General features: G+C 40.2%; 1 protein-coding gene across 2 annotated transcripts; it reads right to left on the minus strand.

The window, feature by feature from the left end:
* Nucleotides 1–29,122: 29,122 nt before the first annotated feature.
* Nucleotides 29,123–42,793, minus strand: LOC105923871 (chromobox protein homolog 1). 2 transcript variants are annotated; one of them, XM_036148618.1, is made up of 6 exons: nucleotides 42,693–42,793; nucleotides 42,467–42,542; nucleotides 40,103–40,364; nucleotides 38,894–39,065; nucleotides 38,403–38,497; nucleotides 29,123–30,845 (listed from the first exon to the last, which is right to left on the minus strand). In XM_036148618.1, exons 3-6 carry the CDS (start codon nucleotides 40,342–40,344, stop codon nucleotides 30,695–30,697), a joined length of 660 nt encoding a protein of 219 aa, XP_036004511.1. In that variant the 5' UTR covers nucleotides 40,345–40,364; nucleotides 42,467–42,542; nucleotides 42,693–42,793; the 3' UTR covers nucleotides 29,123–30,694. The 2 variants fall into 2 exon arrangements, with proteins under 2 accessions (XP_036004511.1, XP_036004510.1); XM_036148617.1 differs by having other exon boundaries at nucleotides 42,684–42,793.
* Nucleotides 42,794–72,089: the final 29,296 nt, after the last annotated feature.

The raw sequence follows: 72,089 nt of genomic DNA on the forward strand, positions 1-72,089 counted from the left end.
TACTGATTGAAGGAGTCACATTGAATCTGGAAATATTCCCCACAAATAAAAATGTCAATCAAAATCATCAATAACATAGAATATTTTTCAATAAATAATTTTTGCTTGTGATTACTAAAGGTGTACAAGTCTCTAACACAAATCTTTACAGGAGATAGACACCAGCCTGCCTGCAGCCCTGCACCAATTAATAGGCAATATAAAAAGTGTCTTGATGGATGCCTGCAAGGGGTTCTTATGTTATCAATCATCTATCTGTTATGTTTAGCAGTTGTGTTCATATTTGAATTGTTCATAATATTTTTTCTGTTTTGGATACAGTGTAACTTGATTAACACTAAGGGAATTAATCTTGTTTACCTACATACTGAATACTGATAACTGATAATTAAACCTTTTATTTCTTATAACTGTTTAATAATAATAGAAAATGAGTTCTGGACAACCCTGTGACTATGACAGAAGCCCCTGGCCTTGGTGGTTTGGCAGCTGAGCATATTCTACAGTTATGGTCAATGTCAAACACTTCAAAAGAAATGTACATTATTTTCAGCTGTTCTAAAGAAATGTTTTAGCTGCTGCATACTTCTGGTGTGTGATCTTTTTTGTTATTTGGTTTTTAGCTCCTGGCACCACCAGGAACGCACGTATTGACAATGATAACATTAATAAGAAGATTATGACGAAGAATAAGACTAAAATGAAGGAGATGATGATAAGGAGGAATAACAGGATGTAGTGCCATTGAGCCATGATGAGAAAATAAAATCAGATTGGATTGGGAGCAACATGGGTTGGGACCCTCACATGCACAAAGGACGTCCCCTCTCAGCAGGGGTTCCCTGGTGCTATAAAATTTTCCTCCCACAGGACAAAGCTCAGTCTGCTTCTTCTTGCTGGAGCCCTCGAAGAGAGGGGGGGCGCCCTGCAGGAGGCAGGAGCCACACATGGGGCCTGGAAGAGGCCAAGAGCTGAGTGAGACATGAGCCTCTCTGAAACTCAGTTCCTCCCGGGCACCGATTTCCGGGGACTGTCCCCGTTTTGGACCACGTGTCCCCGGCTAAAGCTGTCCCCGGAAATGTCCCCGATTTTACCGAAGGGGAAAATTGTTGCGGTTTATTATTGTATTACGGTAGAGCTGTTGCGCGCAGAAACAGGTGTTACGGTAGCTGGTTGCGTTGCTGATAAAGGAACAGAGCGCACCACTAGGAGTGCGGTAATTATCCTTTTGGATGTCAGCTGCCATTAAAAACCGAAGAAGAAGAAGAGCGCAAAACTTTTAAAACAGAAGAAGAAGAAGTGGAAATCACAACCTGCGGCTACTGGTGGGGACGAGGGAGCTGCTGTGTTATGGTAAGTCTGTTAATCGATTAATTTTATTTGGATTGGGCTGATCGTGTGATAAATGTTTGGTTTGTGTCCAGGTTAAAAAATAATAAAAACTAAGACAGGACCACGAGTTGCTGCTCACCTGAGTAGAAGACACTCAGATAAAATGTAACAGAATGATTGAAAACTCCTTGTAAGGCGCTAATCTGGTACGCTGGTTCTCCATGGATCAACAAGGGTTCGTCTAAAGATGTTTTAGAACTAATTGGAAACCTTTAGTTTATATTTTAGATAGTTATAAGTAGAGTTATTACAAGTTGTTAAGCTGATTTATGGTTGTGATTTATGAGCATAGACTTCCAGGCTTAGGTGTGCTTTTCTGCTGCTCAGTTTGGATATATGAAAGTTCCTCATGAAAAATTAGGAGTCAGTAACAGGAAAACTGAATGAGAAAAGATTTGCATGATCTGAGAATGATGGCGGAAGAGATAACCACCTGTTTAATGTTCATTTATTGTGTTGTTTTTGCTTGTAGCTCCTAGTATTGTGGTAATTAGCAATTTTTTGTATTTAATCAAATGAAATAATAATAATAATAATAATAATAATAATAGGAAGTTTTAATGTTGTACATTTTAATGTTTTTGGAAGTGATTTTAAATATATAATGTCTGTTTTAGAATAGTGTAAAATTGATACAAGAGGAGAGAGGAAGAAGATAGAAAGACAGTAGATTAAATGAGTGGAAGAAAATAGGAACACGGATGGAAAGAACGGTTGACAAGAAGGGAGAAAAATTTACTTAGAAGAGTATTAATAAAGTTTTCTTGTGTTTTAAAATTGTCTGTTCTGCACATATATCTTCTTCTCCTCTTATTTTATCCAGACCTCTGGATACCGTGGCTGATGGCTCTTCAGACACAGAAGGCCTCAAAGAAACCAGAGATGATCTCCTGTTAGATGACTCACTGACTGGAGTTAACTCACCTTATAGGAGCAAACAGTATACTGACTCATCAACTACTACCATACACATACACATAATGTAGTTATACATACTTTATATAAGTTTATACATGCTCATGCTGCACTACACACACAATCACTTGCATTCCTGTCAAGGGGATTTCCAAATCTGTGCTGTTTTGAACATGTTTAACACCTTTTCACCTCAACACCGAAACCCATTTTCTTATACCAAACAGGCTCCATGGACAGCTCCACTTCTTCCTGAACCTCAGCAGCTCCTTTGTTTTTTGCCTTTCATTACTGGACAGACTGATTAATCCAGGTGTGTCTGACCTCAGAAACCAGCCAGACACACCTGGATTAATCAGAAAGTAAAGGAGCTGCTGAGGTTCAGGAAGTAGTGGAGCTGTGCTTATAGCTCATTAGCAGGAGAAATTATTCTGCTTCTTTGAGATGCACATGCTCCTGATGCAGCCAGGTGACAGTAAGAAACATATATCATCCTTTACCTGCGGGCTTGATCGCTACTTCTTTTTGATAATGCAGAAAAACCTATTTCTCATAGGTATGTAGACGTGAACAGCATAAGTATTTGTTGCACTTTTTTTTAAAAGGTGGGTGAACTCTGTCTCCACAGACAGCCACATGCTTTGGACCCCACAAAATTGGAAAACCCTGCTAACCACCCTTGACCCCTCCACTCCCACCCCCACCACTTTGCCCCAACCCGAAGACACAGTTCTAGTTTTCTATTAATAACACAGTTGATGTATTCATTTTATTCATCTTATGATATGATAAAAGTGTGGAAAGGCACATTCCTGGCTTTTACACTTGATTTTTGTTGTTTAAATATTAATAAATATATAAAAATAAATGAAACCATTACTGTCCCCGTTTCCTAATTTCATCTTGACGAGATGTATTGGTTTTTTTTATTCACGAGTAAGAAATGTCCCCAGATTTGATTTCAGAAATCTGGTCACCTTATCCTAAAGTAAATGATTTTACTGGGCAAATCACCTTTAAAATGGTATTTTCTCAAATAATGTTTTGTGCAACTCTGGATTTGCATTGTGAATGGGTTGAAACACATGTTCTGAATTAGTGAAGTTAATTTAACCTCAATTCACATTCTTTAAGATGAACTTTGGTTCTTTAACTCAAACAAAATGTTATTTCATCAAATAATGTTTTGTTTACTCAGGAATTGCATTGTGAATGCATTGAAAACATGCCAAATGTTGTTCTAAATTAGTTAAGCTTATTTAACTCCATTCCATGCTTTTTGAATCAGATCTGCAGTGAACAGGACTCACTGAATTATTCTGATTATGGTCAACCACTTTTGTTTTGTCTTTTGTGTACCTTTGCATTTAAATAGTTCCTTAGCTTAGCTTCTTTTTATATTCATTTTGCTTAGTAGTTTAGTTAAGTTTCACTTGCCTAGTAAAGAGGATTTGTTAATCGAAATATTGTGTTAATTCAGATAAACAGCATTATATAGTGATGTTCTCTGAATGTTCATTTTCTTTCTGTTAATAAATTCTTGAACTTGAAGAGAAGTTGTCACTCCTTTATTCTATAGCTGTGTCTCAATTCGGCGGCTGCGTCCTTCGAAGGACCCAGCCTACACAGCCTTAGGAGGACCCAGCCATCGGAGGATGCTCCGGAGGATCCTCAACCGTTGGTAAATGGGACGGTCTAGCCTTTGGAGCACTTCCTGGTTGCGACACAACGTAATCACGTCTACCCCACGCCCGGGGAAAAAACAGCACCAGAGCCGATAAACGACGCAAAAAAATGGATATTGAAATTTTTTTTTATTTACTTGTTATTGGAGGAGGAGAGTCGGTTTAGACTGCTTCGGCGGCAGTAAAACCGGCGACGAATTTTTCTAAGGCTGGGAGAGCGCAGTGGAGATTTACCTGCTATTATTTTCACCCACAGGGACCTGCTAATGATCATAATATACAAGTTATTAAACAAACGTTTGTCAGCAGATTGACGAATATGTTTAAATATAAAATGTTATATTTATTTGTAAGACTTGATATAGACTTATGTTTGTAACTTTAGTAATTTGAATTGAATAGTTAAATGTGCACAAACCCTGTAAATAACTGACTTAAATCACTACTTTCACTATCACTAATGTTGTGTTGAGAAGCCAAATAAAACTAATATTGAGAAATAAATCATTATTTGTCTAAATTGTTATCCCCTTACTGCCTGCTTTTATTTGTAATTATATAACGAAAAAAAATAATACAGGAAAAATAAATCTAAATATAAAAACGTAAAAAAATAGTGGATCTAGATGAAGTAAAATAAGTAAAGGCCAGAATTGTTTGGTCACAAAAGCAACACCAGGCGTTAAGGGGTTAACATTCACTAGAATTATATCAGCTAAAATGAAATTGCTATCATCTAATCCTGTTCTTAATCTTCATGTCTCTATCCAGACAAGGCCCATGTACTGCTGCATCAACTTAAATGCACAACATCTGCCTGGGAGCCGGTGACATCATGGCCCCAGACGATGAAGTGCAGGACAACATGCCAGAGGATAAGGAGAATGTTGGAGGGAGTCAGTGGTGCTCCATGGCGGGACCAGCTGCCTGCCGAGGTGTCTGCCCTGGAGGAGGGTCTACCCGACCACAATTACATTTAGATGGCAAGTATAATCACTTTTTAGCTTTTCTCATGTAAGGGTTATGAAAACAGTTGTAGTAAAGTCATTTTCTGCGTCTTCTTAAACATTTTTAGGAACATGGCAGCGGTCAATTGGGTCAGCCCTGCAAATCCTGATGGACGATGTGGTGAACAGTGGAGAGAGCTATCCCCCACCCCCCAGATGATGTCCCACTCGCAGTCAGAAGACTCCAAGGTCATCTGTGTGGCATCCCATCCAGCAGCACCACCAGGGACTCCTGCTCAGTCAAAATTATATATATATATATATATATATATATATATATATATATATATATATATATATACACACACATACTTTAGTAATATTTATTTAATATATTCTGTAAATAGTTAAAATGTTTTTGATAGTTTATTGTAAATACTTGTTTCTCTGAAAATAAATTGATGTTGTCACTGAGAAGTTGTTCTAAGTTTACTTAAATTGTAAAGAAGTGATGAAACAGATAATGTGAAAGGTTAAAAGACTTTAAGAACACACAGACAACAATAACTTTTATAAACAATTTAATAATTTAATTTACCAATAACAGCAACACAGGGTCCGTTCTTCGTACGTCGCTAACTCAGTTAGCAGGATTTCATTGTTGACGATTTGGCATGATCTTGGATCGTTTGGTTCTTCGAAAGACATCCTGCACTTGTTGTCATAGCAACATGTGCGCCATCTTAAACCTGCTCGAGAGCAGGCTTATTTCATGTAAACAAGATTAGATCGCAGTTTTATAAGCGGAGGAGATGGAGAAGTCTGCCTTAGCCATGTCCACTTTTACGACAGCAACCTGTTGCGGAAGGTGCAAGAATAATTTCAGAGTTTTTCGAATTAATCGCGTATTGCGCAATAGACAGGATCCTTTAGCGCAGCGCGACAGTAGAGAGATTTTTCTTGGTGGCTGTTATAAACAGACAAACACATCATTTAACAGTGGCTTTTAAAGAGGAAAAAGTGGTGTTGGAGCCATAAATCTAAAATATTTAAGTTATTGGTATGATGGTTTGCTTTTTATTTTTATCCTATTCAGTAAGAAGATTTGTTCAGGCCATTTTATTGTGAAGTTTAGTTTACTTTGAAAGGCTTGCTTCCTGTCGAGCCGTATATTGTATTAGAAAAAACTATGGATGGATTATAGACACGGTGCAATACAGTTTTACCGTGTAAACTGTGGATGACTTGGAAAAGGAAAATTTTCATTTTTTATGGATAAAGATTTTTTTCACGTGTCCTTTACTTCCCGTCTCTAAGGAATGACACTGAAATTTGGATCTCTTGACACAACAAGTGCCTTTTTAAAAGCAGTGCTGTTTTTAAAGTGTTTATAAATAAAGTTGGCTTGGATGATATGAACATAGATTGTTCAATTCAATTCAATTTTATTTATATAGCGCCAAATCATGAAACATGTCATCTCAAGGCACTTTACAAAATCAAGTTCAATCATATTATACAGATTGGGTCAGATTATACAGATTGGTCAAAAATGTCCTATATAAGGAAACCAGTTGATTGCATCAAAGTCCTGACAAGCAGCATTCACTCCTGGGGAACCGTAGAGCCACAGGAAGAGTCGTCTGCATTGTACATGGCTTTGCTGCAATCCCTCATACTGAGCAAGCATGAAGCGACAGTGGGAAGAAAAACCACCCATTAGCGGGAAGGAAAAACCTCCGGCAGAACCGGGCTCAGTATGAACGGTCATCTGCCTCAACCGACTGGGGGTTACAGAAGACAGAACAGAGACACAACAAGAGAAACAAAAAAGCACAGAAGCACACATTGATCTAGTAATCTGTTCTACATTAGATGATAATAGCGGGTGAGCCGTCTTCTCTGGATGATGTCACAGTTAACAGAATGCCAGACTAGGTGTACCTACTATGAAGAAAAAGAGAGAGAGCAAAAAGTTAAAAGCTGAAATGACGACAGTCATTTCAATGTAATACAATGCAAAACTGGAGAACAGTAGACTGAAGAACAGTAGAAATCAGTAGAGTGAGAAAATTGGACCCTGATGTCCTCCAGCAGCCTAGGCCTATCACAGCACAACTATAGAGATAGCTCAGGGTATGAGCCACTCTAACTATAAGCTTTGTCAAAAAGGAAAGTTTTAACATTAGTCTTAAAAGTAGACAGGGTGTCTGCCTCACGGACCAAAACTGGGAGTTGGTTCCACAGGAGAGGAGCCTGATAGCTAAAGGATCTGCCTCCCATTCTACTTTTAGAGACTCTAGGAACCACCAGCAGACCTGCAGTCTGAGAGCGAAGTGCTCTGTTAGGAACATACGGGGTAATCAGAGCTCTGATATATGATGGAGCTTGATTATTAAGGGCTTTATACGTTAGAAGGAGAATTTTAAATTCTATTCTTGATTTAACAGGAAGCCAATGAAGGGAAGCTAAAATTGGAGAAATATGATCCCTCTTGTTGATTTTCATTAGAACTCTTGCCGCAGCATTTTGAATCAGCTGAAGACTTCGAACTGCATTTTGTGGACTTCCTGATAGTAAAGAATTACAATAGTCCAGCCTTGAAGTAACAAATGCATGGACTAGTTTTTCAGCATCACTCTAGAATGTTTCTAGTTGTTGTCACCTCTTGCATTCTGGAGAAATAACTTCCTGAAAATGATTCAAACGAATATAATGTATAGGCATTACGAGGAATTTCTACATGATATTTTTTCCACAAACCAACAATTAAATCATGAAATATTAATTCTAGTTATAATATAAGTGAGCTTTTAACATAATATGAAGAGTGATTGTTGTTACCTCTTAGCATTTTGAAAAAATACATTCCTGAAAATTAGTCAAAAGCACATCCCAGATTGCCATTATGATGAACTTCTACTTGGAATTTCTCCAAACATCTACAGTAAAATTCGGAAACATTTTATTTGTAGTATAAGAGAAAGTAATAATTTTATAATAAATATTAATTTTCTGAGGTTATGCATCTCCTTTTCTCTTCTATATCTACTGTATATCCCCTCTAAAGCCACCCTACTGCTCTCTTATCATGAACCATGTATGCGCGAAGCTAAACCTAACGTCGACACCTAACGTCGGAACACTTGTGGCCGCAATCTGGAAATCGGGCACGACTCTCTACTAGATCCATGAGTAATCATCTTTGTTGCCATTAAAAGGTACATACCCACATTATCTGCTTAAAAAAAAAAAGACCAAAAACCGTTTGATCACGATAAAATAAGGTTATATACACCAAGCCTCCATCCAGATTATGTTTTGATGGTCCTTTTTGTGGATAAAAATAGCCCCCGCACTGGGCGGGATTAGCAGATGTGCCACCATCTAGCCACGGTATCACAGAACTATCATAATGCAGCTTTACTTAAATCATAATTAAATAATGCCGGACTGAGCCTGAACCACTGCAATGCCTTGCAGTAAAGCGGCAGCTCGGCATAATTTAAGACCAACAGTTATTAATTGAATAAACCAATCTAACAGCAACTTTAAGAGCCTGATATCAGAACATTTACTCACGTCAGTCAAACCTGTGGTCACATCTGAACAATTGGCAGGTTTAGTGTCTGCTTCAGTGAAAGCAAACAATCATACTGTATTCTCAGCGACATTACAGTCTTTTCCCTCTTGGAATCATATTTTTTGTGTTTTTTTCACTAGATCTTGGAACATTCTTCATTGTTTCGCTGGCAGATGCTAATATAAATTAGCTGCTTACTTGTTTTAACTCCTGCTGCATGCGCAGTACATACTTCTGTCAAAATCGTAAATAATCGAAAAAGGCTACATTTAACAACAAATTGAGTAAAAACAAAGCATAAAACACGAAAAAAACAACTAATACACAAGCAGAAAATGATAATCTTTCATAAAAACTTTGTATGCAACCAGAGTGAGCTACTGACATGAATAAAAAAAATGTATATTAGCTATATATTTAGATCCAAGTTAAATATTGAGCTAGCATCAAGCTAGCTAGCTAAATATTGAGTTAGCAAACTCAATATTTTGGTAGCATCAAGCTAGCTTACCAAACTAAATATTTAGTTTGCTAATTAAATATTTAGTTTGAAAATTAAATATTCAGTTTGCTAAATAAATATTTAGTTTTCAAATTTCAAATTTAGTTTCCAAATTAAATATTCAGTTACCAAACCAAATATTTAGGTCCAAACTAAATATTTAGGTCCGAGCTAAATATTTAATTTGCACATTAGTTCAGGAATTAATGTTTCATTTGTTTGCAAATGAAACAAAGCGTAAGGAAGTGGAAGGGAACAACAAGCGTAAGGAAGCGCCAGGGGAACAACAGGCGTACGGAAACCCAGGGGGAACAACAGGCGTATAGAAACACCAGGGGGACAACAGGCGCACGGAAGCGCCAGGGGGAAAACAGGCGCACGGAAATGCCAGGGGAACAACAGGCGTACGGAAACACTAGGGCTCAACAGGCGTATGGAAACGCTAGGGCACAACTGCCGTACGGAAATGCCAGGGGAAAACTCCGGAGCGTAAGGGACACGCCGGGGCGTATGGAAAACGGCAATATCTAAAACACTGGAGAACAGAGGAATTCTAGACGCCAGGGAACCGAGAATAGCTAAAATGCCAGAAACCAAAGGGCGTCCAACACGCTGGAGAACACAGAACTACAAAACACCAGGGAAACAGAATTGCTAACATGCCAGGAAACAGAGGGCGTCTAACATGCCAGGGAAACAGAGGTAATCTAAAACGCCAGGGAAATAGAGGGCGAGCATTACTTAGGAGAACTAAAAAACACACTATGATAACATCTAAACTAAAGAACACTAAGGTGACTCAAAAACTAAAGAACACTAGGATAACTCAGGAGAACTAGAACCACAGAGAAACTAGGGGAAGCCAAAAACAGAGACTAAGGAGAGCTAGAACCACACAAAACTAAGGGACACTAGAACCGCACAGAAACTAAGGAGCGTGAAACAGCTTAAAACTAGGAAGCACAGGAACCTTGCGAGCGCCGGGACCTAAATGAGCGCCGGGACCTAAATGAGCGCTGGACCTAATGAGCGCCAGGACCAAATAAGAGCTGGGAGAGCTCAGGAACCCATAGAGTGCAGGAACCCGTAGAATGCAGGAACCCCTTAGAATGAAGGGACTAGAGAACAAGACAGAAACTAAAGAACTAAGGCAGGAACTAGAGAACTAAGGCAGGAACTAGGGTGCACTGGGCAGCGACCTCTTGACATGCTGGGAAGCATCGGAGGCGGGCTTCGCGGAGGCCAACCCCGGGGGAACAAAGCCAGAAGCGGGCATCGTGGGTTGCAACCCCAGCAGACGAACCAGAGGCGGGCCTCGCAGATTGCGGCCCCGACAAATTAACCAGAGGTGGTGCGTTGCGGATTGTGACCCCAGCAGGGCTGAACCAGAGGTGGATGGCACCCACGGAGACCTCAGGCTGAGGCAGGGCAGAATCCTGCCAGCTCATGCACCTCTGTGTGTGCTTGGGTTCATCCTTTGGCCGGTCCATACTGTCATGATTTGTCTTTGGATGAACCCGGACAGAGCACGCACACACAGCTAAAATTGAGAGTTTATTGAAAGGTAGATGGATAATGGCAGGTTAAACCAGAGAGGCAGGACTGGACTGGAGCAGAGGTGTAGATGTGTGCAGGAGCTGGCAAGCAGGACCAGCGTCATGGCAGAGTGAGTACTAGGAGGCCAGAGTAACAGTAGAACCAGCAGCTCCGCAGGGTGAATACTTGCAGGCCAGAGTCACAGCAGGATCAGTAGCACGGCAGGGTGAATACTTGCAGGCCAGAACCACAGCAGGATTAGCAGCATGGCTGGGTGAATACTAGTGATGTTACGTTATGTGCCGAGGGTTCGAGGCGTGTGTCGAGTAATGGAGGGGGCGTTTCCGTGAAGCGCGTATCGAGGCTTGCTTCATTTAGGGGAGGAGCCGAAAACGATGACGTCCGGCTTCGACAGCTTTTAGAAACCCCACAGGCTCCATTCAAAATGTGGGTTGTTGTAGGCGAGTTGCGGTCAGTTGAGAGAGTGGATAGAGTTTTGATAGTTTGGATAGCAGAGTTTGGATAGTGGTTATTTAGTTTGAGACAGTTAGTTTGGTGTTTGGAGAGTTTAGGAGAGAGATAGATAGATAGGAGATCAGTGCTCTCAACTATCACGCATTGACCGTCACTGCTTCACACGGTCACACGCAAACATGGCATTTTTCACGCATAAAAATCCCAACGCCCATCTGGGCAGCGGACGATAAAAACTCCGCCTTCTGCTGAGATGTTTCAGCTTCTTTCACAGCTTGTGGCCATCAGTAATTCCTGCTGCAGTTCATGTTAACAGAGCAGCAGGAAGAGCGATCAGAGTTATGAATAATTTTAGGCTTAACCAGCGGTTGAAAGTGTGCCGGTAAGGTCCTGTACTACGTACGCAGGAGGGGAGGGGGGCGGGGGAAGAGAGCTGCTGCCAGATGTTGCCTTCATTCAGTACCAGTGATGGCTGCACTCTGGATCATAAAACAGTTCTGCTCACCAGATGCAGTTTAAAACGCTACGTCTGGTTATAAGTTGTTTTTATTAATTCTGCATTTTTTAACTACATGCACCGTATTTCTGTGCCTCAGCGCTTCGATCCGCTTCTGCCGTGCGCTTTTTTCAGGTGCGCAAAATTACATTACTTGTAATTTGGGTGCGCGCTTTCATTTTAAAGAACTTGTAACATCAGGAGGCTGATCTCAGACCGGTCAGCTCCTATGATCACTGTATATGAGCTCTTTACAGTTTTTATTTATGCATTTCCACCCTGTTTATCCCTCGCACGCAGCGCACCATCGGGTAAAATCCTCCCACCTCACCGCCCAGAGCGCACTGAGGAGAGCAATAGAGATTTGTCTGGTCGACTGAGATGAGAAACCTGTTGCTGTGAAAGGTGATATAGGTTATAAACTGTTACTGTCTAGAATTGCATTGAGCTGAAAAGAGAGGAGACATCAGCAGCTGGATCGTGCGTAAAGACGCAGCGGGAACCTCTGTGTGCTTCAGTGTTGCTGCTGAGGGGAAACTGTGGGACCGTATAGTACTGGGCTAATCATTGGTCACAGTACCCCAAACTGTACATACTTGCACTTATTTATTTATGCACCCCGGCATCATCTGTGCCATGTGAGCGTGTCTTTTCAAAGGTTGGAGAAGTAGTATCAAAAAGAGAAATCATTTGAAACCAAAAACTGTGGAGAAATTGTTGTTTCTTAATAAAAATGCATGAAATCATCCAAGTTACACAAGCATTAGCCTATTCACTACCCCCTGCCTAGTTCCACAAGCACTTTCATTGTCCTCTGCCTGATTAAGCCCATGCCATTTTTCTAGAGTCACAGAAAAACATTATTACACAACATGCCATATCATGTCACTACTATTTTGGGAATAATTACACACAGAGAATACATTCAAACAATATTTTATTGTACACATGTGTTTACAAAATTTATGTAGACAAATGATTTCGTCCTACACCTTCTGTGAAGTCATTCCCAAGAGCCATAATAGACAAAAATGATATGCATCACACGTGTTAAGATACAGCTGGCTGTGATTATACAACTTGCCAGTAGGTGGTGCTGTGTGCACATGAACCGTCAAGAAATGAACCTTTTCTCGAACCAGTTGGCTGAGTGGTTCAATGCCTCATGAGGCTTCATCTCGCCATCACTAGTGAATACTTACAGGCCAGACCTACAGCAGGATAGCAGCTCCACCTGAAGTTCAGAGGTGAGAACAGGTAACATCCAGCAGCAGGCAGAGACTAAACAGGGGTAAACCAAGGCAGGAAACATACAGCTAGCAGGAGCAAACCAGGTAGACAGGCGAGGAGTGAGTGGAGTCTGATGACAGACCGGCAGGAAAGTGAAGACAGAGGGAGGCTTAAGTAGGGAGGCAGGCAGGTGAAGTGAGTTCTGACTAATTAGTGACCGACAGGTGTGACTGACTGCAGCGGGAGTGAAGGGAAAGCTGAGTGAGAGGGGGAGGAGGAACTGAAAAATAGTAAACAAAAGCCAGATCAAAAACTAAACCCTGACAATTGGAAATAGAAAAAAGGTTGAATTAAAAAACTATTTGTGTGCTAGGATGATGTTGTTAGTATTTTTCCAAAGATCTCCGGTAAAATTCTGAAATATTTTTTCTGGTTATATTATAAGTGACCCTTAAAGATAATACGAAGAGAGTTTGTTATCATGTCTTAAGATTCTGGAGAAATAAATCACTCAAAATAAGTCAAAAGCATATCCTGTATAGGCATTATGAAAAACTTTTTTTAATCTACAGTAAAATTCTGAAACATGTATTCTGGTTATAGTATGTATGAAAGTAGTAACTTTGTCATAAATATACATTTTCTGATGGTAATCTAACCTTCTCTACAACCAAAATCTGGGTGTAATGATGTACTCAGACCTGAGCCTGCAAAAGCATCTAAAGACAATTACAAGGTTGGCCTTCCTCACCTGAGGAACATTTCCAGGATGGACTAATGTCTCAGCAGGAGTTTTCGCCTGCAAAGCCTCCTCTACTGCTCTCTTACCGTAATACACCATGAATGCACAAAGCCAATTATTAAGGGAGAACTAATGTCGGCTGGCTTGAAAGCGTATTTCCAAGTGTTGGCTTGTTTTACCGCAGTATTTCACTGCAATCCCTAGTTTTAAAGCCTGTTCCTGGCAAAAACTATCCCTGGAAATTTCCCCGACTTTAGCATTATGTGAATGAGAACAAAATAGCTATTAAGCTCAACAACAGCTGGTTGCTCGTCAGCAGAGGCAGGCGAGCACAGAGTCGCCCCCACGTCGTTAGTTTGAGGATGGATATTGGCTATTCGCGCTCTGCACTTCAGAGGTGTCTGCCTCCTTTTCAAGCCGACATAGGGAAGCTGATCTGGGATGCCGCTCTTTGTCTGCTCGCTGGTCCTACATGATGGTTTGCTTATAAGGACCAATAAATGTCTAAACCAAACACTCTTGAGAAAAAAAGTAATAACTTTCATGTCTAATTAACCAGTGACACAAAACTATAGACAAATCATTCTAATAGACTAGACAAATTAGGCACACTCCGTTTTATCCCATTTTCTGTTTTTAATGAATTTCTATTACCAAAATTCACATAATTTCTTCAATTGCATTGGGGTCATGTGACCAATTTACACCAAAATTGTCTTAAATCATCCTACTAGACAGATGAGAAACACTCCATTTTATCCTGTTTAAAGCATTTTGTATTTGTAATCAATTTATATTGTCAAAATTCACCACATTTCTTCAATAGGATTGAGGTCAAGTGACCAATTTACACCAAAATTGTGTTAAATCATCCTACAAGACTTGACAGATGAGACACCCTCCTTCTTATGCCATTTTAAAGCATTTTAAAATGCTTTTACCATAGGGACTGCAGAGTGGCACAGTAGGCAGCGCTGTTGCCATGCAGCAAGAAGGTCCTGGGTTTCTTTATGGAGTTTGCATGTTCTCCCTGTGCATGTGTGGGTACACTGACTGTTTGGTTTATTGGCCTCTCTAAATCCTCCTTAGGTGTTCGTGTGCACGAGAATGGTTGTTTGTCTCTGTGTTGCCCTGCAATAGACTGGTGACCAGACTGGCGACCAGCTGGAGATAGACACCAGCAACCCCCCGTGACCCCACATAGATGTGTTGGAAAATGGCTGAATGGATGAAAATTCACCATATATCTTCAATAGCATTGATGTCATAAAACCAATTTAGACCAAAATTGTCTTGAATCCTCCTGCTAGACTGGACAGACACTCCTTTTTATCCTATTTTAAAGAATTTAAAATTTTATTTACAATATTTTTTATTATCAAAATTAACCATTTAACTTCAATAGGATTGAAGTCATGTGACAAATTTACACAAAAAATATTAAAATCATTTTTCTAGAATGGATGGATGATAAACACTCCTTTTTTATCCCATTTTAAAGCATTTTCTATCTGTAATGAACTTTTATTATCAAAATTCAATAACTTTAAGGTCATGTGACCAATGTACACCAAAAATGTTCTTCTAGACTGGACAGATGAGGCATATTCCTTTTTATCCCATTCTAAAACATTGTCTGTTTTTTAATTAATTTTTATTATCAAAATGAACTATTTAACTTCAATAGTATTGAAGCCATGTCACCAATTTACACCAAAATTGTCTTAAATCATCCAACTGGACCTGACAGATGAGGCACACTAATTTTTTATCTAATTTTAAAGCATTTTTTTTATTATCGAAATACACTGTTTTTCTTCAATAGCTTTCAAGTCATGTGACCAATTTACACCAAATTGTCTTAAATCATTCTTCTAGACTGGACAGATATTCTTCTAGTCTTCCAAGAACAAGGTATTTATTTCTGATGGCTTTTCATCAGGCTTCCAGTCATCAGTCCTACTTAAGCTTTCTCAGAGATTTCTCAGTATGGTTACATTGGTAGACAATCTCATAAAATGTCCTTAACCTGAACAGGGTTCATTCAGCAGTCCTAGTACCACACACTAGTCTGGTCTGATGTCATTATGGGGACTATAGCAGCTGTAGAGTCTGTACACAGCTAATGTCTGGTTTGTGGCAATACACTTTTCTGGTATACAGTACAAGCGAGCACCCCATTTGAGTTTTTTTGTCATCATTTATTCTCTTTTTGTGGGACTACAGAGCTCGTTTCCTCATATCAGTCACATGGTTCAAACCTGGCTTATGACCTGACATATGATCTATTTCAGGGATTATTATACAAAGATCTTTACGGGCATTCCTGTATTTTCTTCTTGGGTAAACATTACTACAGGTCAAAGTGGTGTAGAAATGAGAGACTAACCCCCTAACCATTTTTTTATCATAATTCTACCGCTTTATCATAATTCTACCGCTTGTCAGGATGAGCTGCAGTGCGTTATGAGGCGGAGGGATATTTCGGCGTCACTTAGTTTAAACCCCAAACAATCGACCTTACTTTCAGAAACAAGCCCAAAAAAAACCTGCAACCCACAACTCATGAAATTTACAAGCGACTTTAGAAAAAATAAGACCAAAGTTGCATAAAATAAGTGGGCTTCGCAGCAGTGAGCATGCTTTCTACTTGTGTCGTATCCCTTCGGTAAACAAATGTTTCAGCAAATTCTACATTAAAAGAAAGAATAACCTACCAAAAATCCTCGCTCTCATGTCATGTTCAAAACATTCTTCTTTGAAATGTTGGCTGCACATGACGTTGTTTCTCGCTATTTATGCTTTTATTTTCTTGTTGATTAACGCTAAATTCATTAAATAACCACAAACATATTTGTTGTAGTTATAGTTAATGAGCCACTGATTTTTCCTTTTTGACCGGACTTCCCCTTTAAACAAGGTTAATAGGGTTAGTCATCTTCAGTTCGTGTGCTTGATTTGAATGATTTCATGGTCACGTAGGTAAACAAAAAGAGTCCGTCCCGTTCTCGGGGCTCCTTTCCTTATGGCATAAGTCTGTAGTACACGCATGAGTCCATGGACGTGTCCATGCGGCCAGGGGGTCAGCCCTTCGAATGGCTGCTGCCTGATGTCATCCATCATCATTCCCCTAATCCACATTTTCAAAATAGGCACAACACAACGCACAAACAAAAAGATTACAATCAGCATTATCACCAAAATTAGTCCTGTTTTAGCCGCTAAAGCTCCCCATTCTCCTAAAATTTCTTCCAGACTTGTAACCATTACTGCTGTTATGAAAATAACACACGAGTGGTTACGTATGCGTATGTCTGGCTGTGAATCGCTTTGTACATGTAGTAGTTACGGTGGAAAAGTACTGTGTCAAGTTGAGTGCAGTTTGTAAGAAAGCGAGGATCATGGCAGGAGCATTTGATCAGGATATTCAGGATAATCAATGGGGCTCCACTCCCTGGAAATCTATGAGAGAACAGGTCGAGGCGCTGATGGGTTTTGTTGAAACGCATGAAAACCTGGACAAGAAGATGCAGTCGGAGTGGAGACAGAAAGTCGTGGAAGCTGTTATGGCAGAAGAGAAACGGCTGGAGAATGGTGAACCGCCTGGCAAGTATTTGGTAAAACAGTATGTTAAAAGTCAGAAACATATGAAGGAATGTACGCAGAAACAACATAAACCTGGTTTGTTGCATTTTGGGAAACGCGACCAGGAAAGAGATAAGGCAGACAGAGAGGTTACATCTTGGGAAAAATTGTTGGTAATTTGGCAGGGAATTAAACATTTGTTCGAAACAAAAGAAGAATCACAGCAGTTTCCAATATCACCGGGCAGGTCTCCACCCCCATATAACTTAAACACTCCTTTTTCTGGACTGTATCCAGTCTTAGACATGAGGGGTGGAGAGCTAGCGGTAGAATCGGTCCCCGGTTACACACCCACGGACAACACATTTTTAGACAACGCTCAACAACCACATACGTCACTTAATACTCTACCCATATCCCTCACCCCTTTGCAGTCATGTGAACCCTATCTCGCTCGAGCAGCTCGCGAGAACTGGTCTCAGTCTGTTGACGACCTTCCCTCCCCGCCTACTGCCCTTCCCATTTCTCAGATGACAAAAGCAGGTGTTGAGGAGCACACGTTGAGGACTCAGGAACTTGGAGTAAAATCACCCCCTAGGGGCAGTCCTTCTGTATATTCAGAGGACACACAGCAAGCAACAGACTTAAATCAGGTTGATCATAATAAAATAGGAATTAGAACACCGGCAGCTTCGACTGATGTCAGGTTTAAGGACCCACAGTCAGCAGAACCAGAGACTAAAGTTAAAATGGCGCTTAAAGGTGTTTGGCAGGAGGACGACTCTGCAGATTTGTTAGATGTGCCACTTGTGGAGTTCTCCTTAGATGGAGAAACAAATGCTGAAAATTGATGGTAGATAATAATGGGTTAAATCATTCTACTGAAGAAGCTGAATTTGCAAGGAGGTAGAGGGCATCAAGGACCCGTGGTGTGAGACTTCCGGTGGCGCGAGAATTGAGATGACAGCGTAAAACCTGAACTCCTGTATCAGCTTATTTTTTTTTCCCACTCAATTTGATAAAAATCATTTATTTGGACTAAAATTCATTTGTAAGAATGAGTGCGGACAAATTCAAGAAAGGAAAGACGACTACGAAAGGGCGAGAAACTGCAGAAAGCTGCTGAGAAACACAAAGGAGCACATGGCGAGGATATGGAGACGATCCGAGAAGCAGTGAGTGCAGCCGTAACTAAAGGAATGAAAGACCCAAGAACCGAACTCAAAAAGGACTTTCAGGAATTTAGTAAGTGTTTAAGAGAAGATATTAAAAAGCAAATGGATGAATTCACTTCCGAAATGCGTACAAAACTCCAAGAGGTGATACCAGAGGACGCAGAGGGCACTTCTGTGACAGCATTTGTGGTGAATATGACCAAGACGCAACTCAGTGAAGTCATCGACCCGACCTGGAGCAGCGACCTTGGGATAGAATGCGCTCACCGTGCACTGGCTGCTAAACCATCCACTGATGATCCACCACGCTCAATGGAGGTTCGTTTCCTCCAGTTCACAGTGAAAGAAAAAAATTCTCTACGCAGTTTGGAAGACAGGCCATACTAAAACGCGTCACAAGCAGCAGAAGATCTGAGGAGACGTGGGTTTGATGTCGGCAAGATCACATGCGAAGAAAATACGGGTGTTTACACAGAGGCCTCGCTTGGCAAGCTGCTACCATGGGTAGTAATTAAGCCTCGCAGCAGAGGGAAAGAACACCAACAGCAGGTGAGAGAGATGCTACAGGAATATCACAGGAAGGACACCTCAGAAGACGAGAACAACTCGCCTGAATAGTCGTTTATTTTGTTTATACTTGAAAAGCTGATACTATGCATCGTCATCAGACTGCCACAAATCTTTTTTGTTTTTGCGTCAGCTGGCCGAGGGACCCCACCTAGTTGCAGTTCCCTCCCTCTTCCTAAAGGTGATGTGTCACCTTTCTTGTTGGAAGTCCTGTTAAGTTGTCTGTATTATAGTTGTAGTTCCCTTATTCCTTTTTCTTTTTTTCTTGTTTTTCTTTGAGGTCTGGCAATGTAACTCACATGATACAAATCATAATATGAATGCACTATCAATACTATACCATATTGTCATGGAATGTAAATGGGCTTACCAATCCTATAAACGTAGTAAGATGATAGCCAAGGCTAAAAGGGATAGGGTGAATATAGTGTTTTGGCAGGAAACCCACATGTCTGCAGTTGAGCATGAAAATTTTAAAAAGCTGGGTTTTAGAAGTACAATTTTTCATCATATAAAAATGGAAGGAAAAGGGGAGTAGTAATACTAATTTCAAACTCCACCCCATTTGAGTTTGTTTCTGAAATAAGGGATAAAGAATGTAGGTTTGTCCTGGTTAAATGCAAAATAAACCAGCAAGAAGTGACTTTATTTAATAGATATGCCCCTCCAGGGAGTCAGATATCTTTTTTTAAAAGATGTTTGATTTGATTGCGACAGAGACATATGGAACACTCATTTGTGCTGGTGACTTAAGTGTTCTACTCTATGCCTCTTTAGACACCACTAATAGAAATGGGAAAAGGAACCTCATAGAAAAACTAACTAATAAGGCCATAAGAGAACTAGGACTGAGTGATGTGTGGAGAGCAATACATGGCTCACAACCTGGGTACACCTTCTACTCTGGCAGACATGAAACTCACTCCAGACTAGATTATGTGTTTATGTATAAAAAGGATTTGCACAGAATCAATGAATGTAAATTAGGCCAGAGAATCTTCTCTGACCATGCAGGAACTCATATAACAATGCGTTTAGAAGGTAAAAGGCACAAGACACTTTGGAGGTTAAACTGTGGTATGTTAAATGATACAAGTTTTGTGTCAATGATGAAAAGGGAGCTAGATTTATATCTTCAGGAAAATGATAATGGAACTGTAAATCCCAGTATGCTATGGGATGCGTTTAAGGCCGTCCTTAGGGGCAAGATAATAGCTTGGTCATCCTTATCAAAAAAGATAAAAACAATGCAACTGTCAAACTTGGAGGAAAAACTAAAAAATCTTGAACAAATTCATATCACCAATAGAGACTTTGCCATTATAAAACAAATAAGACTCATTAAACAGGATTTGGATAAAATATTAAGTGAGGAGGTGGAGAAAAAACTCAGATTTATGAAACAAAGATATTATGAGGCCGGTCCAAAAGCATCAAAGCTGTTAGCCTGGAGACTAAAGAAGCAACAGGCTGAAAATACAATTCATAAGGTAAAAGACCCTGTCACAAATAAGATTGTTACAAATTTAGATGACATACAGAAATCCTTTGAGAAATACTATACATCTCTTTACTCTAATAGGGACCAGCGCTGATATGCAATCTATAACAGAGTTTTTAAATTCCTTAGACCTACCTAATATTGGTAACAAATCAATGAAATACTAACCCAACCAATAACAGTGGAGGAGATAAATGATGCCATCTCAAGTCTAAATAATAATAGGTCACCTGGTGTGGATGGATTTCCCCCAGAATGGTATAAAACTATGAGGGAACATCTGGTACCCCTTCTTTATGTATGCTTTAATTACATATTAGAGGATGGAGCTACGCCACCATCTTGGAGAGAGGCATTCATATCTGTCATCCCTAAGGAAGGGAAAGATAGAACTGACTGCAAAGGATATAGACCAATCAGTGTGTTAAATGCAACAATCTTAACAAAAAGAATTGAAACAGCAAAGCATTATTTAATAGATGAGGACCAAACTGGATTAATTAGGAATAGACAAACACAAGATAATATTAGGAGATCCCTCCACATTATTGAAAATATTAACAAAACACAGACTAAGGCAATTATTTTAAGTTTAGATGCCGAAATGGCCTTTGATTCAGTGGGCTGGAATTTCCTTTATTCAGTAATGAGAAGATTTGGCTTTGGGAATAAGTTCATCGGTTATATTCAAGCTCTTTACTCCTCCCCTATAGCTAGAATTAATGTAAATGGCAGTCTTTCAGATCCTATTAGATTGGAGCGTGGATGTAGACAGGGCTGTCCTGCTAGCCCTAGTCTCTTCAACTTGTTCATTGAACCTTTGGCACAGGCCATAAGGCAGGAGGCAAAACTGAGAGGTATCTTCATAGGTGGAGAGGAATACAAAGTAAACCTATATGCCGATGATGTACTTGTCACATTGTCTGAACCAGCCTCTGGCCTGCCTATTTTAATATACATGCTGGAAACATATGGGAACTATTCAGGTTATGTTCTCAATATAAATAAAACTCAGGTTATGACATTTAATTTTGCTCCCACACAGGAACTTAAAACAAAATATTCTTTTAATTGGTACTCAACCCAAATCAAATATTTAGGAGTATATTTGACGAAAGATCTTTCTCAGTTATTTCAATGTAATTATTACAGTGTTAGTAAAAAAATATATGAGGATCTTGATAGATGGAGTCTCATCCCCCTTGACTTTGGCAGTAGAATTAGAAAAGTTAAGATAAACATCATGCCCAGATTACTTTATCTTTTTTTGTCACTTCCTAAAGATATTCCTACAAAACAATTCAGAGAATGGAATAGGCACATTTCATTATTTGTATGGAACAGTAAAAGGCCAAGGGTCAAATTCTCCACTCTCCAGTTGCCAATGTTGCAGGGGGGCATGGCACTCCCAACTATAAAGGATTATTATATATCTGCTCAGCTAAGGCCACTTGTATGTCTATGCAACCCATCTTACAAAGCTAAGTGGAAAGAAATAGCCATCTTTAACAGATGTCCCCTTACAAGCATTTATAGGTTGTAACAGGGAAATGAGAAGACCACAGACAGAGAGTAACTGGGTAACCTATCATTTAAGATATGGTTTGAAATAGTTAAATGCCATCAGCTGCAAAGGCAGGTAAAACTACTCAGTTGGCCTGCTTATGATCCTGACTATAAGCCATCATTGTATGACTTCCGATACAAACAATGGACCCATCATGGTATCACATCTCTATGTTCAATAGTTAAAGACGGAAAACTTCATAGTTTTGAACATTTATGCATGGTCCATGGCTTGAGGAGACAGGATTTTTACAGGTACTTACGAATGTCCGATTATTTCTGTAAAGAGGTTAAGGACTCAGAACAAAAAAGTTGGTCTAAGGTTGTTCAGTTGTTTGTTGGAGCGTACAACTACATGAGCAGTAAAGGACTGATAAGTAAACTGTACTATGCTGTCACATCTCTAAAGAAGGACTCTACAGAATATGTGAAGCAACGCTGGCAAAAAGAACTGTACATTGTAATAACAGAGGACATATGGACAAATGCTTGGAAAACACAGTCAACTACTACAAACTCATTGGGGTGGAGAGACTTCTGCTGAAAGAATTTGATCCGCTTCTTTATAACCCCTAAGCAAAAGAGTAAACAAACAAATATTCATCTGGGATGCTGGAGAGAATGTGGAGAAAACATGGTGGGACATGCGCATATATTTTGGTTGTGCCCCTCCGTCCAGACTTACTGGAAGGAGGTGACAGAAGTTATTTATAAGGTGTTGGGTTATAGTGTGGATATGACATTTATTTTTCTGTATTTAGGTAATTTGCCTGAGGAATTAGACAAAGATGATGACGATCTTCATGCATTCAATGACATCTTCTCAAGGTCCCACTAGAGTGCAAATGCATTTATTACAAAATAATTTGATTTGGGGACAGAGAAGTATGTCCCTTATTCACTTGGTGATGTGCAAGCCCTGTTGGACAAATCGCCTAGTATTGCAGCTGGTGGCAGGCTCTGGTTGGCCGAGCTTGACAATTTAACTAAAGGCACAAAACTGGCTCTGGGTGATTTTAGAGCCGTTCTAGGACGTTGTGTTCCTGCCTCAACTGCAGATAACATTGAATATGAGGCTCAAACGTCTCCCCTCAGGGATGAAACTTTGTTGTCTTTAGTAATTTTGATAGGGACCCAAAACAGCATCCAAAAGACTAAATAACTCAAGCTGAAGAGAAATGGATCAAACACACAGGTGTAAATCCAAAAGGGGATAGATCTAACTTGGGTGAATTATTTAGGGAAGCAGTCCTTAAAGGGGTACCTTCTTTAGCGTCACAGCTGATGAAACAAAATCCTGAGATGGCTGGTTGTGAGTATGCTCGCTGGGAAAAACATTTAGTACATCATTTGCATGTTGCTCAGGATGAGGAGACAAAGAAAAAACAAGAGAAAGAGGACATTCATGATCAATTAATCAGATTGCAGTTATTGGACGCAAAACGGCGGATGAGTAAACGAAAAACCGAAAAATCTGAACATATGATGGTCTCAACAGTTGCATCTCCTGGGGCTCCATCCCAGACAGTGACACCTCAGTTTAATCCAATACAAGGGGGAGGCATCCCCCCTCCTATCTTTTATCCTCCATAGAATTCCAGGTTTGCTGGTCCTGCACACACACATAGGTGGATTCAGGTGGCGATATGGTGATCAGCGTGGACGGGCAGGTTGGGGCCGCGGTCTGAGAGGACGAGGTGGATATAGCGGACCTTTGAGAACACCAGTCGACATTTGCTTCAACTGTGGACATGCTGGGCACTGGGCGAGAGACTGTGTAGCTCTACCGGCAGGTAACATAGTGCAGCCGAACCCTAATATGGCCCCACCTCTGCAAGGTCAGTACCCCCAGCACGGGGATAACTTTTAATATGGACAATGTTGACACACCCCTGAGGAAAACTCCATCAGCGTGGCCTCCCCAGACCCCATGCTGCCAGTGAAAGTTGGAGAGGACTACATGAACCTTTTAGTCGACACTGGAGCAACATATTCCACTATAATCAACCAGCCATCTGCCTCTGTGCTGTCGACTAAGACTGTATCACTAATGGGTTTCTCAGGGAAGGAACAGCATCTGCCGTTGACTTTACCATTTCCGATAGAAGTGGGTAACCAGAAAAAAACTGCACATTGTTTTGACGTGTATTTTTCTGGAATGACCATAGGAACTGCTCCCGGAGCAACAGTACAGATTAAGTAATCATTTTTGGTTAACTCTCTTGCTGTATACCATGACCAGCTATACCATGTATTACGTATGACTCTTTGCCATAAAGGATCACCCCTTGGTTTGGTTCCATGCCATTTAATATCCTGTAATTTATTTATTGCTTTTGGCGTAGCTACTTTTGGATGGCGTTTTTCATAAAATTGATCTAAACCTTCAGAGAAATCTTCACATCCTTCCTGTGAAGATTTCTCTGAGAAAGATGTAGAGCATCCATACTGTTTTGGATCTGGTTCTGTGAATTCTAGTATTAGAAACAGCAAACATGACCAGGACATGACACCCTGTGTTTTCCAAACAGAGGCCAACTGTTAAGATAAAGTTATCTGTTTTTCAACGTTTGTGGAACTGTTCCCAGAAATAAGACCACGTCTGCCAAAAAAGGCCGGAAGCACGTGGACGCTGCTGGGTCGCGGCACACACCAATGGATACACACAGATTCTTATTGTAATGCACACACATCTGTGGGCTATAAAAAAAAGGCATGTCCAGTGTATGTAATCAGAACTCTTTGCTTACACCCGTGTGTATGTGTGAAGTTAAAATAAAAGGAGTTCTCCATTGGCAAGCAAAGAAACTTCATCTCCCCGAGTCTTCTTTCTTTTTAAGGTTCAATAGTTAAATAATTTCCCACATAATCAGCATAACAGCAGAAATCCCATGCCGTCTGATAATTTTACCAATCGGAATCATACATATAGTAAAGCGAATTGGCCCAAGAACTGAACCCTGTGGTACTCCTGTTATTGGAATATTATGCTAAAGTCATTATGGCCTCACGCCACTTGGACATGTGTTCACGGCCCTACTGATTGCCAAGGCCAAATGCTGCGTAGCTACTGTGTGGGATGATGATTGTCTAGGATAGACTGTCTCTGTTTCGTCTCACGCCAAGGCCACTGTCGGGTATTAGGGGAGCCAAGAGACATAGGGGAGACAGAAACAGGGCTGGCGGCCGGACTGCGGGGTGTGATTACTTTCCATCTATGTGATCTCTGCTCTTTTTCTCAATAAAGGTGCTGGAACTTCATCACTGTTTCCTTATTCCATAAGTCTAGGAAGTCAGTTATTGTTTAGAATTCCTACAACAACTCCACAAGTAACCCTAGAGTTTGAAATATTAACATGAACGAACAAATCTGTCAGACAGATACGATTTAAACTAGCCTAAAGCTTTCCCCTTAAACTTTACAGTATGTTCAAATCTTTCTAGGTGAATATTGTGATCAAGTGTATCAAATGCAGCACTGAGATCTAACAGGACAAGGCCATAAGAATACCATTAGTGACCTTCACCAGAGCTTTCTGTGCTATGATGAGCGCTGAAACCTGACTGAAACTGTTCAAATAGGTCATTACGTTGTAAATGTTGACATACTTAATTAGCAACTACTTTCTCAAGAATTTTAGATTGTAAAACAAGATTAGATATAGGTCTGAGGGTTTCTTAAGTAAAGGTTTAATAACAGCTACTTTAAAAGCCTGTGGTACATATCCCTTTACTAAGGATATTGTCATGGTGCTGTTTTGGCCTGGCTGTTTCCCCTGTTATTTTCCAGCACCTTCTCCTCTCACACAGCTCATCCTCCACTCCCTCAGCAATCAGTCACAAATCAGTCAGTGCTCACTCCACCTGCAACCCCCTTCACAAAAGCCTCCCTCAGTCTTCTCTTCCCTGTTGGATTGTCATCAGTCACCACTCAAACCTCGTCTACTGATTCCAAAAAAGATAAAAACACAAAGCAACTGACCATGACCTGGATGACTGAGAATCTTCACCAGCACTCGTCTACTGATAGAGATTTTCCCACGTCTGTCAGTCTGAGCTCCTATCTCCTGCTAGTCTGAGTTTCCCTCGACTGTAGCCACATGTTCTTTGGACTCTCTCCCTGCTGCTCTCCTAGTCCTTCTGCAGCCCCCTGCGTCCAAAGAACTCTCTCTGCTGCACTTCTGGTTCCACAGCAGCTCCTGCACCTCCAAGAACTCTCTCAGTTCTGCTGCTGGATCTACTGCAGCCCCTGCGTTATAAGGACTCACTCTCTGCTGCTCTCCTAGTCTTACTGCAGCCCCTGTGTCCAAGGAGCTTTCTCAGCCGTGCTGCTGGTCTCCTGTTACCCCAGCGCTCCTAGTCACTTCTCTGCTGAGCAGCTGGTTCTCGCCGCAGCTCTCCAGCTCTCTCCGGTCCTCCAGCTCCTGCTTCCATCTACATCCTCCAGTCTGGTACAGCCTCTCTGATCTCCTTCTTCCACAACTCATCCTTCATTCAATAAACTCTCAGAAATAAGCTCTGTGTGTGTGGTGTGTGTTCGGTTCTTCTAATCAAAATGCATTTTCAGCAAATAATTTCCCCACAGCCACCAAGGAGCCGCCTCTCAGCAGGGTTCTATGCTGTAAGAGCACTCCCCCACGGACAAACATCAGAGCACTTCTGACCAGACTTTCAGACGACCACTACTTTTCTCCTGGAGCCCTCTAGGAGAAGGGCTGCCCAGCAGGAGCCACACGTGGGGCCTGGAAGAGACCATGAACCAGCAGCCATGGGGGGGCTCAAGGGCCCCAAAAAGCCCAAGCTGCACGAGGTGCTGCAAAACCCATCTGCCTGCTTTGATGGAGTGACCAGAGCGAAAGAGGGAAATTCTCATCCTCCGGAGCGGAGGACATGAATCCGGAGATTCATCACACAGATCGGAGCTAAGTTTTTTACTTCTGCGCAAACCAGCCGCGAAGTAAGGAATGTGAGATGAGGTCGCCTTCCCTCACTAGACAAGCTGAGAGATCAGGGACTGCAGAGCCCGACCAGGCCGATCCCGACCACGTGTCAACTCATGGCATGGTCTGCTGCTGCTAAACCACTAGCCGCTGCTGAAGGAACAACGGTTCCCTTTTCACTGCCTTCCGTGGATGACCAAAGTGGACCGAACTCACACAAGGCACCGATAGGTTAGACTGAGAGACCCAGAAGGGACAGGTTACATGGTCATCGGAAAATATTGTGTAATATGTTGCACATGGTGTCTTTAAACAAAGTGGCTAACGGAGGTAACTCTTGCTAGCATTTAGTTCCATGTCATTGCCAAGTGTGTTTTTATGGTTATAACAAACGTTATCTCCACAGGGGTTTCATACATTGATGGGATAATGTTTATGTTATCCGGCCACTCATGACTAAAATCAGGGGCGGTTCTAGACAGGGGCCAACAGGGGCCTATGCCCCTGTAGAAATGGCCCCGGCCCCTGTTATGGCCCCTGTACTAAAAGCATGATGTTAAATAAACTTCTCATAATTATTTGCAATGGCAAAGAAACCATCACTGATTGGTCACTTTGACCAATATTATTTTTTACCTATACAGCTTTACTCTAAAAAGAATATTAAAACTTAAGATGTTTTAGTTTAGCTTTAGCCGTATTCAGCAGGGGGCAAAGTTTTCAACTGCTAGATCAGGGGTCTGAAACCTGCAGTTCCAGAGCCACAAGTGGCTCACTTAATAATATAACACAGTTAAATATTGCCATTTTATTTATTTATTTATTTTTTGTTCTGTGCCCCTGTGAAAAAACACTGGCCCCACCTTGGCCCCCCTGGTAAATTTGGTCTAGAACCGCCCCTGACTAAAATACAAGCTGAAGTTTTAAAGTCAGCGCTGAAAATCCGCTAGCCAAAAATGCTATTTAGCTTATGGTAATTTCCGGTTCCATTATTTCACAAAAGCAGTTTTAAAGCATAAAGCTTGCTTGGTTTCGCTCCGCCATCATTCGATAGTACTGTAGTGAAACCTGTCTAGTTTAATGTTATTCAATGTTGAGTTAAGCTGCTGAGGCCACCTAGTGACAAACGTTATATTTGGTCTATTACTGGTTCACTTTTATTACTACACTTTGTTTACTGAGAGTAAAAAGGCCTGTTGATCCATGTGCTCAGAAAGAAGCCCCTTTTGTTGTCTTTTCTTTTAGTTAAATGCAAGAAAGGGAAAACGGCATCGTCTGTAAGCACTGTTCTATGTGCTTGTCACATAAATCATAATATGTAATCCGTTTACATGTTTTATGTGAAGATAGACATTTCTACATGTGTTAGCCTAGCTAGCTTTCATTTTTCTCTGTACCTATGTGTGTTGCAGTTTTACACGATTCTCATTAAACCCTGCTAAAGAACCAAATGGAGTGCTTCTTGGTGGACGGATGGGAAAGTGTTTAGCTACCTGTATAGCTAAGTTACTGCTGAAAGTCACAGTGCTTAGCGAGGCCAGGACAAGTGCTATGAGCCTTATTCCCACATTAATATGGAATATTAATGTCAATGTAAAGGCTTTTAGTAAGAGTAACCGATTTTAGCGACCGATCGCCGCAGCGCCCGGAGGGGGGCTAGGGGGCACATTAATAAGATCGGCCATTCATAAAGTTTAAATGATTTTACTGAGCAAACCATCCTTTAAAATATTATTTCCTCAAAGTAATGTTTTGTGTAATTCGGGATTTGCATTGTGAATGGGTTAAAACAAGTCGAATGTTGTTCTGAATTAGTGAAGCTAATTTAGTTTGGAAAAAAAAAAAAATAAATAAATAAATATATATATATATATAATATTACCTACATATTAATATTTGTATGTTATATAAGCTTATGTTTAGGTGGTGGATCTAAAATTCTTCTGCACTACTTCTAACATATTGTCACTTTAGGATGTCTCTTAAGATGCTTTGTGAATAACAGGTCCTACCATGGTAAAATTTAAAGAAAAAAAATCTTAGAAATCAGGACATTCTAAGATTTTTCATAGAATGATGTCACTAAGAACTACTTTTAGTTTTACGATTCTTTGTAAATACAGCATAGATGTTTTGCCTTAAAATAAGCTGACTATTCAAACAGATTTTAGCCACATTTGGTGTGGCAACTATAGTGTACAGAGATGACATGAACAGTTGGTCTTTCAAAGGTTCACATTTCTGAGGTATATATTTTACGTTCCAAAACAAAAGAATTAACACAACTTATGGATCGCAAATCCTTTAATGTTTAAATCAGCATTTAAAAGTAGATCAATAGACATGCAACAGATAACAAGCTAAACCACTAGGAATGAAAAGATACACATGTAAAAAACAAAAAACAAAACAGCGCAGTTGAATAGTGTGATTACGTCAGGTGTGAGGCCATTTGGTTAAAATTTTAGGAAAATATAGAAAATGCTAATAGGGTGCAGTTAAAGAACTAAAGCAATAACTAAAATACAACTGGAACAAGAAAAAAATTGTAAAAAATGCTAAAGACCATTTTCAGTTGACCCAGTATGGATTAGTTATGAAACAAATCTTTAAAATGGTTGTAGGTGCAATACATGTATTCACAATTTCATGTATTCAAAAGGCATGGTTCCCAATGAATGTCAAGCAAAATAAACACTGTTGAAAGAAAAAAAAATTAATCCAGCCAATCCAAATGTGCCAAGAAAGCTACAACACTATTACAAGTATACATAGAAATGCACAGCTGGGCTACATTTAACACATAACTGGAACTAGAGAACCACAAAGGAAATACTACTCAGACCAACAGATTTTATATACTACATTAGTTTCATCTATGCATATTTAATGTGTTTAATAAACAGCCTGTAAGACTAATACTAGATGTCTTGAGTGTTGCCCAGCAGTGCATGCTATAATTTTACAACCTAGTAAACAGATGACGGGCTGAGTATAAAGGAACTTAAAACTTTTTTTAATTAATGAAAACATTTCAACATAGCATGATTCATGCTTTAATTCTAGTGAAATCCACTTCGTTACAGAGTACTTTATCTCATTCAAACTGGAAGAATGTAAAAGGCAAAAAACATGAATTTCACTGAAATGGTTTACTTAAAGAGTCAAATATTCTCTAACCGGGTGTGTGGAGGGATCAGATCAATGATATATTTCTATATGGAGGAAAAAAGACAAAACATATGGAAAGAGGAAAATGATTCGTCTCCGTTTTAACACTCACTGCTTTCCTAATGTTTAAAAGAGGTTCCCACCCATGTTTCCTGCTTAAGACATGAAGCTCATCTCTTTCTGCAATGGCTGTCACAAACATCATAGCACACTAAGAAAAGCTAAATGAAGATGAGTGACGAAGATGAGAGACTTAGCCAGATACCAAACATGTAAGCTGCTTAATGCATGAGGGAACTTTACAGGTCATCATCATTATCATGTAACATTTGTTTTTCTTTCATTGAATTCAATCAGATACTCAGCGGTGAGGAAGAATACTTGTTGAAGGCACCAATCAACACATTCTTGGTAAGGGGTAAAAACTGAATTCAGTCAACATACATGTTCAAAACAAACCATTACAATGACAACGGGTGGGAACATCTTATGAGGACTACTCCATGCAGGGCAGGAAAACTATTTTGCTCTCACCTACACTGACAGCTGTTAATCCCCATACTGTTACTGCAAAAAATGGGATGTCAGAGACACTGAAACTTAGCAACCGTCAACTGGTTTGTAGCCGATTTCCTGCCCTGCATCTCCACAATTCCTTTTCACTCTGTTTCTACCTCCTCTTATTCTCTAGTCTTTTTTTTCTTCTTCCTTCTTCTCCTCTTCTTCTGTGGGGTACGAGTGCCACGTCAGACGCTCCTCATAAAAAGAGATCACTACTTGGGGACATTTAACGTTGGCTTCTTTGGCTGGGACGAGGTCCGCCTCATCAGAGTTCTTCCTGTTAAATTTTTAATGAAAATAACATTTGTCAGGTTCTGAAAGAATGCAATTTTTTAAACATTTATCTTTAAAGCAAACCCACATGGATTTATCCCTCCTTTTCATCATTTATCTTCTTCCTCTTGGCAATATCTTCCGTAAGTACAATATCAGTTTCCACTATTATGGGGATGACACTCAGCGCTACCTCTCCAGTAAACCCACCTCCACTCTCCCACCCTCGTCCCTTGCTGACTGTCTATCAGACATACAATCCTGGTTGTCTTCCAAATTTCTCAAACTAAAACAGTGACAAAACTGAGGTTCTCCTCATTGGTTCTAAAGCAACACTATGCAAAACGGACAATTTCTCAATAACCATTCACAACTCCATTGTTTCCCTCTCCCCACAGGTTAAGAGTCTGGGTGTTATCCTCGACAATACTTAATCTTTTCATTCCCATATCAATAACAGTACACGGTCTGCATACTTTCACCTACTCAACAACAACCGCCTCCTCCACTCTCTCACCGCCAATACCACTTCTATTGTTGTTAATAGCCTCATTACTTCTCACCAAGACTACTGCAATTCTCTCCTCCCTGGTGTCACTCAGAAATTCCTACATAAACTCCAGCTAGTCCAGAATTCAGCTGCCCGCATCATCACAATAACCCCTCCATTCACCACATGACCCCCGTTTTACAACAGCTCCACTGCAGCACCAATTTCTATTTCAAATTCAGTTAAAAACCCTACTATTAGCATTTAAGTCCATTCACAGCCTCGCCCCGCCCTACCTGTCTAATCTCCGTATTGCTACGCCCTCCCGCACTCTCCAATCCTCCTCCATCCACTCGACTGTCCTACCTGCCCATCTCACCACCATGAGGAGCAGAGTATTCAGCAGCGCTGCACCTCGCCTTTGGAACTGTCTACCTCCCGAACCCAGAAACACTACTTCACTCCAGGCTGAAAACCTACCTGTTTTTTTCCCCATACAATTTCATTTGCAATGTGGAATTTTTAACAAATATTTTAATTTTTTGCTTTATGCTCACTTTTTATTATTTGTGTTGCATTGTTTTTAACCAATGTATGGTGACCTTGAGTGTCCAGAAAGCCACCTATAATTTTTTTTTTAAAGAAATAATAATAATAATAATAATTATAATAATAATAATAATAATAATAATAATAATAATTATTATTATTATTATTATTATGTACAAACAAACTAAAAAAATACCTAACCCTCTCAAATTTATTCAGTTACCTTTACCGAGTAATTTTTTTGATGAAAACAAATTTTATGTTTAGTAATAGTTTTATTGCAATGCACTCTTTCCTTTTACTTGAATAATAATATTAAGTACTGTATTTTCCGGACTATAAAGTGCACGGGATAAGGCGCACCATGTATTTCATGCCTAGGTGTGTCTTTGTCCACATATAAGATGCACTTGGATTATAAGGCGCATTACATATTCTGTGATTTTACACAAATGTGTAAAATCACTCCGCCCCTCCGGTAGGGTGACCAGATGCCACCGCCGCCGGTCAATCATCTGTAATATATCCTATGTTTTGATCTCCTAAAAGTCCGTGTCTTGACCATATCTGATTAGAAATCGCACATTTTAGTAAGCTCGTCATAACTACATCATCCATGGCGATTTATTTTTGACAACTCTTATTTTGGGATATTTCCGGAAGTGAACTTTGACACAGTATGTTTTCCCGTTAATTCCCAACCAAACAGGAGCGTATATACATCTGAAATTAGAACTTCAATCTACTTTAGGTGTCGTGTAGCATTATGCTTCTGATGTAGCTACATTAACATTATTATACATTAATATACATTATTTATTAACTGATTAAAATGAAAAGCTAACCTATATGTAGGACGCGCGTATGCTTTGCAACGTGTCAGGTGTGGTTCCTCCTTAACACCGCTCTCTCCTCAGAGGGAGAGCCATCAGTCTCTGCCGGGAGGACAGAGTAGTTGGACTACACAGCCCTGTTTCTAACATAAGGCCAAAATAAATGGAACTTTTATATTGAATTAACTTACTTGGTTTACTGTTGCTAGCGCATACTCTAGGCGCGGGTTGCCTTACATGAATGTACTTCTAGTTTCAACATTAAAGTCAGGCAGTCTTGTAGACAACGCAGGGGGTCAATCAAGTAGTGACACAGTGTACCGCAATGCTCCGAATATCCATTGAGCAGAGCAGCTTCATTGCTAGCCAAAGTCGTACTTGCACATTCTAACAGATAAAATCAGTCAGTAAGCACAACGGTAATCATATACAAGGCACACTAGGGCTGGACGATATAGAAAAAAAGCTTATTGATAAAAAAAAAAAATGCATATTGATCGATATCGATAATTATTGAAAATATTTAAAACCATATAATTAATGTGCAGCTCTGCCTGGACATTTTATGATATTACTAAATGATTTAATTTTAATAAAGAACACAAACACAGAATTCAAATCTTTATTTAACCAACTTTTTTAACCATGACAGAATTTTTTTAAAGAAAAATAACTTAAGAGACCTGTGTTATGTTATTAAATAATGACAAAGAATAAACTAAAGTGACCAGTAAAATGACCAAAATAAATATACCAAATAAATAAATAAATAAATAAAATAGCCTATTTAGGTGGGAATAGTACACTAGTTACTTCTTAGGTTTCATAATTGAGAGGCTGACACAGGGCTGAGCTCCAAAGTTGTGGTGTGGGAAGACACAGATTGCAGCTCATTTTGCACTGATTCCCTGCACTCGTTGCTCAATTTAGGGAGCGCTGTTAGAGAAAAATTTGCGTCCCGTAACGTTATATCGCGGATCAAGAGTGGCAAGTAATTGTTTGAAGCCAGGTTTTTCAGCTGCAGAAAACAGCAGCATATCCCCTCATTATAAAGCATGTTACTATATGCGTGATGTCCTTACGCCGCTTGGACTCTTTCATTTTATCACAATAAAGGGAAGCCCAGTTAAGCTGCTATACCTGCTTCGTTTTGGAAGAACTTCCAGAAGATGACGCGTAGTGGCGCGGGGCTGCACAGCTCGCGCTGCGGCGGGTGTGTGTGGCTGAGCGGTTTACGTGATGAAATAAGTTGGTTGCGTTACCAGACTTTGTTTTTACCGGTTCCTTGCAAGTTTTACAAATCACTGGTTTATTTCTGTCAGATTGGCGAACTAGTAAAACCCCGTTTTGGGACCGTTTTCTCCGCCGCTCCTACATATTCACGACATATTCACGTGCTCTGTGTTGTGGTTTGAGAGGGCGGCGCTTTGTGGCGCCTTGCCTGGGTCCGCGATTACGATTGGTCGAGAGGAAGTAGTGACTGTAGCATCAACTAATATGATAGGCTGAAAGAAAGGAAGGAAAACTCTCTATCGAAGTTTTATCGACCCTATTTTTTCCTATCGCGCCACACGTCTATTGATCGATATATATTGTTATTGAATTATCGTCCAGCCCTAAGGCACACCATCAATTTTTTTAAAAATTTAAGGATTTTAAGTGTGCCTTATATTCCAAAAAATACAGTATAGCTATTCTTGAGTAAAATGTATGGCAACTGTACCCACAAGTAATTTCACTAAAGAAAAAAATAGGCTTGTTTAACCAAAAATGCACCAGAGGTACACTTAAAGTTCATGCTAAAGTGAGGATTTCTGTTTAAACACAAGCTTTGTTGTTTAAATGTTATTTCGATCTATTGAGCCTGCTAAGCCATTTGGTGGTCATGTGAATATACTACAACAGTAGATATTGTCATTGGAAGGACTTACCACAACTGTACATAACGGCCCAGCTGGTTGATTCTGGTAATTCGATAGAGCATTTCAGCTAACATGAGCCCCAATGATCCAGTTATTTTAGAAATGTCCGCTGATAAAATCTGCTAGTCTAAGGCCGGTTATGTGTGCAGGTGGAAGTACCACCCCTAGTGCTGGGGCCAGGGTCAGAGCAGCAGAACTGACTGATAGCGGTCTCAGATCATTCACAGCAGTAACAGTGCTTTCTAAATGCGGCTCCATCGCCCGTACACCCAACATTCCCAAGTTTTGTTTTTTTTTTGCTTAACAAGAAGCAGGCTTAAAAGTCAGCGCTGGAAGCAGACTTTAACAAAGCCTTAAACTTGTTCTTTTGAAGATATGTAAGGAATAATGTCCGACAACGTGTCCATTATTGGAAATTAATAGACGACGCATAGGCATGAACCATCCTCCATTAATTTATGATAATGGACACCTCGAAGTGCATTATTCTTTAACAAGAAGCGGCTGACAGAACTATTTAATATCTCTTGTTGTGACGCGTTGCCAAGATAACCAGCTCTGGCCACAGAACCTAGAAAATATAATTTCAACTGTCATGCCATTTGAAGCCAGCTCAATAGTTCAGAACAATCAGGCTATTTGAACTGAACTTCTTTTATAGATGTCCAATATCACTTTTTAAACGGACACCCAGCAGTCAATCAGAATCAAGTATTCACGCAGACCACGGTATAAATCAGCATTTCCCCATAACGGCAGCACTACTTCTGTTTCTGCACAGACCATCACTTGATACAGACTAAACAATAAAACAAAAGCTGATTAGCTGGCTGCATGTTTTAGTTATAAATACATTCAATAAAACACAATTCAGTGTTACAGGAGCATTTTATGGTACATTTAAGGTAACATAAAAAATGTAAGCCTTGAACACGATAATTCAGAGAATTAAAACCTAAGACACAGCGGAAACCCTCTAGCTGTTGAAAATAAAAGACCTTACGTCATGACCGGAGGTTATATTTTTAGAGCAGAAACAAAACATTTGAAATGAAATAAAGCTTTACACATCTGTGCTTTTAATTCTACATGCCAGCCAAGCTTTTATCAATGTACATGAATGATTTTTACTCCTTTCCCTTGTTTGTAACTATTCATCTTATAATAATTCAAATTATTTATATTTTGTTTACCAGTTCTATTTAACCAACTGGTTAACACAACTGGTTTTAGGTATGTTTTTTTTTCAGGGCTGGACGATAATTCAATAACAATATATATCGATCAATGAGACGTGTGCCGCAATAGGGAAAAAAAAGGGGTCAATAAAAGTTTGATAGTTTTCCTTCCTTTTTATTGTAGCCTATCATGTAGGTTGATGCTACAGTCACTACTTCCTCCCAAACAATCCCAATCGCTGACCCAGACACACTATCAAAGCGTCACCCTCTCTAACTACAACACAGAGCATGTGAAGATGTCACAGCAAGGAGAGACAGAGGAAATTGTCCCAAAAAAGGGTTTTAGTAATTCGCCAGCTCGGTCCCCTCCAATGACTCCAAAAAGGGTGTGTAATCCGAGCTGCTGTTTGGTGCATACGCACAAACAGTCAGAGTCCGTCCCCCCTCTCGTTCACTGGGGTGAACCCCAACGTACAGGCACAGAGATGAGGGGCAACAAGTATGCCCACTTCAGCTTGACGCCTCTCACCAGGGGCAACTCCAGAGTGGAAGAATGTCCAACCCCTCTCAAGGAGACTGGTTCCAGAGCCAGAGCCATGCGTTAAGGTGAGTCCGACTATCTCTAGTCGGGCTCTAGTAATCAATATGCTTTCTTTCTATATCGTCCAGCCCTATTTTCTTTCCCCCTTTTCTTTTTTTTATACATATACCCTACCTACTCACAAAAAGTTAGGGATATTTGATTTTTGGATGAAATTTATAAATAATGAAAAGGTTTAGGCCACAGTGAAAACTTGGAAAACTTGGCCCTTTCAGTCAACGCATGCAATGCTACTTCTTTTCCAATATTTAAAGAATGTGAGAGTCGACCACAATGGTGATTGTAGCCAAGCCCGTGTTCCCAGAGGTATGATAATATTCAGAGTTTGAGCTTTTCACAGCATCATACACAAGTTATAGGGCAATTCTGTATTGACTAGACACTGTATATATATATATATAAAAAAACACCTCCAAAGTCCCATGTGGCGACAACAATGGTGGAGGCTTAAGGTTCTCCGTCAAATCTACAATAACAGCTCCCATAATTTCTGTTCAGTGTAAAACTGTTTTTAAATCAGAAAACGGCACTGAGGCCCACTGGTTCCTCATCCAATACAGATGCTCCCCGTTCCCTGCAGGAGTATAGTGGCAGTATCCAGCTACTTCACTCTGGGAATCTCACCTCGCTTTCTGATTGGCTACACATCACATTCTACAGAATTCATGCTTGTTTGTCCTCGGGGGACACCACACACACACTAGGATATCAGGGCAAGACAATCCAGCATGTTGAATATCTCCGATTTGAGCTTTGACGTTCCACCAAGTGGACTCGATCGCTCTTAAGCGATATTCCTGCTGTGTGTGGTGTGTTAAGATTATCGTAAGAGACGCTGCGATAATCGACACCTCTCAGAAGGGGAAGATTGCGGTAAAAATCAGGCTAGAAATCCTGTATACATATATACATACATATAGAAATCCATATAAACCAGCCTTTAGATGTGTCTGGAGGTGAAGGTCATGCATCATCCAGTGGGCAATTGACAAAGCAGTCATGAGGTTTGCCCAAAGGAAATCATTCTATGTCTTCCTATAACTATTTCACCCTGTTGCAAACTGCTAAAATTCTGCGACACAAAGCCTTGTGGTAAGTTGCATCGGAAAACAACCTGCATGAAGCCCATAACCAGCTATGATTGATCATCATAGTATCATGATGTTAACATATGAAAAGCACGAAGGAGAGAACCATTTAACAACAAAAGGTCACTAAACTCAAACATTTAGTGGTTGACTCATGGATAATGGATTTTTGTGTTTAATTACTTTATTAGAAAATGTGCAATTAGTACTAAAACATTGACAGGTGTATCTAAAAGTTTAGAGATCTAATAGTCACTGTTCAGAAGTTCAGAAACTTTTAGGTGAAGTCTGAATCGTCATCAGAACGTAGGGCTGGGTAAATGCCTTAAAAATTAAATCTCAGATTTCATTATACCAATTCTGATTAATCAATTTTTTCCCTCCTTTTGGTTTCACAAAAAGAACCGAAATAAATTATTTTAAAAACTTGCTTTTATGGTCTAGCATTTCATCTGAGAGTTGACCTCAAATCAAAGTGCAACTAAATACAAGCTGTGAAACATTCTTGTAAAACAAAACTAATGTAAATAATGAAAACGAAATGTTTGCTGCTAGTGGTATTACACAATGAGCTAAGAACAGACCCCACTTCACTTGTGTAACTTAAAACTAACTTTAAAAAAATAAGTAAATGAGTAAATTAAAGTGCCTCGTATTACAGTTAAAAAAAGTTCTCTTTACAATTTTCCTAAGAATTTATTCAGCATTATATGCTATTCGCTTCATCGTAGCCCAGAAAGTACTTTGACAAAATAAAATCCTGATTTTACAAAAATTAAATCTTTAAAAAATTTCAAATTCGAGTTAATCGATTAAATAAATTTATCACGCAACCCTATCAGGATCCCTAGGTTTCTGAAAGTAGTAGGAGTAGAAAAAGCAGATGTGAGGACCCACCACTTCATCAGAAACATCAGCTCTCCACTTGAGTCGGTGGCTCCGATAATCCTCTCAGGCTGCAGTCCTCTGCCAAAACCTCTGGCCTTGTCACCCTGATAGCAGAATATTGGACACATCACTTGACTAGTTTAGGCTGATTCAGAATGAGAAAAAAAAACAACTGAAAAGTTATGTAGACAAAAGTTTTGGTTTGTCAAAAACAAGCTCATTTGCTCAAATGGACCAATTAAAATACTACATGGGTGTCGGGGAAAATAATTTTTAAATTTACAAGATTCTTTATGTGTATGTGAAGTTTGTTTAGTTTGTTACAAGAAAGACGGTCAGAGGTATCAAAGGTTGGGAAGCGCTTTCCAAGGACTGACACATAAAATCTACAACGTATGCAAAAAAACACATGAAAACATAAGTCAAACAGATTTTATTCTGGAATTTACAGAAACTACACATAAGGTGCCATTCAGGTGAGGAGTTATTAAATAAATTACCTCCTCCTTTTTCTTCTTGCTTGCTCTTTCCTCCGTATCCCCAGATGCCTCGCTGGCAGCTTTCCTCTTACTCTCCTTCTTTTTCTCCTCCCTCTCTTTGTGTTTCTGCATGTACTCTGCAATGAGGTCAGGGCAATCCAGGTTCTCTTCCGGCTCCCATGTATTGTCTTCACTAAATGGCCGAATGCAAAAAAACAAAACAAAAACAAAAAAACTTATACATAGATGCTTCTTAAACATTGTTTCCAAACACAACCTTTCTGATAACTTAATGAATCTGCAATCTCACAAGAAAACCACCCAATTTGCATGAATGAGAGTGAAAAGTCTGAAGCAAGTGGTTCACTACAGACTTGCTGACAGCAAGTCTGTAGTGAAGACTAATAACCCAGGTAATATCAGCTTGTTATACTTGTGATATTTTATAAAGGGCAGTGTTAAAATGGTACATTTCACCATTACAATTTAAATTACTAAGAAGTAATACATGCGCTTTACTTAGGTTTATATCAAAAGCCAACTCTTAAAGTCCTCAAGATTTTTTCTTGTCTTGAACACCTTAAACTTTTTCATATAGGTGATACTGCTGCATATGTAAATTCTTCAAAGAACATTTGTTGCATTTTTGTAGGGGGTTGTTTTTTAAGGCCAGATTTCCCTCCTCAGTAAAAGGGTTGGTTACAGTAATGATATGTGGCTCTACGTAGTTGACTTCACTAAGGACTGTGGCGGAGAGCTTGTTGCACAGCTGTTACAGGAACGTCATGCAGCTGGCAGTGTAAGAGCCAGCGGTTTAGCTCGTCACTCAGTCATCAACTTGATTTTTCAGTTACAAACAGATCTTCCTTACATTTGATGTTAATGTGTGATTCTGGAGAAACGGAAATGCTCTCAGAATGGACTGCCAACTACTCTACACAAACCACCTCTTATTTAATAGTCTGAAACCAGACTATTAAATATCAAACCTGGGTCATACAAAAGACCACCTCCTGATTTGACCTCAGGTCAGAGTAAATAGAGACTCAGTAAACGTAGCATCAATAAGCAAATATTTGTGGCGATATCCTGGTTACTGAAGGCTTCATGTTGAAAGATTAACCCAAACAACAACAATCTCATGCACTCCGCAAAGAAACATGTTACTAAAATAATTCATAAGGACAAAACGCACCAACCAGTAATGAGTTTAAACAGGGTTATACTCACTCAGAAAAACCCTTCCATTTCAGCAGAAACTCTACTTTGCCCCTCACAACACGGCGGTCCAGAACTTTTTCTACCACATACTCCTCCTCTTCCTCTTCCTCTGCAGCTGCTGGTGCTGCTTCTGCAGGAGGTGCTTCATCTGTCGCTGCCACCACTGCTGCAGCTGTTGCTGCTGCTGGGGGGGCTGCTGGCTGCTCCTCATCCTCAGCCTTCTTACTCTTCTTTGCAGCTATGGTGGCCATATTTATGTCTGAAGAGGACTCTGTAGACACGACAAAACATGCAAGTTGTGTAATGTAGGCAAGCAATTGATTGTTTAGCAGCAACTAACATTCCGATCACTTGTTCAAAGTAGCACAGGAAACAACAAAGTATACAACAAAGTTAATAAACAGGGCCTCTATACATTAGCAAACAGGAATCTGCAACAATGCCCATGCAGTTTGAAAGACTTAAAACACTGGAACTTGTTTCTGAACAGACCAACAGTTTAGCTGTGTTTCAAAAATGTGACCCCAGGATTTTTTCCTGAAACCTTCCATATCATCCTGATCTTTTTTCTTTGCATTTCCAGTGTTGGGTCAGAGTTTTAGAAACTATGTTGTTTATATAAATTACATCTGCTGATTCAAAGAGGACTTGGGCTATGTTTACACTGCAAGCCTTGATCGTCAATTCCGATTTTTTTGTGAAATCTGATTTTTTTTTTGAGAAGATCGAAAAGGAAGATAGCCAAATTTTAGCGATGTGAGCGGCTTTACTGATACGGACTTCATTCATAATTTTCGAATGACAAAGGCAACCTTTATGTGCATCTGAACTGTTCTCTTTAGCACTCTCACATAAAAACACACATCTTTGGCAGCCAAAGCAGCGAGTAAACACGTTGCTGTATTGACTTGCAACAGGTGCTTGTTACCGCACAATAGCCAACCTCTTTGGCATAGCCAGGTCCACCGTTAGTGACGTTTGTCAAGTATCAATGACGTGTAGGTCGGATGAATGCGACCTGGCCGTACAGACACAGGTCGCATTTGAAAAAAATCAGATACGTATCGGATTCAGGACCACATATCCAAGCGACCTGGGTCACATTTGAAAAAATCCGATCTGTGTCGTTCAGACTGTCATGAAAATATCAGATCAGGTCGCATATGGGCAAAAAAATTAATAAAAATCAGGCTGCAGTGTGAATGTAGCCTTACTGAAGAAGAGAAGGTGCCTTGATTAGTAGCAGCTGATTGTGGTAAGAAGGTTCCCATTGTAAACATAAAAAAATATAACTTTACACAATACAGTTACAACAGATGATTCTGTTGCAGTTTTACACCCTATTAAAATAAACTACCAAAGCCCATGAAAAGTTAAGTAAAACTTTAAAGTGAATTTTGGCAATGCAGGTTTAGTTTTCTGGCTTTTGTCTGGTGATTATTCCACAGCAGATACACTTATCACCTTATTTCATGCAGTTACAAATGCACTCTAAGGAGAGTGATATAGAAACTACGCTGCAGCAGTTCAGGAAAATGCTTTTCTACTAATTTTTAAACAAATTCAATTTATATTTGCTATCAGAACAATCTTCTCATTCTGATGAGGAAAGGTATTTTCCCTTTCTCTTGGTGTTGCCACTTATTTAGATTGTTTGTAAGTAAGTAAGACACACAAAAATAAGGAGTGAGGAGGAATGAATTAACTGTTCTTTGGAAAAATTGACTTTTTAAAAAGTCAATCCATTCGCGGTCCAATCAGCTGCAGTTCGAAACAGGTCCAAACCTATGACGGCGGCGTTACTACCATAGTAGATATTGCGAAGCTATGTTCCACAAAAAAAAAAAAAAAAACTTTACCGTGCTCCTCAAACACTACTCTGCGATACACTCGATTGTTCATAATTTCACCACCTGGCAGAGACGCGTCCTTCCACAAGGTGGAAGGCCCTCCATGTTTGATTTCAAGATCGTGATTTTGCAGAGCGCAGTCACCGATAAAGTAAATGCACACTCGCTGCAGCACTCGTCATTGCAAACATATGTGCAAATGATCATAGAGATCTGCATTTTATGGTGTGTTAATAAACATCCATTCCCCCTTATTTGCAAAGCCAACACAACGTGTTGCACGCTGTTTTTCCATTCTGTCTGCACCCACGCTGAAAACCTCGTGCCTTGCATTTGCTCAACCTGCCTACCAGAGAAATGAGCAAACAGTAGTTAAAAGGCTCCATATCAAATAGAATACAGCGGCTTGCAATTCACAACATGTGCACATAAACGAGTCAGTGAGCCTGCACTCCGGTATCCTGAAGGCAACATGGCTGGGGTGCTTTGCTCGACAAGCTTAGCTAACAAACACAAGCCTTACCTTTCTGCAGAAAGCCTCGAAGCGCTTGGCTGGCTAGCAGCAGGCCAAAAATAAAAAAAACCTGAGATTTAGCAATCTGCTGAGGACAAATAACAGGTCAGCGAGCTGAACAAAGACAATAAAACAATATGTGACGGCTTATAGGTTTGTTCTACAGCAGCCCGTGTCTGCGTTCACAACTCAATCACACAATGGCCTAAATGCGTTGCTAACATACACAACCAACCCCTTTCTGCCCGCCAACAGCTCCACCGGATGTTGCGTAGTTCGCCCCCCCCCCCTCTTCTTCATTCAGAAAGAAAGTTTGTTTCACGAACAGAATTGCCAGAATAACTTATATCTATCTATCTATCTATCTATCTATCTATCTATCTATCTATCTATCTATCTATCTATCTATCTATCTATCTATCTATCAAAAAAAAGGAGGTCCAAAATTTAGAAATCCAGCACAAGAGATAATACCTTGCTTGAACTAGTGTCATCAGTGCATCCTGGCTTTATCCGTCTTGCAAGGGCCAATCCAGGCTCAGGAGGTTCGACTGCAGCAGGGCCTAGCTCAAATTGTGGCAGCTGGCACTTCTGCGGCGGCCACACTCATGTTGCTGTTTTTGGGCAAATGATTTGTTATAGATGCCTGTTACTCTATAACTACTTTCAAATAATCATGTTTTATTGATATTATTTCCTATAATAGCTTGTGGCACTTTCGCCAACAAGGTGTCACAAGGCCGCCTGCCGCTTTTGTACTCCTGTTGCTGTTTTTGGGCAAACGGTTTGTCATTGGGGTTATTTAATGCCTGTTCTATATTTACTTTCAATTAATGATGTGCTAAATTGATATCATTTAATAAACATTTTTAAACAATTTAATCAACAAATTATAAAGCAGGGGTGTCAAACTCATTTTGGTTGAGGGGCCGCATACAGCTTGATGTAGTCTCAAGAGGGCCACACGAGTAAACTCATTGCAAGATTAAATAGAACTAATAAATGTGGACTTGTTGTTGATTTTTATATTAAGTTAATTTCACTTTTACACAATATATTATGAATAACCTCAGCGTTTTTAAGAAAAGTATGTGCAATTTCAACAATACTTTTACTCAGTTAAACATTTACTTGTGCATTATGCATAAGAACTGATCACAGTGATTATACAATGTTGAAAAACATTTATTCACATTTTTTGGAACTTAAAAACACTGTCCTGCATGACAAAATACACCAAACAGTTAAAAATTTAGAAATGATTTGAATTTTTCCACACCTGAAGCTTAATCTGCTAATTAAAACACAGCTCCCCTCGTGGACAATATAGGAACTGCATATTTTCAATTAAACGAAGTACATGTTTTTTTCAATAATTGTTTTATCATTCTCTTCCTTTTATCTTGTCCACTTGTGAAAGTCAAATCTGATGAACTCTTTGTGGCACCTTATTGCCACATTGCCAGAAAGGACACTGGAAAGAAAAAAAAATATATATATATTTTTTTTATATAATTATAATGCATTTAGCCACAGGGCCGGACTAAATTGTTCGGCAGGCCGGATCCGGCTCGCGGGCCGTATGTTTGACACCCCTGCTATAAAGTGACTATCTGTATGAGTGGTTTGACTCGTGATAAGAAAAATAAATGTGGTGATATAAAAAATCACGTGAAAACACATTGCAATACACTTTGGAAGTCAGTTGCCGTTGGGTGCCACAAAGATGCCAGGGGGCCAGAGGACACCACGGCACCCTGCTGCTGTTTTCGTGGAAGTGATACTGATTATTGTCAAACAGGATATTAGTATAAGTTATGAGCTAGTGACTGTTAGTCACTAAGTACTTTCATTTGATAGAGTCATTATTGTTTTTGAATTGATAAAAAGTGTTAGACCCAGAATATAAGGTGATTGTTTATACTTTAGATGTAAACTATATGTTCTAATAGCACGATATGTATGACGTATTGAAAGATGAGAGAGTCACTTGACGAACAGTCGCTTTATTGTAGCGCATGAGTGGTTACTTTGAGTTGTTACAGAAAAAAAGTCACTTAAAAACCCGCTGGCACTCGGTGAAATTCCATGACCACGAAGATGCCACAGGATGCCAGAGAGACAAGGCTGCTGCTGATATAGGCAGATGTTTTGGGACTTCGATTTTCTGAAAATAGGTTGCTTTCTCAATGTATTGTTTGGAGCAGTAGCCTGTTCCTCAGTTGATAATTGCAGAAGATGATGATGCAATTATTGTTTGTTCTTTAATTTTAAACCTATTGTCAAAAAGAATTTTAGGAAGGAAATTCTGACAGACAGTTTTGTGACCTCTATTGCCCAATAGTTCAGCTCAGTTTCAAATTGTCGGTGGCACATAAATGGATATTTTCTGTTTGTGTACATGCTTTATTATTTATTTATGATAATCATTGCGAGAAAAACAACAGAACATGAAATTTCATGAAAGGAATACTTAACAGTAAGATTGCTAAGTTATACAAGACACACAATCTTCTTTATGACATTTTTGGTATTCGCTAAAAAAACTTGCAGCAATTATTACAGTGTACTATGACGATGCACCCCTGACAATTGCTCCGATGCCAGTGTGCAAGGTGCCTGTAAACTTGGGTGTGTGAAACAGCAAAACACAGAAACAGATAAAACCAATTATTTTACTGACAGAATAAAGCACAAGTATTTGCGCAAATGACTTAATCAGTGGCGGATGGCCCATAGGGGGCGCTCGGGCGCTGCCCTCCCTAGATTTGGAGGGGAAAAGTCAAAATATATTTAGATTTCAAAAGTATGATTGTCAGTTTTTAATTAATAGTATGTGGCTACATGTAATATGAATTATTAAAACACTTCTACTAATTGACTAGGGAAAATTTCTAAATATTTGGCCAATCAGCATCGGCAAAATGAATGGCTTTGGGGATACTGGAATCATAGCCCTTGCTGCACAGCGATATAGGTATATGGCAAGCCGTTTTAACATAAAGTAATGTAGCTAGCAGTCAGTCAGGCAGTGACGTAGAGATTGCAGCGACGACGACAGAGAGAGAGACACACACACACACACACACACACACACACACACACACATTTTGTCATGTGTAAGTGAGTTTGAATATTGGACTATATGTTGAAAGGATTTTGGAAGGTGCTGTGAACATTGTATCAGGTACATAATTTAGTCAGCTGATAATATTTTTCACATTTTGAAATTCTGTTGTGTTTCTGTTGTGTTGTGAAACCCATTGTGTCATTGTGAAACTGTTTGGCTGAAGATAACGACAGTACAGTATGGTGTATGCCTACTTTGGTGACAAATAGTGAATTTTAGTGTTGTATTTAATACTGTTCATTTCCAAAATAAGACTTAATATAGCTGTAAATGGTTGAATGTATCTGTAAGCTGCTGATTCTGAGAAGGGAATTAAATGCTTATTGTGGAATCGTAGTCATTTTCCAACTTTTAATTTGATGGCATGTACTGAGTTAGGCAGGGAAATCTATTGGCCAGCCCCACCAAGATTTTTTTTCACCAGCCGCCGCTGGACTTAAGGTATTATTTCTAGATATGCAAGAGTATCTACATTAAATAGTTGTCAGATATATGTTTGAATGATGAACCCTGTTTAATGTTGCAGTCAAAAGCTTACTGTGTGGTAAACTGGCCCTTGATTACACAAGGGAATATAGAATGCACCGCTATTGCCTGTTGGCACAATAGTGCCGGGCGACCTCCTTCTTGGGGTGGAGTGCAGCAACGGCCGGAGCAGCTTCGTGGCAGCCACATGCCAGTGAAAGTGTTGGCGGAAGTGTCACTACTAGCTTCCACTGCCACAAATCGAGGCAGCAGTCTCTCTCTGACTACAGGCCCAGGTCCACCGGCTCGTATTAGCTACGCACCTCACAGCTACGCTCACTTATGAGTGTTTCGGGAGTAGTTTTTTTTTTTCAGGGCCAGCCCGGGATCCTCCGGGTCTGCTGAGGCCTAAGGTAAAACCGAGATTATTCAAGAGGAATTATGAGTGAACACACCTCTTTTCAGCGATTAGCCGTGGGGCGAGGACAAATGAGAAGGTTTTCTCTGAGGAAGCCCAGAAAAACTGAAGAGTGACAACATCAATATTAAGGAACACTATGAACGGAGTGGGTCAAACCCAAATGTAATTTTATTATTTACTAACCAGGAACCACACCTAAAGGGAAAAAAAAGAAAAAGGACACTTCAGATTTCCATACCCAGATGTCTGTTTCAGATCGGTGAATTTAATGAGGCTTTCTCCCATACTAAACTGAAACTTTATTATTTTTGTAAAATCCCTCTCTCTGTCTTGGTTTTGCTAAACAGCCCTCTGGATTTCATTATGGCATATACAAGTACACGGGCAAGTCCACTGCAAGCAAGATAAGCACCAACATATTCAGCGCTTTACCTATTATTTATTTTTATTGTATTTGTGTTTTTGACACCATAAATTTGATAATGTTCATTATTGTTGCTGTTATTGTTATTAGCAGCTGCAGAAGCCAGTGTCAATCAAAGTCGTGGAGCTGCTGCAGAGGGACAGAATAATGCCAGTCATAGGAGGGGGAGGAGGAGGAGGAGGAGGAGGAGGAGGAGAAGATAGATGTGAAGGGTCAGCAGAAAAAGGTGGAGAAGGTGATGGGGAAGGAGCCGGAACCACTTAAAAACAGTGCCAGGTACATGTGTAGGGCTGGGTTGTTAAGAGGTGATTTGATTGAAGAGTAAGGAGTTAAAGGGGCTTAACTCATGTGACAACAAAACCACAATTCCAACAAACAATTGTGAGAAGTTTGTTGAAGGATTACATGAACATAAAATGTTCTCTACATAAGCAGCTTTAGAAGAACCTTCCAGTTTGACGGCTGAAACCAGCGACCATAAGGCTGATGTCAGTGTTACCCCTGGTTAGTAGAAGTAGCAGTGGGGAGCACACCCCAGCGGTGGAGAGGGGAGGATAAAGTCAAGTCAATTCTAGATAAGGTCCGGGCTGGTACCATCGATAATAAAAACTAATTTAAGCAGCTCTTCACTTTCCAAGGGGTACACAATGCCAGGTCTATGTTTTTCTGGTTTTTGACTGTCTTTGTTTTGGTCTCATGCTTTATTGTTATTATTTTATGGCCCGAAGCTGTAGTCTGCTATATCAGTGTGAGTTTTGTTTAGCAGACAGAGCAGAGGAGAGTAGAGGCGAACAGCTGCACACCGGGGTCCGTTGTAATTGCTTTGTTCTCAAATAAAGTTCAGATCACTGTTTCCTTTTAGTTTAATTAATAACTCAGTAATACGTTATTTTTATTTCTGACAATACTTGATAATCTGTAAATAGTGTGATAATCAGAGATATTTCAAAAGTGTAGAAAAGTACATTATGCTAGGCAAACATTTTACAGTATAGTTCTTGTCATATAGAAATATACACTACCAGTCAAAAGTTTGGACTCACCTACTAATTCAATGGTTTGTCTTTATCTTTATTACTACATCTGGGAACTCCTTCAAGATATCTGGACAACCATTTCAGGTGACTAACCTCACAAGGCGCATCAAGAGATGGCCAAGAGTGACCAAAGCAGTAATCAAAGCAAAGGAGGTATTTAGAAATAGCTAAAATAAACAAGATGTTTTGGGTTATTTCACCATTTTGTGTTTGATACTTAACTCTATAAACTTTCGAGTCATAGTATTGATATCTTTACTATGTATCTGCAATGTTAAAAGTTATATAAATAAGGAAAAGCCATTGAATGACAAAGGTGTGTCCAAACTTTTGACTTGTTGTGTAATATATAAATAAAGTCTTATAATTAAATTTTCAGGTTTTAGTTAGTCATTGTGAAAACGTGTAAGCAGTTAATAATGAATAAATTGATTAATTGTGGATGTATGTTTAGACTTACTGCAACAGTAAATGCCATTAGCAATGCTGGTAGTATGAAAACCTTAAAATTATACAATTATGATAATTTTTATTTACTTGTAGGATGTGCTGTTTACAAGCCAACTACTGTCCTGACAGAAAAAAAACGGTCTCCATATCTGGGGAGTGGGTCTCCTTCAAGATCCACTCATCAGTCTAAAATGATAACAGAAGCAGCACTTTCTTTGCTCTGGAAAAAGATTTGGCACCATGAGGTGTCCAGTGCTTATGAAATAACCCAGGAGCTTACAAAAAAGGGTGGTCAGAATTTGCTTTCAAGTATGGTGAGAGCTGTATCAGACACTGTGCAGGTTGAGATAGATGTTGTATTTAGAACAGCATAATGTACTGGTCTAATTAATAACTGCCAAGATGAATAGACCTTTTACTGATTGTGATCATCTCATTGAACTTTAAGAAAAATGTTTTTTGTCAACATGGGCACTAGTTTCCACTCAAGGTGCAGTTCCACAAAAATTGTGGAGCATATTGCCCAAGAAATGTAGACAGAATTTGTGAACAGCATAGTTTTTCTTCAGGCAAACTGTCCATCCTCATTGATAACGCAACATTTGCCAGACAAAATCCGCTGATAGTCAGTCTCTATAGATGGAGCTACTCCTGAATTTGTGTTTCTGGAGCTGGTCAAATTGGAGAGCAAAAAATCATTAAGTATAGAGAGACCTTTGCTTGACTGTTTTGACAGTGCAGGCTTCAGTGATGAGTGGGTTTAAGAAATAGATTGCATTTGTTTCTGATGGAGCTAGTTGTTAGGGAGAAACTCAAGTCTAGCAACCAGGCTGATTGCTAGGTATCCTAACCTCTTCACATGGCGCTATATGAACCATCATCTAGAGCTTGCTGTATCAGATCTGTAGACTGCTGTAGACAAAATTGTATCAGCAAATGGTTTTAAAGCATTCATGGTTTGGGGTGGTGGTGGGGGTGGGCTTAATTTTGGCCGATCTGCGGCTGAAGGGGCGGGGGAGGCACGCTCGGCTCAGCTCATCTGCTACGTCGGGACAGTGGCAGGGCGGGGTAAATACCTCTTGCTGCGTACAACTTTTTTCCTCCATCATGATAAACTGAAATCGGGGACTTTTCCGGGGATAGGTCATCCAAAATGGGGACTGTCCCCGGAAATCAGAGACGTCTGGTCACCTTATTATCATTCCAGTAACATTGGAAGCCATCAGGACCATGAAGGTTAAATCTTTTCTTGTCAGAGAATAAAACTTATTCCACCTTTGAATGGCCCATGTTTGGTGCTCCCTTGCAAAGTCCAAACAGGCAGTTCTGTTGCGTTGAAGGAGACATGGTCTTTGGAGACGTTTCATGTTTTTGAAGCCTTTCCTTCGCAGTCAGCACCAGTAATGGCCTTAATTTGGGATAAGGATCGTCCCGTGTCTTGACACTTCAGATTCTCCGGCTCAGTGCTGGTGAGATTTATTTGGGTCTGCCACTTGATTTTTGTTTTGTTTCATAACACTGAGGATCTTTTAAGAAATGCAAAATTACCGTCTTACTGCATGTAACCTCAGCGGCCATGGCACATTGTGAGAGGCCTTGTTTATGCAGCTCAACAATCCTACCACATTGAAAGACGGTGAGCTTTTTTGCCTTTGCCATCAAGACATCTTCATAGTGTGATTACTAAAAAGGAAATGACATGGAATCCAAATTTTTGCACAGATTTGGGCTATTTGACAGCCTATTTGAGTTACATTGTCGTTTTCAATAAATTGCCTGCTCACAACTTTTAGTTTCTTGTTCCCATTTCTTCTTTCATTTTGAAGCTCTACTTAAGTAAAACCTTCTTAAGGTCCAACAGTGCAAAAAGCAAATTTATGCAATTTTTTAAAATTGCATAATTTTTTTAGAAACATTAATAATTATAATAGTAATAGCTTTATTGAAAAAGCACTTTCATACAAAACACTGAACAATTACAAGGTGATAAAAGACAAACACAGTACAAATAAAAAACTAACAGATAAAATAGATAAAAACAGATAAAACAACATGAAATAAAATTTACTACAAGTAGGAAAGAGTAAACAAGGGGGTGTTTAACTTAACTTTAAAAACACCAACAGAACCTGCCTGCCTGATGTTCTAAGGGAGGTTATTCCACAGGAAAGGGGCTTGAAAATAGAAGGCACACTCGGCAGCAGTTTTCTTCACGCTTTAGGGATTTTTAGAAGGCTAGTGTCTTGAGATCTGAGAGATCTAGAAGGGACATAGAAATGCAAAATGTCCGAGAGATAAGAGGGGGCCTTGTAGGTGAGCAACAGGATCATGAAGTCTGTCTGCTTGAACATGACCAGGCAGCCAGTGAAGAGATGACAACACTGGGGTGATGTGCGGATGTTTTAGTTAAAACATGGGCAGTTGCATTCATAACTGCCAGCAAACCCCTAAAACGTTTCCTTAGTAACGCAGAGAAAAGGGCATTGCACTAATCAATGCATAAGGACACAAATGCATGGATAAGAATCTCAGAATTTTCAAAGGTTAAAATATGCAGAATTTCTGCGATGTTTCTGAGATGATAAAAGGCAGTCTTAGTCACCTCCTTTAAATAAGGCTCAAAAATTAGCACATGGTGAGACCACAGTGCCAAATTCTTAATCTTATCCCTAGATTTTATTACGTGGTCATCAATCTTAAGGGTAAGATTTAGAAGTGAGTGTAGATGTTTCTGACGTCCAATTACCATTAAGTCTGTCTTGTTTGAGTTAAGAAGCAGGAAGTTTTTAGACAACAGCCTCTAATGGCTGATGTCTGTAGTCTGCAGTGTTGTCAACAGTAAAGGGTACGTATAGCTGCAGCATAGCAATGAAAGGTAACTTTAAATGAATGCAAAAGGGGACCAAGAGGAAGAAGATAGAGAGAAAATACCTGTGGACCAAGAACAGATCCTTGAGGGACCCCATGCCTCACAGCACAAGACAAATAAGTCTCATTCTTGAAACTAACATACTGAGATCTGTCAGACAGGTAAGATCTGAGCCATGAGAGTACGTTACCAGTGACTCCAATAAAGTTTTCAAGCCTATCCAGAACAATACCATGGTCCACGGTGTCGAATTTAAGAGTAATAGAACAGAGGTGTGGTCATTGTCAACATTCACCAGGAGATCATTCACGCTTAAAGTTATTCCTGTGGAATGGTTAGATCTAAAAGCCGACTGAAATGGCTGAAACAGATTAGTAGTGGACAGATAATCAATGAGCTGGTTGGAAACAACTTTAGACGGGAATGATAGCTGAGATATGGGCTGATCTAGCAGGTGTGTCAGCGTCCAATCCAGGTTTCTTCAAGCTAGGAACAACCATTGCTGATTTAAAACAGGCAGGGAAAAGTCCAGCAGTGAAGTGTTAAGCAAGTGCACAATATGGGGTCCTAGAACAAACCACTGATCCTTTAAAACCCAAGCAGGCAGAGGGTCCAATGGGCAGGTTGTAGGTTGTGCTGCATTAACAACCTCAGTTAATGCAGGCAAGGAAATTACCTTAAACTCTTGAGTTTAAGGTAATTCTTGAGTCATGGTAAAGCAACTGAGTAAACTGATGAATTACCCAAGGAAGGAATGTTGAGGTTTCTAACTGTAACAACTTTGTCTCTAAAAAATATAAAAAAGTCATGAGCTGTCAAGTTTGTACACTTAATGGTTGGTTTAGTCTCAACAGTATTGAATAAGAATTTAGAATTATGCTTATTAGAAGTAAGTTGCCTTAACTGAGGACATGAGGCGTTGAAAAGAGGTCACAGCATCCCTCCAAGCCTGGAGAAATACAATTAATCTAGAGAATCGCCAACGGAGCTCTGCTTGTCTGCAATTTCGCCACAGAGTCTTAAGTTCCTCATCAGGAAGATGTGCATTAAGTTTGAGCAGTGCTTCTGGGACAATACACAGAGAGAATCTGAGGGGCTTTTTTTCCCCTTCTCAGAAGCCTGAGGTGAAGACGTTAAAATGTCAAATAAAATTACTGAATAATCTAAAGGTAAAATACAGTTGTTAGTTACTGACACACTCAGTCCATAGCCCAGAATATGATCTAGGATGTGACCCATATGTGTTGGTCCAGACTGAAGTAGTGTAAAGTTAAGAGAATTAATGATATTCAAAAAGTCTTTGACCAGAGATTTATCCTCACAATATAGGTGAATATTAAAATCTCTGACTATTAAAATCCTGTTGTAATGAGCAATGAAGCACAACAGGAAGTCTAAGAATTCAGAAATGAAAAGATCATTGTATTAAGGTGGGTGATAAACCGCTACAATTAGAACCACAGGTCAACCTAAGGTTAAAAGCTGGGACTCAAATGAGGTAAAGACACCAGGACTTTGTAACTGTTCTTAAAACAGTTTTTGATAGTAGTGGCTACCTCCCTAACAACCTGGGAGAGCTCAGGAAACTGGTGTCTGATGGGCAAAGTTCCAACAAAGGTGCCACTTCACCGGCACATAGCCAAGTCATTTAAAAGCATAAGGTCCAGCTGGTGAGTGTCAAAGAAGTCCTGGGGCACGTAAATTTTATTAGATATGGACTTTGCATTTAAGAGAGCAAAATTAATTTTCTGCACAGCCATAGTTGTGTGTTGGATGGACACTAATTGTAGATTATCCAGGTTTTTTCCACAACCCATCATGCGCCTAGCCTCGTGAGACCATCCTGATCTCGCGAGCTTTCAAGGTTTCACTCGCAGATCAGTCTGGATACTCTCCGTTAAAGAAAATTTGGAGCCGTTCACCAAACGAACGTCCAATCAGCGTTGGCTTTGAGGCGGCTTGAGGTGTGACGCAACGGGAAGCGCGTCAGTTCAGTCTAAACAACATGGCGGCTTCAGCCGATGAAACTAGCGTTAGCTCGGCTATCGAGCAAGTTTTATCGGAATTACAGAGTATTTCTTTGCTGAGCTAACGAGCCTTTACCTGCAGCAGCAAGAGTAGCTTGGCTTGTGGTTGTGTTTTCGTCGTCGCTCTGTTACGAGCGACGACGAATCTGATTGGTTCATTTGGCCCGTCTATCACCAACATAGGCCAATCAGCTAACCAGTATTTTCGCCCCTTCCCAAAGTTACTTCAACGGAAGGTTTCCAGATGGATATGCGGAGCAAATCTATCTGGCGGAGTCAGGTAATCATGCGCCATTCCCAAGGAGATCAATAATATGATAGTAGCTGAGCATGCTTGGATGACATCGAGTAAACAGGAAGAAGGCAGCGCAGTTTGAGGGCAGAAGAGGGACCAATGCTGTCAGGATCCCAGACGATATGGGCCTGCTGCAAACGAGATCTGAACTGCACACGCTTTCCAGAGCATTTGCCACGCCTGTGACCCCTTTTTCAAGTGGTACCGTTTGGAAGGATTCCAGGCTGGAACATACCAAAAAAGTCCTCCAATAGGTGGTCAGAATCCTCCAGATCACTGTCCAGCGCAGTCAACAGCAACTCACGAATATTATGGAGGATCCGTCGGTCATACACCAGCAAGGAGTAGGTAAATATCTGTAGCAAAGACAATACAAAGGACTGAAAGACAGCAAGCCATGACAGCCGGCACCATCTTGTACAAAATTGACGGCATCTTGGACACTTGTTTGAAATACATCTAAGGGAGTTAAAACCCTTGTGTCATTGTCAGTGTGCCTTTGGCTCACTAAGGTTAATATTTTCCTTGGGTTTATATATTATATATTATATATATATATATATATATAAATATATTATATATATTATAATGTATATGTATATATATATATATATATATAAATATATAATATAATATATATATATTATATATATATATTATATAGATATGAGTATGTATGATATTATAATATATATATATATATATATATATATATATATATATATATGTATGTATATATATATATGTATTTAAAGAAAAGAGTAAACAAAACAAGTCCGCTTCTGTGCCACAGCTGGTCTCCCATGTCCAGAGGAGACTGGGAGCCGGTGACATCATCAAGCCCAAAAGTTGTGTGTAAGTTCCAAAATTAGTTGAAATTTAAAAAAAGGACTAATCATTGGCGCTCCCTTATGAAAAACTAATTTTAATGTAATATTTGCCCAATGCAGATGACAAAAGAAAATTGATTCCTGCTTCTGCTGGATAAGATTCTACATAATCTACATGAACTACGCAATCTGTAACTGTATTTTTTTCTTATTTTTCTGTAATGTTTGCTTTGGGTGTACTGAAAAAAATGAGAATTTTATATGTCACTTTAGTATTTTCCTGTAATGAATCACGGCAGCAGACCCAGAATTCAGCCAGACCAGCAGAGGTTCTTTAAAAAAGGAATTTATTAAACAAAAAGCAGAGCAACACCAAAAGGGACCAAAGAATCAAAAAGACTACTGGAAAAACATCCAGAACTTCATGGAAACAGAAACTGACGGGGAACGTGACGTGACCGAATACCTCAGGTTCTCTGGAGGCAAAAACAAGGTCAAAAATCCAAAAACAAAACCAGACATGAGATCAGGGGTCCGTTCTTCGTACGTTGCTTAAAAAATCCGAGATCAAATGAGATATCCAAGATGACTTCATCCGGCTAACCATGATCCGGCTAATTGGGTTCTTCGAACACACCTGTTGTTTATGATTAGTATGGCTGGATTGAGTTATCTGAGATAACTGCACGTTCATGCGTCGCTTTAAAAGGGGAAATGTATCATAGTAGAAACAATGATTAGCAACGCTGCTATTGGCTGTTCAGCATGGCCAAAGAACTCGCACAGTTTTTCTCCCAAGCAGAACACGAGCTTTTAATGGAAGGTTATGCCAAATTTGAGTCATTAATTAAAACGACAGGTAACACCTCAAAGTCTGCTAAAGCCAGGAGAGAGTGCTGGCAAAAAATAGCAGACAAATTAAATGCATAAGTAGGTGTCCATTTTAGATGTTTCTATCACTTTCCAAAGTACGTATTTTTGCATTTAATAATTTAATATTTACTTTGTTCTTTTATGTCAGAGCCTCCACGGGACCCACTAGAACATGGGGACAAGTACAAGTGAAATAAAAGAATATTCTACAAAATGGTAGCCTTTAATTATTATACTTTATTTCTAAAAGCCACTTGTTATGGCAACAGATCCAATATCGGTGTCCAAGATATCGATTTGGCAAGATCCAAGATCATGCCAAATCGTCAACAATCAAATCCAGCTAAATGAGTTAGCGACGTACAATGAACGGGCCCCAGGATTTGACTCACCCATAAACATGTCAAGACTACCTGGCACTGAACAAAGGAGTGAAGCAGGAATAAATAGGGGACTGAGCAGGTGAACAGAGTAGAAACTAATTACAGAAAACAGGTGGAACTAATCAAAGGAAGGGAAGTGAAGCTAAGCTGGGAGCCAGCTCCGTGTGGGAGCCATTATGTATAACTTCTGGACTGTGGAAAAGCATGGACACCTTTTGTTGCAACGTGATCTAAGCATAGTTGATCAAAGTAACTGACCATCCGAGCCTATGGTGAGACAGAAGTAACGAGATTTTGTAAGAGATTTACAAAGTCTCTGCCTTTCCTCTATGCTCCCTCACATTCCAACAATTATCGACTCCTCCCTGATAACTGGAACTTTTCCCACTGCCTTTCAAGTTGCTGTCATCACTCCAATTTCAAAGAAACCTGGCTATGACCCTAATAATTTCAGTAACCTTCGCCCCATATCGAACCGTTCCATTTATCTAAAAAATCCATGGAAAAATAGCTGCCTCTCAACTTCACTCCCATCTTACCACCAACAATTTATATGAGCAGTTCCAGTCGGGCTTTCTCCCCCACCATAGTATCAAAACAGCCTTAATTAAAATCACCAGTGATGACCGCTGACTCCAACCTTCTCTCGCACCTGACATTTCTTGATCTGAGTGCAGCATTTGATACCATATATATATATATATATATATATATATATATATATATATATATATATATATATATATATATATACCATTTCACACTCTTTCCTCCTCCTCCAGCTTCTGTTCATACCTAACTGGCAGCAGTCAGTTCATTCAATTGAAAGCCTTCCATTCCACTCACTTTCCTGTTACTTCTGGTGTCCCCCATGGCTCTGTCCTTGGCCCGCTACTTTTTATTATTTATCTCCTCCCCCTCGGCTCCATCCTTCGCCGCTTTAATATCAAGTTTCACTGCTGTGTATCCGGGGGGGGACCAGGCCCCACTGGCCCCACATGCAGAGATGCCACAGATTATTATTATTATTTTCATGTTTTTATTTATTTATTTTTTTCTGAGACATCTGGAGCTACAGGTTGAGATCTAGAGGGGGTGTTGGCCACCATGAAGGAATTTATGGTCAGCGAGAAAGCACACATGCTATGATTGTTGTGCTAAACCGGGTCATTTCCCAGGACAGTTCAGGTTCTATTTATTGGTCATCTTGTCCACTTCCATCTTTAACTTTGTTTAAATAAAGTGTTTCATTAGTCTACATAGCTCTTGACTAAAGCACTAAATAAACAAATAAATGCTTTAACCAACAGTTGTAAATCCAGTCAGTATCATTACATCATTATAAAAATTACCGAGTTAAAGAATGCTACATATTCTTCAAAGAATCCATGCTCTGCAAAGAAATGTTTGGCAAGGAAAAATAAGATAACAAATTACCTTCATTATCCCAGAATGGGTAAATTTGGACATGCCAGAGGCAAAAAACAAAAACAAAACAAGACATAGAATTATAGACTCAATCAGTAGTAAAAACATCCTTCCATCCATTTTCCAACACGCTTATCCCTGCAGTAAAAAAAAGCTAATCTAAAGTGAGTTCCAAAGCAACAGAGAATGAAATTAGCAGTGTGGTTTTCGTCCTGACCGTGGAACACTGGACCAGCTCTATACCCTCAGCAGGATTCTTGAGGGGGCATGGGAGTTTGCCCAACCAGTCTACATGTGTTTTGTGGATCTGGAGAAGGCATTCGACCGTGTCCCCCGGGGGATCCTGTGGGGGGTACGCCGGGAGTATGGAGTACCGGACCCTTTAATAAGGGCTGTCAGGTCTCTGTACGACCGGTGTCAGAGTCTGGTCCGCATTGCCGGCAGTAAGTCGGACTCGTTTCCGGTGAGAGTTGGACTCCGCCAAGGTTGCCCTTTGTCACCGATTCTGTTCATAACTTTTATGGACAGAATTTCTAGGCGCAGCCAAGGTGTTGAGGGGATCCGTTTTGGTGGCCTTAGGATTGCGTCTCTGCTATTCGCGGATGACGTGGTCCTATTGGCTTCATCAGGGCGTGATCTACAGCTCTCGCTGGAGCGGTTCGCAGCCGAGTGCGAAGCGGCCGGGATGAAAATCAGTGCCTCCAAATCCGAGACCATGGTCTTGAACCAGAAAAGGGTAGAGTGCCTTCTCCAGGTTGGGGAGGATGTGCTGCCCCTAGTGGAGGAGTTCAAGTATCTTGGGGTCTTGTTCACGAATGAGGGGAGGATGGAGCGGGAGATCGACAGGCGGATTGGTGCAGCGTCTGCTGTGAAGCGGGCGCTGTACCGATCCGTTGTGGTGAAGAGAGAGCTGAGCCAAAAGGCGAAGCTCTCGATTTACCGGTCGATCTACGTTCCTACCCTCATCTATGGTCACAAGCTTTGGGTCGTGACCGAAAGAACGAGATCCCGGATACAAGCGGCTGAACTGAGTTTTCTCCGTAGTGTGTCTGGGCTCTCCCTTAGAGATAGGGTGAGGAGCTCAGTCATCCGGGGAGGACTCAGAGTAGAGCCGCTGCTCCTCCACGTCGAGAGGAGCCAGTTGAGGTGGCTCGGGCATCTGGTCAGGATGCCTCCTGGACGCCTCCCTGGTGAGGTGTTCCGGGCACGTCCCAACGGGAGGAGGCCCAGGGGAAGACCCAGGACACGCTGGAGGGACTATGTCTCCCGGCTGGCCTGGGAACGCCTTGGGATTCCTCCTGAGGAGCTGGCCCAAGTGGCTGGGGAGAGGGACGTCTGGGCCTCCCTACTGAAGCTGCTACTCCCGCGACCCGACCCCGGATAAGCGGAAGAAGACGGACGGACGGACAGAGAATGAAATTATCAGAATGGTCAAAATAAAACCAGAGGAGAGTATTGTGCAATTATTGACAAAACAACATATTCAGATAAAAATAAATAAAATACTCAAGTTAAACAGAGAAAGGACAGGAGCCAAGTGGAACAAAAAAAAAAAAAGAAAAGAGGCTAAAAGGTATGGCTTAATATGTAACTGAATTAGCTGATAGTGAGACCTTAACCAGAGTTTTTAGCTTACTAAAGCAAAAAAACGGAAACAGGCAACAAACTTTATTGAAAGTGAAGAAAATATGTTGGAAATTTGCAATCTGACCAGCAAAATATATGTAATGTGCCAAGGAGCAGGTTTGGATTTAGGCAACATTAAATAATTATCCTAGTGAGAGGAATATGTCAACTAACTCTTAAACCATTTGCTTTATTTTCCGCCATTTTTAAACAACTTTAAAGTTGAATGTTTAACATTAAAACATAAAAATAAAGAGTATACAGGTAAAAACATAGATACACTGAAATATTTAAAATATACTGAAATCTCCAAGGTTTTTACAATACTTGTGAAATGCTTTGGATGATTTCCTGCATTCAGCTCCTCACATGGAGACGTACCACTACCACATTTCTAGCCTTAGGCTTTCCTTTGAAAGGACGCAGACACTGTCATAAGTGTTAGCTTCCCTTCATTGGCTTCCTGTTAAATCAAGAATATAATGTAAAATGTTTCTTCTAACGTATAAAGCCCTTAATAATCAAGCTCCATCATATATCAGAGCTCTGATTACCCCGTATATTCCTAACAGAGCACTTCGCTCTCAGACTGCAGGTCTTCTGGTGGTTCCTAGAGTCTCTAAAAGTAGAATGGGAGGCAGATCGTTTAGCTATCAGGCTCCCCTCCTGTGGAACCAACTCCCAGTTTTGGTCCATGAGGCAGACACCCTGTCTACTTTTAAGCAATTGGGGGTCAGGGGTCTTGCTCAGGGACCAAGAATGGCAGCTTGTGGACATTGTGGAGCTTGTGGAGCTCAGAACCTCTGGTTCTTCAAGGAGTTCTCAGAACCTCAAAAATGCTAATAACTAAATTAATATATGAATAAATGCTGTTTGAATTTTTTGGAGATTATCCATGTTAGACTCCTACATGTGTGGATCTTATTCCCTACATAAAGTCTAAACTGGCCTTCAAACGCTCTCTGGTGACAAATGCATGCAACTGCAACCTTAATATGTAAAACTAAAACCATCTTTTAATGTACTTGTTTTTGTCTGAGTAACAAACCCATCAATGGTACAATAATCTTTTCTTACATTCACTTATGCATGGTGTCATGGATAGTCACTACAGAGGGGTAAAAGATAAATACTGCTTCTTGTCAGTAAAGAGAATAAAAACACTGCCACACTGTAGGCCACAGAAAATCATGATCAGACATGTAAAAAAGGTTCTGCAGACATGGGGTCATGGTTTGAATGTTTTCTTAAAAAGCTGGTTGTTATGTTCCTACGATGGATACAATCATACACAATGTGAGATTTTTTTGACATACCTTATAAATGTTGCATTAATTTGTTTTTTTGTATTTTTGCAAAATTATCAATTCAAATGTATTACAGAACATTTATTCAGTTGATTACTGTAATAACTATACACACCAGGTCCCAATATCCATCCATCTATCCATTTTCCAACACGCTTATCCCTATTGGGGTCGTGAGGGGTGCTGGTGCCTATCTCCAACTGTCAGTGGGCGAGAGGCGGGGTACACCCTGGACAGGAGGTTCCAATATACTATACATAATTCATTTTAATTAATTTTAATAAATTGTACCATACAGTTAATCCAGCTTTATTGTACATTTTTCTAGTATCGATAAAGTTTGCAATGTTACTTGTTTTCAAGATTGCGCTTTAAGTGCAGTCAAACCTGTCACATGAGTCTTTGCAAAGAACTGGTTCTTGAAATGCGTTTTTATCAATTTAAGTACAACAAAAATAGACTGATTATAAAGCTACAGACTAAGCAGCCTCCAAATTTTGACACTAAGACCTTTTCCGTATTTGTCGCATTTTAAAGAATATATTTATTAAAGCCTTGAAATAGACTGGAGACCTTCCTAGGTGTGCCCTGCCTAATGACTGATGAAGCTAGGCACGATGAACTCTGTCCCACCCACACCCTGTTCTGTAACCCTGCAAAGATAATCATGGATAGCTGGACAGATGGGTTATCTAAATAATAAATTAAGAATATCATGACCATATGGATGTTGCCCAAAGACAGCAGTGCAACAAACACACACATCTTTGCATACCTTTTGTATGCATTTAAATATTCATTCAACAAGTTTAATCATGCCCTGCAATGACTGGCGACCTGTCCAGGATGTACCCTGCCTCTCGCCCATTGAAAGCTGGAGATAGGCACCAGCACCCCTCGCGACCCCACAAGGAATGAGGGTGTTCGAAAATGGATGGATGGAAGGAAGTTTAATCACTGAATCAAATATGTAGTTAGCACAAAATCACAATAAAGAATGCTATTTGATCAGATTAATCTTCTAATTGTCTGTGTTTCTTTGTCAATTTTTGTAACCGTTGTTACATGCCTGTTAAATCCAAAATCCGCACTGGTATTTCTAGGTCACTAGATGGTAGTACTGTACTTGTTTTTTGTACCGTGTTCCTGTTGGGTTCTGTTAACTTTTGAGTTACAGAGATGGAAAGGAGGAAATGGAGACCATCAATCTGTCAAAGGTCAGAGGCTAGTCTGATCAGGTTGGTAGTGACAGAAACAAAGGAAACTGATTCTTCACTGCAAAAAGCAAACTAAAATAAAAACATTTCTTGAAATAAGTGTATTTCTCCTTGATTTGAGCTGGTAAATAAGATGATCTGCCAATGGTATAACATTTTTGTACTTATAATAGGAGCAATTCATCTCCATCATTCAATTCAATTTAATTTTATTTATATAGCGCCAATTCATGAAACATGTCATCTCAAGGCACTTTACAAAGTCAAATTCAATTCTATACAGATTGGGTCAGATTATATAGATTGGTCAAAAATGTCCTATATAAGGGAACCAGTTGATTGCATCAAAGTCCCGACAAGCAGCATTCACTCCTGGAGAAGCATAGAGCCATAGGGAGAGTTGTCTGCATTGTCCATGGTACATTTGCAGCAATCCCTCATACTGAGCAAGCATGAAGCGACAGTGGAAAGAAAAACTCCCCATTAACGGGAAGGAAAACCTCCGGCAGAACCAGGCTCAGTATGAACGGTCATCTGCCTCGACCGACTGGGGGTTACAGAAGACAGAGCAGAGACACAACAAGACAGACAAAAAAAGCACAGAAGCACACATTGATCCAGTAATCTGTTCTACATTAGATGGTAGTAGCGGGTGATCTGTCTGCCCTGGATGACATCACAGCTAACAGAACGCCAGACCAGGTGTACCTACTATGAAGAAAAAAGAGAGAGAGCAAAAAGTTAAGTGCAGTGTATTTAATTATCTGATTTTAGGGATAAAAACACTTATATAATTCCTTTATTGTTGTTAGAAATTGCCCTTTAAATTGTACTACCTTTTCTTTTTTCTATTTAAAAAATTCATTTTTTAAACATTCTTATACACAAAAAGGTAATGTGCACAAAACAAAGAGTGTGTTAAAGTCTCACATTTTAAAATATCCATGCACTGATGCAGGGCCGTGCAGAGACCGTTGGAGGGGCAGGTGCTCAAAGTTAAAAGAGGGCACATGGGGCACAGATTTAAAACACGATACAGAAACCGGCTGAAATGTACCAACCCATACTATGAAGAATGTAACATGGAATCAAGGGTGTAGGTTTGATTTAAACTTTGGTAGGGACACTATTGGTCCAAAGCTTCATTGTTCCCATGCAATATGCATGCTCCTATTTTTGATGCTTGATTTGAGCATTAAGATGTGTTTTGCCTGTCTAAAAAGAAAAGGCAACATTATTTGCTGCATTTTTTCAAATTTTATAAGTACGACACACACTAGATGCTGTTTGTTTATCTTTAAAGCATCACTGGAACTGATGAATGACTTTTTCCCACTTTGAAAAAGTTTGCATTTGAACTTACCAGCAACAGAGACAGACAGTTAATACGGGCCTATTAAACCAAATATATTCAAAATATGTCTGTTGTCTAGATTTATCCTGTATTTTCTTTTGAAGATATAGAAATGTGCAGAGATAAACCCCACCCTTATTCTTTTTTTATCAAAGATACTCTGTCTGCATCATAAAACAGCAAAATTATTCATTCAAGGGACTGCAAATAAATTTATTGTATTTACTTTGCACTGGAAGTAGAAGTGTCACTGACACTGACAACATTTCAAACTTTAAATTCAAACTTCAACAAATGTACAACTGGGTTGTAGTTACTCTGTAGCCCATTTAATCTAATTTATCTTAACATTCCAAACACATTTCTTACATCATATATCTGAAGTGTAGATAACAGCTTCTCCTTACCTACATCCTCTCAGACAACTAATTATTTTCCAAAAAATAGTGAGTTGTCGATGTTTAAATGTGCAGTAAATCTTAATACATAAGGAGCATGGAGGACCCAATACTGTACTTTGAATCTGTTACATGAGTGGTTGTCCATTTCATCATTGAAATGAGAACATATTAATATACTAGTGGCATATACTAGTACGACAGCAGATTAAACTTTAAGATATGTAAAGGCCTATATTAAATTAATTTTGCGACCACATCAACAGATTAAATAATTTTTACTTTTTTGGTGTACCAAATTACCCACGTTATGATGAAATATGTTGTGGACTAAATCCCTGATGAGAATGTCTAGCTCTGCCTCTGGTTTGTACTAATTTACTAATGGACGATGTGGAAACCTTTGTACAAAAAAACAATGTAAATGGTGTTTCCTCGTTTTATTTATTTTTATTCTAATTCTAGAAGTAGAAATAGTCAAATAAATAGCACTATTATTATGTGGAATCCTAATTAGTCTAAACAAAATATAGTAGTTGATTAGGTGGCATCTATAGTGTTCTTATACTGTATATTATGTAAAAGAAATAACACCCTCTATTTATGCCTGAACTGCCTCAAAGGGTCAACAATCAATGAAAGCAACAAAAACAACAAAATATGGTAAAAAGGAAACCCTCACCTTTTCTTTTTCAGACAGCTGTGGCTAAGAATCTGAATTTTTAATAGTCTACAGTCTTTGCATTTCCAGCTTTCCAGCGGTCTTCAGAACTCCTGCCTGGCACAGAATATTTAGTTTTATAAAAGAGATTAGGTTTTTGCTGATAAATGCATTATACTTCAGAAATAAATGCTATTTTGAGATGCTAATGTTGGTTAGTTACATTTCTCAAGTTCCACAAGTCCAAACACTCTCTCCTGCTTCTTTACAGAACTGCACTCAGCAGCTTTCACCTATTTTTGATAATATTTATTTTTTTAACTGGGACTAGTTTTGTTGTCAAGTATTAAATGTGGTAACAGGGGTATCTCTGTATGAATCGAAAGTTAAATCTTGCGCTCCAAGCAAACAGGCACGCACACACGCGCTAGAAAGCAGAAAGAGGGAAGGCGGAATTTAAGGCAGTACAACCAATGAAAGTGGAGTTTAAAAAACCCACAGAGCACAGTCACGTGTGCTGCCGATTTAAAGGGGCAGGCAGTCAGACAGCGGCAGCAGCAGCCGCAGAGCTGCGAGAGGAGAAGGGAAGAGTGAAGCACGTTATGTGGATCATGTTACCGTGCCACGGTTACCGTGGCACAGTAGATCTAAATTATTATTATTTTGGACATGCACACACACACACACACACACACACACACACACACACAAACGCACATACACACACATTAAAAAAACAACAACAAAAAGAAAACACGCACTGACAAAAGGGCACATTGGGCATCAAGGGGCAAAGGGGCAAGTAAAAGTCAAAGTACCACATTATTATTTTACTTAAGTAAAAGTAAGAAAGTACAAGCTTTTAAAACTACTTAAGTATTAAAAGTAAAAGTACTTGCCAAGCATAATACCTAACGGCTTATATAATGTCATTAAGTGTACCTATCGTATTTAGTTTTAACTGTAACTGTTACATGGAGATTATTTTAATGGCGCTAACATTTATTTAATAACCAGGACGTGAAGGAGTTTAGCGTCAACTTATATGTAACATTCATGGCGGGAGACGTGATCACGACCGCAGTAATCACTGTTACTTGCAAGTTCATGCTAGCTTATAACAATATACAGTAATCGTATTTATTTACTGCAGTTGAGTTCATCAAAAAGCTTGCTAAGATTACATAAAACTTCACTAACACAAATTAATTTAACATCGATAGCGTTTAGCAACTTAACTTACCTCAATATGTTTTTTCAAATTTGATGGTGAATTTTTGAAAGATAGAATTTCATGCTTTCGGGGAAGGCAAAGGCGGCATTGGAATCTCCAGGAAGCGTTTTTTTAACCCAGTTATTTCAAAGAAATCTTTTAAATAAGGCCATGGGTGGGGCAGGTCTTCTGGAGGATGACTATCCTTGGACTCCATTCTGGGAGTTAATGATTCTGCAGGTCCTGCGTACTGTGCTGCTCTTCTTGAGGGAGGGCCTAATGGTTATTTCCCGCTTTGGATTGGTTCAGCGGACTGATTCTGCTCTCGCCATTGGATACTTTCAAACTAACGAACAAATCAAAAAACCGAAATGCGTCTTGGATGTAACGAGTAACGAAACGCTGTATACAAATGTAGTGAAGTAGAAAGTACAGATACTTACTGTTAAATGTAGTGGAGTAAAAGTAGAAAGTATCCATTATTAAATCTACTTAAGTAAAGTACAGATACACGGAAATTGTACTTAAGTACAGTAACGTAAAAGTACTTGTACTTCGTTACTTCCCACCACTGTATATATATCATGTTTTAAGGTGTTTGGCCCACATGCAGACACTGACGGAAACAGAAACAGTTTTAAAGATGTTTATTTTAGGCTCAAATAAGGGAAAGCACACGATATGTGCCACAGGCCAGGTCGGAACGTCAGAGCAAGAATGACTGTGGGAAGAAAGAGGATAACTTTAACATGGATCGAACCAGGGGAAAATTCTCCAGAAGCTGCGCTGTTTACCGCTTGATTGGGAGGACCTATCCTGGGGGGATTAGTGGAAAAGGAGCTCAGTGACCGTAACTCTCTGATGGAAGGAGGTGGCTGAATGATGGGATGGCTGATAGATGTAACACAGGTGAGTAAATCCAAAACACGGCAAACTGGAGAGGACAGGAAACTTGAACATTTCTGAAGAAATTTAATAAGGCGCCTGCCTCGTGGTGTGTACCATACCGTCAAAAATACTAACAGGAAGTAACACTGCTGATTTCAGGTTCCTACGGTCTTCACAGCCCCCGCACCAACCATCGAAATGTGCCATGTTAAGTCAATGGAGCATGTCCCTGACCTACTAGGAGCCTCTTGGTAGCAGCGTTGTCATGGAGACTCATTGACAGCTGCAGCCCTGTGTTACTCATCATTATCTTTATCATGTGGGGGACTGAGTGTAATGTGTGATTTTAGTGTCTTTGAAGCATTTCTGCAGCATGTAGCAGAGTGAAAAAGGGGTGAAAATGGATGTTTGACACTTCATAAAATAGACATGCTTTATCCGACATGGCCCAGTTTTGTTGTGGAGCTTTCTCTCTAAAGGAAGTACAGACTCTGTGAAGAAGAAGTTGGTAGGAACTTCCTAGAGCAGTTATTCCCAAACTATTGTTCGCGTACCCCTAGGGGGTACGCGACGTCATGACAGGGGGTACGGGAAAAGATTTTGGAAAAAAATAAAAATGCAGGGAAAAAAAATCAAATGCCGTACAATAGTGGCCTCATACGCAAAGCAGCAACCCTAAATTCAATGAATAGCACGAGCTCGAGTAGGGCTCGGGCTTGACACTGATAAAGTTGGTTAGAGGCGAGCTGTGACGTCCCCGGAGAAGGACAGGAGGAGCCGCAGGGTTTCTGCTGGCGCAGAGGGAGAGGAGTGCCGTCATCAGCGGGCGGTTTAGGGGGTGTGGTTCCTCCGCTGATCGCAGCCGGCGGGGTCCAGCCGCTGTGGAGAGGCTCCGTCATCGTAGCCGCGGAGGTCATTATGCGGCCGGGAGGTGAAGAGGAGCCGAGCGCCTCAGCGCATGGCGGAGCTGCGCGCAGCTGAGTGTGCGGCTGGCGGGGAGAGCCCTCCAGGTCCTCCTCGGTCTTCACAGCCTGGTCCCGTCACTGCGTCCGGTGTGTCGCTGATGAGCCGGAGGAGGAGAAAGAGGATGCCGATGGGATGACGTGGGCGGCGTGGAAAGAGGCGGAGGAAGGGAGAGGATGGAGAAGCTGCCCTCTGCTCCTAAGGTAAGGTAATAGGCCTAATTTACAACAGAAAAAAAAGCTGCCGATAGGTTGTGTGCAATCACGTGATTCTGATGACCCGCGAAATTCAGATGGCGGGCAGGAAGTGGAGAACGGTCGCTGGAAATGAATGAAAGCGAGTATACAAAAGTGGACAAATATTGATAAATAGCTGAAAAGAGTGAAACCCCCCTCCGCACAGACACCACCAGCTCATAGTCCCGAGGATGTCGGAGACGACCCAGACACTTGCGCCAGCAGCAACAGTGAACGTGCTACTAGCCTACCTACTAGCATTGCGAGTGCCTCTGACCGTGAGGGTGATGATGATGATGAGCCCCCTTCCACGAGTCAGCATGTGGATGTAGAAGTGCAGACAACGGTAAAAAGACGAAAATATGATGACAAATACATTGAGCTGGGGTTCACGTGTGTTGATAAGGGCTCGTCTATTCAGCCACAGTGCGTTGTATGTGCAAAGGTGTTATCGCACAACTCAATGAAACCATCCCTCTTGCTTACTTAAAAAATAAACTACGGGAATATTTTGAAAGGGAATTACGTGGACTTTCTAGCAGTAAAAGCACCATGCCAAAACCAGACACAATGACCAAGAAGGCGTTAGAGGCGTCTTATATGGTGAGCTACTGAATAGCCCAGACTGGCAAGCCCCACACAATTATGGAGGAGTTTTTCCTTCCTTCTGCCGCAGACGCAGTTGGAGTCATGTTGGGGGAAAAGGCAAAAAAAAACATACAGACCATACCATCATCAGACAACACAGTTTCTCGGCGCATCACTGCCATGGCTGGGGACGTTTTCAAACAGTTGCTGCTTCGCGTACGAGCCAGTGAATTTTATTCATTGCAGCTTGATGAGTCCACGGACGTGGCCGGCCTGGCGCAGCTCCTCGTATACGTCCGTTATATACATGAAGGCTCAGTGAATGAGGATATGCTGTTCTGCAAACCTCTTGAAACAAGAACAACAGGGAAAGACATTTTCCATATGCTGGACACCTTTGTGACATCGAATGGACTTCTTTCGACAAAATGTGTGGGCATCTGCACTGATGGCGCAAGAGCCATGACAGGGAGGCACAGTGGTGTGGTCACGCGTGTCCAAGCGGTTGCACCCGATGCCACTTGGGTGCACTGCAGAATCCACAGAGAGGCTTTGGCTGCCAAGGGCATGCCTACTGAATTAAAGAGCGTGTTGGACACAACTGTGAAAATTGTGAATTTCGTTAAAGCAAGGCCTCTGAACAACCGGATATTTATGGCACTCTGCAACGAAATGGGCAGCGACCACACATCTCTCTTACTACACACGGAGGTGCTCTGGCTATCAAGAGGGAAAGTGTTGACATGTCTCTTTGAATTAAAAGATGAACTCAATGTTTTTTGTTGACCAGACATTTCACCTCTCTGACAGTTTGCACGATGAACAGTTTCTCTCACGGTTAGCTTATCTGGGTGACATTATTTCTCGTCTGAATGAACTCAATCTCAGATTACAAGGCAAGGCAAGGCAAGGCAAGGCAAATTTATTTATATAGCACAATTCAGTACAAGACAATACAAAGTGCTTTACATGATTAAGATATACCAAAATAATAAAATGTAGATAGAAAATAGAATAAAAGCAAGTAGGGATATAATGTAGTAACAAAAAAGAACATTAAAAACAGTAAAACTGTTTAACTAGAACAGTCAAAGGCAATTTTAAACAGATGTGTTTTTAATCTTGATTTAAAAGAACTCAGGCTTTCCGCACTTTTACAGTTTTCTGGAAGTTTGTTCCAGATAAACGGGGCATAGGAACTAAATGCTGCTTCTCCATGTTTAGTTCTGGTTCTAGGTATGTGGAGTAGGCTGGAGCCAGAAGACCTTAGTGGTCTGGAGGGTTGATACACTGATAACAAGTCTGTGATGTATTTAGGTGCTAAGCCATTTAAGGATTTATAGACTAACAGAAGTATTTTAAAGTCTATTCTCTGAGATACAGGGAGCCAGTGTAAGGACTTTAGAACTGGGGTTATGTGCTCTACTTTCTTAGTCTTAGTGAGGACGCGGGCAGCAGCGTTCTGGATCAGCTGCAGCTGTCTGACCCACTTTTTAGGAAGTCCTGTGAAAACACCGCTGCAGTAATCAATTCTACTAAATATAAACGCATGGATTAGTTTTTCCAGATCCTGCTGAGACATCAGTCCTTTAATCCTAGAAATGTTCTTCAGGTGATAGAAAGCTGACCTTGTAATTGTCTTTAGATGCTTTTGAAGGTTCAGGTCTGAGTCCATCACTACTCCCAGATTTCGGGCCTGATTGGTGGTTTTTAGCTGAAGCGACTGAAGCTGTGTGCTAACTTTTGATCTTTCCTCTATTGGTCCAAATATTATTACTTCAGTTTTGTTTTTATTCAATTGGAGAAAATTTTGGCACATCCATGCATTGATTTCTTCTAGGCATTTACTCAGTGCCTGAATTGGTTCATAGTCACCTGGTGACATGGTGATGTAGAGCTGTGTGTCGTCTGCATAGTTATGGTAGCTGATGTTGTTATTTTTTATTATCTGAGCTAGAGGGAGCATGTAGATATTGAATAGGAGGGGACCCAGGATGGACCCTTGGGGAACCCCACATGTGATTTTTGTCATCTCTGATGTAAAGTTACCTACTGATACAAAAAAGTCCCTGTCCTTTAAGTAGGATTTAAACCAGTGGAGAGCTGTACCAGAGAGGCTCAAGGGCTCTCCGCAAACATTTACAATGTGCGAGAAAAAATCGAGGCAATGATTCAGAAGTTGAATTTGTGGATTGACTGCGTGGGGAAGAACAACATAGCTGCCTTTTCTTTGTTGCATGAGTTTCTCACTGAACATGACCTTAGTCTGGCTGACGGCATCAAGTGCGACATCGCAGCACATCTCAGAGCGCTCGCTGCTGAGTTGCGCAGATACTTCCCAGACAGGGACGACGAGTCCGACAGTTGGATTCGAACTCCCTTCAATAGGCCGACTGTTCCTGCTGCCCTGTCGGTCTCTGAACAAGAGAACCTCATTGACATTGCAACATCAGGATCCTTGAAAACAGATTTCAACCGCAAGCCTCTCACAGATTTTTGGATAGGGCTGCTCACCGAGTACCCTGAACTGGCAACACGCGCAGTCAAGAAATTAATGCCATTCGCCACAACATATTTATGTGAGAGAGGATTTTCATGTCTGACCAGCCTGAAAACTAAATACCGACACAGACTATGTGTGGAAGGTGATTTACGACTGAAACTGTCGCCGATTCGGCCAGACATACTGGGGTTATGCGCGTCCTCTCAAGCACACCCCTCACATTAGAGCAGGGATGTCAAACTCATTTTGGTTGAGGGGCCGCATACAGCTTAATGTGATCTCAAGAGGGCCACACGAGTAAACTCATTGCAAGATTTAATAGAACTAATAAATGTGGACTTGTTGTTTATTTTTATATTAAGTTAATTTCACTTTTACACAATATATTATGAATAACCTCAGCGTTTTTAAGAAAAGTATGTGCAATTTCAACAATACTTTTACTCAGTTAAACATTTACTTGTGCATTATGCATAAGAACTGATCACAGTGATTATACAATGTTGAAAAACATTTATTCAAATTTTTTGGAACTTAAAAACACTGTCCTGCATGACAAAATACATCAAACAGTTAAAAATTAAGAAATGATTTGAATTTTTCCACACCTGAAGCTTAATCTGCTAATTAAAACACAGCGCCCCTCGTGGACAATATAGGAACTGCATATTTTCAATTGAACGAAGTACATGTTTTTTTCAATAATTGTTTTATCATTCTCTTCCTTTTATCTTGTCGCCTTGTGAAAGTCAAATCTGATGAACTCTTTGTGGCATCTTATTGCCACATTGCCAGACAGGACACTGGAAAGAAAAAGAAAAAAAAGAATTTTTTTTTTATTATAATGATAATGCATTTGGCCACAGGGCCGGACTAAATGTTCGGCGGGCCGGATCCGGCCCGCGGGCCGTATGTTTGCATTAGAGTTACAAGGACTCCGTCACGCTCCGCAGTTTTGGCTGTATTCTGAACAGGCTCGTTATAGTCTTTGTTCTTGTTTGTTACATGTTATTATGTTATGCCCTTTTATAATGCAGATGTATTTAGTATCTGCAGTCAAGTTAATAAAACTCTGAGCACTATGTTGAATGTTTCTTTTTTTTAGGGGGGGGGGGGTACGCGGATGGAGATAAAATGCTCCAAGGGGTACGCGATGCAAAAAGTAGGGAGAAAATAAGTTTTTTATAACGTCGCCATGGTAACTCAAAATAGGCGTTACAAAAAAAATTTGATTGGATCATCACATATGTTTTGATATACACACTGTGGGGATTATAATATAACACTCTAAGTCTCCTGGTTCAATCGCGCGATCTCTTGCATGCAAAGCCGCTACTTTGTGTCTGAGCTATACTGTAGCCATATATGGGCAAGCATTTCTGGCAATATAAGGGGTTTCATCCCCTATTGAAAAGCATTGGATGTTTGACAACACCTAACTTGGAGATGCTGTATGCAACAAGGCCCACATTTCTTGTGGAACTTTCTCTCTAAAGGAAGTACAGACTCTGTGAAGAAGAAGTTGGTAGGAACTTCCTAGAGCTACTTCTGGTTAGCAACATGCTAATCATTAGCTGCTAACATGGTTGTGTTCGGTATCACCGGGTGATGGTACTCTGGTAATTTGGTCAAAATCCTGTACTGGGATGTGCCTCAAATAGGGAGAAAATATTTTTTTTATAACTTCGCCATGGTAACTCAAAATGGCGGGCGGTCCAAAAAAAAAAAAAAAACTTCATTGGATCAGCACATATGTTTTGATATACACACTGTGGGGATTTTAATATAATACTCTAAGTCGCCCACACGGGGATTTGATTGCGTGATCTCTTGCATGCAAAGCCTCTACCTTGTGTCTGAGCTATACTGTAGCCATATATGGGCAAGCATTTCTGGGAATATAAGGGGTTTCGTCCCCCATTGAAAAGCATTGGATGTTTGACAACACCTAACTTGGAGATGCTATATGCGACGAGGCCCACATTTCTTGTGGAGCTTTCTCTCTAAAAGAAGTACAGACTCTGTGAAGGCGAAGTTGGTAGGAAC

Source organism: Fundulus heteroclitus, chromosome 16 (assembly GCF_011125445.2).
Source record: "Fundulus heteroclitus isolate FHET01 chromosome 16, MU-UCD_Fhet_4.1, whole genome shotgun sequence".
NCBI classification, from domain to species: Eukaryota; Metazoa; Chordata; class Actinopteri; order Cyprinodontiformes; family Fundulidae; genus Fundulus; species Fundulus heteroclitus.

Bases quoted from the DNA above. Each gene is read 5' to 3' on its own strand.
- LOC105923871 (XM_036148618.1), bottom strand. From the start codon at position 40,344: ATGGCCACCATAGCTGCAAAGAAGAGTAAGAAGGCTGAGGATGAGGAG. The intron at 39,066-40,102 runs GTGAGTATAACC...TCGGCCATTTAG, and splicing joins AAATGGAAGGGTTTTTCTGA to TGAAGACAATACATGGGAGC. The intron at 38,498-38,893 runs GTAATTTATTTA...TTCTGCTATCAG, and splicing joins GCAAGAAGAAAAAGGAGGAG to GGTGACAAGGCCAGAGGTTT.